Source organism: Notolepis coatsorum (assembly GCF_963971535.1).
Source record: "Notolepis coatsorum genome assembly, chromosome: 8".
In the NCBI taxonomy this organism is placed as follows: Eukaryota; Metazoa; Chordata; class Actinopteri; order Aulopiformes; family Paralepididae; genus Notolepis; species Notolepis coatsorum.
Genome location: NC_140172.1, coordinates 90,164,813 through 90,236,901, shown reverse-complemented (window position 1 = coordinate 90,236,901; position 72,089 = coordinate 90,164,813). Strand labels below are relative to the sequence as shown.

At 45.3% G+C, this 72,089-nt stretch overlaps 1 protein-coding gene across 1 annotated transcript; it reads left to right on the top strand.

Annotated features, from left to right (window-relative positions):
• The first annotated feature begins 26,756 nt into the window (after positions 1-26,756).
• LOC311233146 (diamine acetyltransferase 1-like) lies at positions 26,757-52,565 on the top strand. The gene is made up of 6 exons (XM_084320037.1): positions 26,757-27,207; positions 27,341-27,392; positions 36,417-36,500; positions 45,890-45,991; positions 47,399-47,439; positions 51,448-52,565. Exons 1-6 carry the CDS (start codon positions 27,142-27,144, stop codon positions 51,613-51,615), a joined length of 513 nt encoding a protein of 170 aa, XP_084176163.1. The 5' UTR covers positions 26,757-27,141; the 3' UTR covers positions 51,616-52,565.
• Positions 52,566-72,089: the final 19,524 nt, after the last annotated feature.

Genomic DNA, 72,089 nt, shown 5'->3' with positions numbered 1-72,089 from the left:
ATAAACACCTTTATTATTTAACGAGGATGTTTGGTCATAAACACCTTTATTATTTAACCAGGATGTTTGATCATAAACACCTTTATTATTTAACGAGGATGTTTGATCATAAACACCTTTATTATTTAACCAAGATTTAATCTTTGTCTGTAAATTCAGAATAAGAGGTGACTTTGACATAGTTTATGATTATTGATATGTATCATTCCACACACAGTCTTGTGCTGCTCAGACTCCACCTAATACACATGGACAACAATCATCACAAGCCTTGTGCTTCAAAAGTGACATATTAAGTATCTTATCAACAATTTGATATGGCTTCCCTCAATCTTAAAGTGTTTCGCAAAGAACACTATATCTATATCTAATTGCAATCATTGATTTTCTAAACCTTTCTTCCCCTGTGAAACACACACCAGAATTAAAATAGATTAGTTCATTCCCTGCCTGGCTAGCCTACATAATCTTGGTAAAAATCTTTACAAACTGGGCTGTACCAGGTAAGCAGTGTTCCCGGCTGAAAACACCTTTACAAACTGGGCTGTACCAGGTAAGCAGTGTTCCTGGCTGTAAAAACCTTTACAAACTGGGCTGTACCAGGTAAGCAGTGTTCTGGGCTGTAAACACCTTTACAAACTGGGCTGTACCAGGTAAGCAGTGTTCTGGGCTGTAAACACCTTTACAAACTGGGCTGTACCTGAGTTAAGCAGTGTTCCCGACTCCAGAAAGCACAGCTAATCGATTGAGCTAATTCATCCCATTGTGACATCATCGAGGGGAAGCAATTCTGAACAGCTTGTTATAACGCATGTCAATCTGAAGACTTCAAACCCTTGACCAAACGGCAATTAGTATACGGTATGTAATTTTTCCCACAGCACCTAAATAACATTTCAGACTGCCAAAATCCATACAAAGATGATGCAAAACCCATTTTCCATTACTGTCCCCTTTAAAATGTATTCACAAAAAGAAGCCAATCACTAGCCTCGCCCAGTTTTGGGTAAATATATTACCTCTGTATAGACGCCTTACTAGTGGTGGTGTATTCAAATCAACCTGGGAACACATACTTAATATACACATTCACACACCTGCCATTAACAGTCTTCTCCTGTTGGTCCACTGAGCAGCTCCTCTGAAGCAGCTGTGGTGTTGGGTGCCTTGCTCAAGTCATGTGAGTGAGGGGAGCGTGTGTCTCGTTCCACCTCTAAAGTCATGTGAGTGATGAGGGGAGCGTGTGTCTCATTTCACATCCCGGACCCATGATTATTTTCCTAACCAGTCGGTGGATTCAAACCGGCAACTTTCTGGTCACAGGTTGGCTTCTTGATCCAAATCACCAAAGGAGGAAGATTTTCTACTGGCCTCTTCCTGGATTCATGGAAGTGGGTATGCTCGTGAAAAACCACAAAAGCACACATAAGAAATATAGGAATATAGACATCTGAAGACGTGAAGTTATTTTCTGTAAAACAAGCTCAACTTGTATTCTGTGTTTTCTGTTTTGTTTTGTTTTCTACTAAAAGACAATTCCATCCTGAGATTAATTCTTGAAAGTGTGTGAATTGTATTGATATTTCTCTGATATTTCACTGTATATCTTGTTGCCATTCTTGCTAAACGTGTTGCATTTTTTAAGGTTTGGGAAGTTGTGGATTACATGTAACAGATGCATATTATTGATTGCATATTATTGATTGCATATTATTGGTTGGACTGTAATCATTTGCAATTACAGCTCCTTTCACTTTCAGAGAGATGCTACAGATCAGATTATTTAAAAGGGATAGTTTATTTTATTTATTTATTATTATTATTATTACATTTAATTTTTTACAATAAGTAGTATGAAATACTGTGGGCGGCTAGGTGGTGTAGTGGGCAAGGCACTCGCCACCAGTGTGGAGACGCTAGGATTCGCGTGTTCGAATCCAGCTCTCCACATTGTTTTCAGTTTAGCTGGTCGTCCGCAGTAATACACATTGGCCGTATTACGGGGAGGGAAAACTGAAGGGTGGGGATCGAACGTTGTGAACAAGCGACTCCTACAAGTCGGTTGGTGCGCCTGCGCAGTAGAATCAGGAAGTGTCGGGGGCAGCGTGAGCCTCCCACGCGTTACTCCTCGACACTGAGAGATCGAGCTGTGCAGGTGAAAAGATGCGACTGCTGTTACCTCAAGTACCGGAGGGGACTTGTGCTATGTATGACTTAGTCCACATTGCAGCCGGCTTGTGGGAGGCAAGAAACAGCGTTCGTGACAGGGGAGGGTTGAATTGGATGATACGAAATTGGGATGGGAGAAAATATAGAAAAATGGGAGAAAAAGTGGATAAAAAAAAAAAAAAAAGAGTAGTATGAAATACTGGCCAGTACTGTAATCGATGCATAATCATTAGTTGACTTACAGAGTCTTGGAGTTCTGACCCGGGTTCTGAGGCAAATCAGGAAGCTTCAGACTGGCAACAAACCGGGTCTCGGTTAAGTAAGACAACGCTTATGCATCAATCACACTACTGGCAATTATTTCATACCACTTAACCCTTTCACTACCACACTACAGAAGGTTAACCCTTTCACTACCGCACTAGATACGGTTAATGATAGGTTATGTATATAACCTAGTTATATGAGTACTGGCTGAGCGTCTCGCTCTTCGCCATATTGAGATATACCTCATCTCCAGTACCTATTGTACTACATGAACGAAAACAAAGCACCCTTGCACTTGACCAGGCCCCGCCCCAGTGACCTCCTATAAGTCACCAGGCGTGGTCATACTCGCCCTTCCTCGGGAAAAGTTTTCCATCAGGAAAAAAAACCCTCAAGGGACCTCAGGGCGCGCTAAGAGCGAGACGCTCAGCCAGTACTCATATATCGTTATATACTCGTACTGGCAATCGCGTCTCGCTCTTCGCCATATTGAGATATGGGGCAGAGCAGACGCGAGGCCCGACAAATGTACCCCCTGAGGACCCGCAAGCCCTACCACCAGGGGGGAGGGGAGTCCCGTCACCCCCCCTTCCTAGCGAAGAGTGGGCGGCAGTCAACTCCACCCAAGTGCGAAAAAGAGGGAACTAGAAACCCCTAAAACGCACAGCACAGGCGGGACCACGTGTGACACAACACCTCGTGGCACACACCCACACAACCCTGCTAACCCACCGAAGGGTGGGACGCAGGGGAGGTCCCAGACCTCAGAACCGCCTGGGAGACAGAACCCCCAGTCATGTCCATGAGGTAAAACCTAACGAAGGGACCCGGGGAGGACCAGGAGGCCGCAGCACAGACGTCCTCCACCGAGGCCCCCCCTAACAAGGCGGCAGAAGCCACCACTCCACGAGTGGAGTGCCAGGGGGGGCCAGCCCAGCCAACGTGTAGCAAAGGGCAATGCCCTCGCACAACCAATGTGACAGGCGCTGTTTCGACAGTGCCTTACCAGCGCGAGAGCCACCGTAACATACAAAGAGCTGATCGGTAGCCCTGAGGTCCTGAGTCCAGCTGAGGTAAACCCCCAAAGCCCGGACTGGACACGACAGGTGAAGGCTCGCCTCTAACTCACCAGCATGAGGAGGCGGATGAAACGCCTGAACCACAATATCCCAGGAGCGAAAAGAGCTCCGGATATTTTTTGGCACAAAGACTGGATTAGGCCTCAGAGTCGCACCGCTATTGACACGAATAGACAAGCACTCAGGCCGCACCGAGAGAGCACAGGGCTCACCCACGCGCTTAGCGTAGGTGATGGCCAGCAGGAATGTAGTCTTGAAAGACAGCTGTTCCAAAGACGCCTGCTCAAGAGGCTCAAACGGGGCCTCGGACAACCGGCCGAGGACTAATTGAAGGTCCCAACTCGGAGACAGAGAACGTTTCACCGGCTTAAGGCGCCGAGCGCCAAGCAGGAAACGCTTCACAAGAGGGTGGCTGAACAACGTAACGCCCTCAAACCCCTCATGACAAGAGGATATAGCCGCAGCATATACCCTCACCGTCGAAGCCGACAGTCTATCAAAAATAGACTGAAGGAAGGTAAGGACAGCGTACAGGGGGCAGGACACCGGGTCCCAGCCCCCCACCTTACACCACTCTTGGAAAATACGCCACCTACCCGCGTAAACCGCGATAGTGGAGGGAGCATGCGCGTTCCGGATGGTGTCGACCACAGAAGGGTCCATCCTATCCAGACTCACCCTCTCACCAGCCAAACCATCAGCGGCTGGCCCAGCACAGGGAACTGCCACAGAGACCTGTGCGCTTGAGAGAGGGCCCGCGATGACCAAGGAACAGGCCAGAACGCCCATAGCCAGCCGCCCGCCGCCCGGTGCAGACGGGGGGAGCGTACTCCTCCCTGTCTGTCGATATACGACGCTGATGTCGTATTGTCCGTCCTGATCAAAACACCGTTTGAGGACCAGAAGGACCGCCTTCAATACCAACACATTGAACGTAGCGCAGACCGGGCAGCATGGTCTTGCCAGCTGCCCCCTACTGCGTTGGCCCGACGCGTCCCCAGTGAGGGAGGCGTCGGTGAAAACCATGACGTGTGTCAGCCTACTGCCCATGGGGACCCAGAGGGCGAGGTCCCCCAGTACTGACACAGGAACCTTAGCCGCTTCCACTTGCCTCTCACCGGTTCTATTTCCATACTGGAAAACCACCTCCGTATCCTCCTCATGAGGTGAAGAGGAGGCCAAGAGGGACCACGGAATGAGCAGATGCCATTATACCGAGCAGGCGCATCACGGACAGCGCCGTAACCGTCCTAGGATGAAACCTCCCGAGCGTGTCGATAACATGCTCTGAGAGGGATGCCCATAGTACTCCACCCGTTGACTGGGAAGAGGAGTACTCTACTTCCAGTCTACAGCAAACCCCAGGCTGGTGAGGAATTCCACCACCTGCCTGGTATGAGACCTGATGATCCACCTTGACCGCCAGAGGACCAGAACGTCGTCAGGGCAGAATACACTTCGTAACCCCTGACGACGCAGAGGCCCCAGTGCGGCCTCCACGCACTTGGTGAAGATGCGGGGAGCCAGAGAAAAGCCGAACAGCAGCCTCTGGTACTCATACGCTAACCCTGCAAAGGAAGCGTAGGTAAGCCCTAGGATGGAAGATCGGGGATGCGAATATGCATCCTACAGGTCTATGGAGGAGAACCAGGCCCCCACCTGACAGTGTTCAACAGGTAGGAGACGTTCCAAAATGCTGAACCTTCCCATGGGACAGGTCCAGCATGGGTCTGACACCCCCCCCCCCTCCCGATTTCTCGGGCACCAGAGAATACCGGGAGGAAAACGCCACGACGATGGCTTGCTTCGCCCACAGAGATTGGATCTCGTTGACCAGAGCTGTCACTGCTGGTGACCCTGACAATAGGGTCTGTACCAAACCTGAAAACGGGTGGGGTTGTGTAAATACAAGTCCCCGCCTCAGCGTTCTCTCCATCCACCTTGACATATGGTACTGCTGTAGCCATATGTGATGATACTCCCAAACGCACCCGCCGCCATTTGGCGCAGGTCCGCTAGGAACTGTAGATAGGCGGCCCGGTCCCACCCGCTGTGCGTAGCCAACCCTGGACCCGTGCGAGCAGAGCGTTCCATGGAGTCGGGACATCGGACCCTGACAGACCCTGACTATATAGTATTGTATATTAGTACACTACACAGTATTGTATATTATATGGTAACTCAGTTACGTCTACTCTGCATCGAACATTGTACATATGTCTATACTGAACACTGTGACCTCATTTTTTTACTTCTAATTTACATGCTATACTATGTTATTTTATTTCATACTTATCTTGTCTTGCACAGTCTCTGGAGCGTAACAGTAAGAAGCATTTTGTATAAAAGTATTCTGTACTTCTGTATGACAACTATTAAAGAAACTTGACACTACCCACGAGGCAATCGCACCCAAGGGGGGACCCCGACAGAAAGTTGACAGACGTAACACCAGGCTCAACCAAACACAGCTTATGGTGTGGGAGCCGCTTGACAGCACAACATTCTCACGGACAGACCCAGTCTCAGCCATCAACTGGTTGTCAGCCCCTGTCCCCATGAGAAGCGAACGTGGGGCCGCCTGCGTTTCATTGAAGACACGCGGCCCGCAGCCAAAGTAAACAAATCAGAGCCCCTTTTCCGCTGATGTTGGGGGAGGGAGTGATCGGAGAGCGGGCTGCACACAGCAGGACGGCGACGGTTTCTCAGGCCGTGCTCATCCAATGTAGCCGATCCCTCGGCCGCCAAGGCTGTCGGCCTTGTGGACACCTGTTGACGTAACGCCCAGGGTACCTCCGGCGGGGGAAACATGGCCGCTGGTCGAGGGCCTCGCCACAGCCAATGGCGAGGCCGTGCTCTCACCTCTGGCTGTGCGGCGTGAGGTGGTGTGGGGCCTAGGTCAAATACCACCCGCGCTCCAGTGGAAGACCAAAGATCTCACCCCCTCAAAGGGAGACTAATCCAACCAAGATGTCTGTAAACAAGCGTTGACAGCATCCTAGCCCTCCCTGCGGTTATAGCTTGCGGCTAGGTCAAAGCTAATAACGTCAAAAACCTTTGCGCAATGTTTCAACGTCGGCTGGCCCTCATGGCCCCCGCCACCAGACACCATTTTTGACAGAAAAAACAGCAATTCGAGCCCACCAGCCACCCGCCGGGCCGACTCACCTCATGGCGTCGACCGGGCGGGGCACTGTTTCAACATGCCAGAGGCAAAGGACTGATGTCACCTGCTTCATAAACACGGAGCACCAGTGGTGGTTGCAACCAGCAACCTCCACTGTGGTGTGCACCCATGAAGGGGTTAATGAATAAATGAACTAAAACATCACCAACACACTGTAGAATGGACTAGCCCATACACACAACGTTAAGGGGATGCGGACCAGAGAAACCAGTCCCGCATACCATTCATAATATTCACAAAAAACACACCAGCCCCAGGCCTCAGCCCATTCACCCACAAAAAGGTAAACAAGCCCCCGTTAATACTCCCAACAGTAGACACCGATTGACCGTCAGCATGAATGGTTAAGAGGAGGGAAGACCTTTTAGAAAGACAGCCCTCAGCGGAGAATCAAAAACAGAAACAGTAACCCAGCATATAGCATAGCGTTAGCCGCGCGCTCCAGGATAACCGGGAAAACAACAACATTTACCCAGATATCCTGCCCCTTGCGCCAATACACAACTTGGTTGTCTCCCGGGACAACTCGAGCAAAATCACCAACGCCAGCATTGTTATGCCTAGTGGCGCAGATCCTACCTGGACGCGAGTTAGCCCGATAGCTAAACATCGCGTGACATCCCTCGATCTGCTGTCAAAAGACAAGGAAACCCAGGACAGGCCCGACGCGGAGATGCATTGAGATGCATCCAGCTGCAGGACCGCAGAACCCATACGAGGCGCCGTTGGAACATGCCGAAAAGATTCCGGGGGCTGGAAAATCTCCGGCGAAAACCAACATTGTTCAATTTCCCTCTACATTTCATCACAGCTAGTTACATGGGATGCAAAGCACGTCCATGATGGAAAACGAAAAAGAGGAAGGGCGAGTATGACCATGCCTGGTGACTTATAGGAGGTTACTGGGACGGGGCCTGGTCAAGTGCAAGGGTGCTTTGTTTTCGTTCATGTAGTACAATAGGTACTGGAGATGAGGTATATCTCAATATGACGAAGAGCGAGACGCGATTGCCAGTACGAGTATATAACCGTCTGTAGTGTGGTAGTGAAAGGGTTAACCTTCTGTATTGTCACAGTGAAAGGGTTAACCCTTTTGGTAGTGTGGTAGTGAAACTAAGGGTTAATGTGTAGGCTATAACCTGGCCCTCCTGTCATGAATATTTAGCAGAAAACTAAGACAGAGAGACTCATATGCCCTTTTCACACAGCAGCCATGTGTTGACTTGTCATAGATAGGTAAACAAAAGGTGTAAGATATAGATCTAGAAGATATAGATATTGAATATTCACGATTCTATCTCTTACATTTGTTTACCCGTCTACAACGAGTCATAATGTGCTGCTGTGAAAAGAGTATATTGCGGTCGTCACCTGTTGGCTAAGCTGGAATAGCATAACTAATTTTCATCTAAAAAGTTGTTTAAAACCTAACGCTTACCTTCACCTCACTGGACACCTCATGTCCCATCGTAACCTGACATTTATTTTTTTGGTGATGATCATAGATTTTCAAAGATATAGCAGTTTTCTACTTTGCAGCTTGGCCGTTTAGTGGGCACCATCTATTATAAAATTGGGTTAGTGGCATACTCCTACGCAGAGAGTTGGACGACATTCCACTGTCAAACATCTCTGTCCAAAGAGGACGTAAAGTAACCGGTGCTACTTATTCTCATATTATTTTCCCTTAATATATTGAATAAATAATAATATATGAATTGTTCTCCCTATTCTTTTAGTCTACTTCATATAAGAACCGAAAATGGATTTTTGAAAAGTTTAACCCTTGTGGACCCCTGGTCATGAAAACTACTTTTTTGAAATATTTTCTGTGTGTGTGTGAGCACAGCGGTGTCTGTGTTTATTATTATTTCATGAAATTGGGAAAATATCTTAATTTTACATTATGTTCATTGTGTCAAAAGCTTATAATATGAAACACTCTAGAAAAATAGTTATAAAAATAGTTATAGTATATTTAGTGCCTTGTTGGTCATGTTTTCTACTCCCATCTGCTCCAATGTTAAAATGGCATTTTTAACCATTTTTAAATCTGCTCTCATTCGTTAAATTCTCGATATATTTACCAAACCTTTGCATATTCCACAACCTAATGACACAGACTAACGTTAGGGTGTGCTGTTACCGATGTAAAACACATGGTGGCGTAATCGCTCTACAGATAACTTTGCCACAATTCAGGGGAGGGTGAGAGAGGCTGTGGCGGGCTCCGGTGATTGAAACTGCGGATACATGGTTTGGGGTGGTGGGGGGGGGGGGAGCGAGTGGATTTTCAAAACAGAACCAGAGGCGAACCGGACCCCGTAGTCCACAGCGTGCCATACGCCGAAACAGGAGCCCCCCATAGCCGGCGCGCTCCAACGAGGAAGTGTACTGCACGGAGCACCTCTGGTCCTCCTCCCACCACCGACCAGAGTTCAAGATTCCAGCCGGCGAACCTGCGTCGAACCACCGCAGGACATTTAGGTCAGTATGAGCGCTTAGTAACGTTTCGCCTCAAAGCCGTTTCTGGCCGAACTAGTCATCGAATCTTTCATCTTTTTTTTTATTCGTATTCAGAGGTATTGGGAGATATATTTCGAGATATTTCGTTGAGTAATGTTGCGGCGGAAATGTGTAGAAATATGGTAAAAAAAACGTTGTATCAAACAAACACAGATTTGAGTGGTTATAATTCCGAAATATGAGTAATCTGTTGAGAGATATATTGAGATTATGCTATTACTGTTAATCATGGGGAAAAAAAAGTTTTAAAAATAGTAAACAGTTAAAATTATATGGCTTTAAACATGAGCCATCATTTCATCTCCTAAGCCCAGTGTGGCCTGTGTGCAGCCATGGAAACAATGATGAACGCAGCCATAAAGATATGGTTTCCTTACGTAGAAAAGACAGTCTGTTTACCTTTTCGATAACCAACTTTAACACTGCATAACTCATAAATGTTCAGACAAGCTTAATATTTTGTTATTTGCATACATGCAAATTTAAGTTATTAAAGCATTTATTTTCAAAGTAATTTAGTGGCGAAGGTCAGTTTTCGTTACATGAGGCACTTGGGACAGGCTGTGTGACATAGAAGCAGCTCTGTGTAGTTAAGATGGAAACATAGGTCCACGCGCATAGGGTGGATTTTTTTTTCATCTCCAGTTTTTTTCTTACCTTGAAGTGTCTATTTTAAGATTCTGCCAAGTAACAGGTTGAAATAATGTCCCATGGGTTTTTTTTATTTTTATTTATTTTTTTAACCTTCTCTTTCTCCTATTTTTCTCTGATTTTCTCCCCGTCCCAATTAGTCGATGTGCCAATTCCCCCCCTCCCCTACCTGGTTGCGTTTGTTGTACGCGCGTTCTCCCACGAGTCGGTACAAGGGTGTCCTGATGTCGAACGCACGCTTCCTCCAAGATGTGCACCGTCAAGCCAGTGACGCTCTTTCCACTTGGCAGCGAGGGCTCTCATTGGTGAAGTGTAACGCGTGGGAGGGCACGCTATCTCCACCAAGTCCTGCCCCGCTTGCGTGAATACTGTACTTTGAATGAATGAATGAATGAATGAAAACTTATTTAACAGATTGCAGAATGGGTACAATACAGTACGGCTCAATACACACAATTGTTAAGGGGATGCAGACCTGAGAAAGACGTTTGTCTTGTTTCCATCAGGGTCCCCCATTTTCAATTCATATAGACATTTATGACATACACAACATACATGACATTTATGGCATAGGGACATATAGGTATTTAGTAAGGGGGTTGTCGGTTTGCGCAATCTGATTGGCCACTGACGTTTCTGGTCATGTGACATGTGCGCCAAACGTGTGACGGCAAGTTCTTTCGCCGGTTAAGCTTAGGCACTCTTTCGAAGTTGGTTAAGGTTAGAGTTTGTCTTAGAGCAGGGCGATAGAACACCAGCCCTGATTCCAAACTCTAACCTTAACCAACTTCGAAAGATGCGCCTAAGCTTAACCAGTGATAAACTAGGCGTTAGGTAGTTTGCAGGCTTTTAGACCCGGAAATAGGCGCAGAACTTGCCATCACACGATTGGCACACATGTCACATGACCAGAAACGTCAGTGGCCAATCAGATCACGCAAACCGAACGCGGAAGTACAACCACCTTAGGGAAAGTATTCACGCGCCCCTAAGTATTCACGCGTAGCAAGCACCGAGACCTGACCTCTAGGCATCGCTGTCCACAACGCCAGATTCCTGCCCGCCAGCTTTCCCACCCCCTAATAATACTGCCAATTTTATTAGTATGAACGGCCAGCCAAGCTGGTAGCAACGCCGAGAGCTGGGCTCGAACCCAGCGTCTCCTGCGTTGGTTACGAGCGCAATCTCCGCCATGGGGTTTATTTTTAACCATTTATAACACAACAGGTGCGAAATTGAGATGCTTCCAGCTGCAGGAGATGCTTCCAGCTGCAGCCGAACAGACCGCAGCGCTTACAAGCCCCGCACATACAAGCCCCGCACATAGCAACCCCTTGCTTCCATTGGCTGATTTTGGTCACGTGATTTGGGTCCCACCCAATGGCTGAGGTCTTCCGCGCTTAGATACCCCTCGCTTCCATTGGCTGATTTGGGTGGGTCACGTGATTTGTGCAACCAAAACATTACGTGAAACTAAGTGAAGAAGAACACTAACAGATATAAAGTTTATAAACAAAATGGGCGCATCTTTCAACACCCCTGCGGCGGCGTGTCCTTTGTGTAAGTCTTCATATCGCGACCCGATCACATTGAAGTGCGACCATCGGTTCTGCAAGCACTGTATTGGAGACTTGTGGAGTGACTCCACGACCGGACCGTATTATTGTCCCGAGTGGCAGTGCCACACAGAGTACAAGACGCTTCCCTTTGAGACAATAGTAACACGGCCGTCCGCATCTGGATCCCTCGCCCTCGCCCCTTGCTGCACCGCATTGATTGATTGATTGATTGATTGAAAACTTTATTAACAGATTGCAGAATGGGTACAATACAGTACAGCTCAATACACACAATTGTTAAGGGGATGCAGACCAGAGAAAGACTTTCGTCTTGTTTACATCAGGGTCCCTGCAGGTATGTCAGAGCTTCAATTGGTCATTCAAAACTAAATTAAAAGATAAACATGTTTACCACATGCCCCCCCACTCTGTCAGGATCTAGGGGTAACAGTACTGTATATTTGAATACCGTTATGTCACAAATGTATCAGTACTAAATACCTATATGTCCCTATGCCATAAATGTCATGTATGTTGTGTATGTCATAAATGTCTATATGAATTGAAAATGGGGGACCCTGATGGAAACAAGACAAACGTCTTTCTCAGGTCTGCATCTGAAAATGGGGGACCCTGATGGAAACAAGACAAACGTCTTTCTCAGGTCTGCATCCCCTTAACAATTGTATGTATTGAGCCGTACTGTATTGTACCCATTCTGCAATCTGTTAAATAAAGTTTTCATTCATTCATTCATTCATCCTCCAATGTACAGTTTCCCCATCCCACCTACCCAACCTCCTCCAATGTACAGTTTCTTCCCCCTCAAATGTATACTCTCTTTTTTAGACCCTTTTTGTATCACAAACAGTACTGTATTTGTAGATCTGGTATGTCATAAATGTATAGATGTAGCAGTACTGTCTATCTGTATGTCATGTATGTAATATGATGAATTGAAAATGGGGGACCCTGATGTGAATGAATGAATGAATGAAAACTTTATTTAACAGATTGCAGAATGGGTACAATACAGTACGGCTCAATACATACAATTGTTAAGGGGATGCAGACCTGGGAAAGACGTTTGTCTTGTTTCCATCAGGGTCCCCCCCATTTTCAATTCATATAGACATTTATGACATACACAACATACATGACATTTATGGCATAGGGACATATAGGTATTTAGTACTGATACATTTGTGACATAAGCGGTATTCAAATATACAGTACTGTTACCCCTAGATCCTGACAGAGTATATACATATGATGGGGAGGGGACTGTACATTAGGAGGGGGTGGGAGGGAAATATACATACGGCGGGGAGGGAATATATACATGCGGTGGGGAGGAGACTGTCTATTAGGAGGTGGTGGGGGTTTTGGGCATTTACGGTGGCCAGTTTCAAATTGCAGCCTCCCGTAGGTGCTCTTTAAGAGCGGTTTTGAATGTGGGCAGGGATTCACTTTCCTTTACAGCTTTGGGTAGGGCGTTCCACATTGTTGTGGCATAATTGCGAAACGTGTTTAGTCCCTTGTTTGAGCCGAATCTGGGTTTAACATGATTTGTTGAGCTTCCTCTGGTGTAGTGGTTGTGGTATTCACTGACCTTTGGGAAGTATTTTGACATGTACATGGGCACCCCGGTCGTATAGTGTATCTTGTAGACCAGGCCCATTGCAAGTTGCTGTACTCTGTCGTCTACTCTAAGCCATCCTAGGTTGTCAAAGTGGGCAGGGGTGAGGTGGGTTCTGGGGTTCAGGTCAAGTAGTAGTCTGACCAGTTTGTTTTGTGATGTTTGTAATTTTGTTTTAAGCGCCTTTGAGGTGCTTTGGTACCATGAGGTGCACGCATAGTCGTAGTACCCTTGAATGAGTGCTCCTGCCAGAGTCTTCAGGGTATTCTTGTTTACCAGAGAGGAGATCCGGTACAAGAATCTAGTTCGTTGGTTGACTTTTTTTTATTACATTGGATGCCATTTTGTCACAGGAAAGATTTTCCTCTAGGATGGAACCCAGGTAGGTAATTTCGTCTTTCCTTGTGACAATATTGTCACCCACTGTAACTGAGAAGCCGTCGGTCTTGCTGAGTTTGTTATTTGAACCGAAGAGAATGGACTCTGTTTTGCCCATGTGTAATGATAGTTTGTTATCAGCGAGCCATATGCAGATTTGTAAACAAGACGAAAGTCTTTCTCTGGTCTGCATCCCCTTAACAATTGTGTATTGAACTGTACTGTACCCATTCTGCAATCTGTTAAATAAAGTTGTCATTAATTCATTCAGGCTTTCCCACGCCAGAAGAATGGTGGAGTGCTCCTTTGGCATCATGGCGGCTCAGTGGAGGCTGTATAGGAGGGTGCTGGGTGTGTCTCCAGAGGTTGCGGAGAAAGTTGTGAAAGCAACATGTATGCTCCACAACTTCATGAGGTAGGCTATATATAAATATCTGTATGTCATAAATGTCCTGATAAATTGAAAATGGGGGACCCTGATGTAAACAAGATGAAAGTCTTTCATCCCCTTAACAGTTGTTTGTATTGAGCTGTACTGTATTGTACCCATTCTGCAATTAATAATGTTTTCAATCAATCAATCAATCAATCAGGTGGGACGATGGATCTGTGCCAGTGCCTGTGCCAGCAGAGCCACTCCTTGGTGCCCAGGCCCTCAGAAGGATGGGAAGCAACAACGCCACCAGAGAGGCCATTACTGTCAGGGAAACCTTCACTGGGTACTTCTCAGCTGCTCAGCTGCAGGATAGGTGCCATGGCAGAATGGGATCATCTGAGGACCTCCTACTCCTACCTCCCGTATTCACCCAAAGGCTCTTTTCAGAGCCACCCAAAGGCTCTTTTCAGAGCCACCTACTTTGTGTTGAGAGAGTTGTTCCCATGCTCAACCAAGATTGTCCTTGTACAATAACTATTTATTACCAACAATTTTGTATAAATGTTATTCATAACTAGCATAATGTTTTGGCTATTACGATGCAAATCAAGATTAAACTTTGACCAATGCATATATACATATTACAATTATGGGCACAGATACATTTAGACATTGAATTGATTATTAGAACAGTGCATATTTATTTTATTTACAGATCATCAAAGGCACAGGTAAATTAAACTGATTACAATTAAATTAAATCATTAAAAACAAGTAAACCTAAAAACAATTGAACTGATTACAATAAAACAAAGAACCTACAACTCAACTGGAAACTGAGCCTCATGCAAAACCTGCTGGATTTTCATTCTGACAAGTGAATTCTTTTCAAAAAAGGAGGTAGGGACCGCACTCAGAATATCGTTGTTTTTATTTTCAAGTTGTTATAGCGCACTGCTGTGCACACTGATGAAGGCCGGATGGCTGAAAACGTTTTGTGCGCTATAACAACTTGAAAATAAAAACAACGATATTCTGAGTGCGGTCCCTACCTCCTTTTTTGCAACTTAATTAATGTTGGACTACGCACCTGTCTGAGCGCAGTGGTTACCCCCTTTTTCTACTAAAAGTTAATTATTTTCACCATCAAGTGTGTCTAAAGCTGGCAGCAGGCTCAATAAAAAATTTTCATTGCTGTTTCCTGCTGGTAGGTAGTCAGGCGGGTGGTGGTGGTGGAGGAGGAGCCCTGCCCTGCGGTTATGTCCCTGTGTGCAGCAGGTGGTGGAGCAGCTATCTCCGCTGGTGGTGCAGAGCTGTTATGTCCCCGACGGACGATGGAGGTGCCAGGGACCTCCCTCTGTGGAGCAGGTGGTGGAGCAGCTATTTCCGCTGGTGGTGCAGAGCTGTTATGTCCCCGACGGACGATGGAGGTGCCAGGGACCTCCCTCTGTGGAGCAGGTGGTGGAGCAGCTATCTCCGCTGGTGGTGCAGAGCTGTTATGTCCCCGACGGACGATGGAGGTGCCAGGGACCTCCCTCTGTGGAGCAGGTGGTGGAGCAGCTATCTCCGCCGTTGGTGCAGAGCTGTTATGTCCCCGACGGACGATGGAGGTGCCAGGGACCTCCCTCTGTGGAGCAGGTGGTGGAGCAGCTATCTCCGCTGGTGGTGCAGAGCTGTTATGTCCCCGACGGACGATGGAGGTGCCAGGGACCTCCCTCTGTGCAGCAGGTGGTGGAGCAGCTATCTCCGCTGGTGGTGCAGAGCGGGGCAGTGTTGTGGATGGACCAGGGCCCTCCTCCTCACTGCTCAAACCTTGGGTCGTCTGGGTGACAGACGACAGAATATTTCAGTTTTGGAGATAAAACTAGAATAATTAAATTAAGTTTCCACTTTTTCCAGTTTTCCACAAAATGCCAAAGCTATATATATATAGTTTGCCATTTATGTAAACAAACCTGATTACATCAGTGGTATCTCACACACATTCTGTGAATGTTTAACAATAAAAACCTTGTGACTGGAAATGTTATCTATGTCCGTCTGTGTTAAATCTCTGTACAGCTTTTGACTAGTTAATATATGATCAACTAGTATACTAGGCAAAGACACTAGGTTACAGTCTGACGGCCTTCTTATAAACAACAGCCAAGGTTGAGGAAGGAGATATGACATTCTGGTCTCTGATGATGAACTGAGCACTTTTCTGTGGGCATGGAAACAGAAATAAACGTTCTATATTTTTATACAAATTGACTCGATCTGAATTCCTACAGCTTCACTGTTTGGCTCATTGGAATATTCCACAACAACCTTCATCTCCTACTCCCTGCTTGCACTGAAGTGATCAGGCCCTAAAGTCAATTATTACCTCTGACATATATGATGGAGGCAAGCAAGGAGTCCACAGTCTGCTGGCTCTCCATCTCCCTGAAATAGCTGCTGGTCTCCCTGTCTTGCAAGTGTGGCTCTAAAAAACTGAGAATGCTCAAATATTTCCATCTTTTTCTTTCTCCAGCTTCTGCTCCACTCTTCTTCTCTTTGTCAGCCTTTCTATCTTTTCTATATTAGGTCTGGAGTTGCCCTCATTAAAAACTGATTTGGAGTCTTTGGGTAAAGGAGTAACCTTAGCCTCCTTCCATCTCTTTGGACATAGTCCCACTTGTATACATCTATTAATAATATGACACTGGACTTGCTATGATCGTAGCAGTAATTCTCAATAATTTACTATCCAAGTTGTCTGTGCCAGCTAACTTGCTGTCAGGTAGAGCCTGGAGTAACCTTTCAATATCACTAACCTCAACCTGTTGAAAATCAAATGTACACCCTTTATCTTTCATTATGATATTCTTAATTATGTCATTTGATTTTGTATTGTTTGAGATGTGCATTCCCTGCCTGAGCTGAGATATCTTACTTGCATAAAAATCATTAAAATGGTTGGCAATATCACATGGTTTGGTTAGGACAATTCCATATGACTCAACAAAAGGTGTACAGACATTGGATTTTCTACCCATAATTTGATTTAAAACATTCCATAGATTTTTACCATCATTTCTCACATCATATAACCATGGTTTAAAATATTCCCTTTTTCTCACCTTATTTAACTTTGTGACTTGATTACATAAGGAACGGTACTTTTGTCTGTCATCTGCAGAACTGGAACACACTGATGCTTTTTTGGCTACAGTATGTCTCTCTCATTCATTAAAATTCATTAAAAGCTACTATCTATCCATGGGGCTGATTTGTTTCTGACATAAATAAATCCAGTGCAACCTCTGGGTCATCCTCACAACATACCTCCTCCCAGTTTATACCCAACATTTCATTAATAAAACCTTCTACATTAAAACTCTTATATGACCGTGAGTGAAATTTCAGGGGAGCTCCCACAGACCGTAGTACAATATATACATACATGAAACACATATAACACTGTACATAACAGAATATTTTAAATAAAGTGCATGATGAGTGGTAACAGTGATTATCAAGTCCAGGTAAGTGCATGGTGCACGTGAGGGGACAGTCAATGAGCGTTTAACAGTCTGACTGCTTGGGGGAAAAAGCTGTTCTTAAATCTTTAACTCTTGGCATGTATGGACCGGTATCTCCTCCCTGAGGGAAGGAGCTGAAAGAGGTGATGTGCTGGGTGAGACTGGTCCTTGATGATACACTTGGAGCGGTGGAGGCAGCGGGAGGTGAAGACGGAGGTGATGTTTGATAGAGGAGTCCCGACAATCCTGCCTGCCGCCTTCACCACCCTCTGTAGAGCCTCTTGCTCTGCCTTTGTGCAGCTGGATAACCACACAGACTTCACACAGACTGTCTGTACAATACTGCTGTAGGCCTATAATACTTATGTAAATAAGTAAGGCAATTGAAATATATCTGCAGTACAGCTCAATACACACAATTGTTAAGGGGATGCAGACCAGAGAAAGACTTCCATTTTCAATTCATCATAAATGTACAGTTCCCTCCCCCTTGTATATATTTACTGTATGTCACAAATGTAACAGTACTGCATGGTCTGCATCCCCTTAACAATTGTGTGTATTGAGCTGTACTGCATTCTGCAATCTGTTAATAAAGTTTTCAATCAATCAATCAATAAATCAATAAATCAATCAATCAATCAATCGGTCACTGTACCCATTATACAATCTGTTAATAAAGTTTTCAATAAATCAATCAATCAATCAATCAATCAATCGGTCACTGTACCCATTCTGCAATCTGTTAATAAAGTTTTCAATCAATCAATCAATCAATCAATCAATCAATCAATCAATCAATCGGTCAGGTCACGTGTACCCATTCTACAATCTGTTAATAAAGTTTTCAATCAATCAATCAATCAATCAATCAATCAATCAATCAATCGGTCAGGTCACGTGTACCCATTCTACAATCTGTTAATAAAGTTTTCAATCAATCAATCAGGGCCTGTGGTGGTCACGTGTACCCATTCGGCAATCTGTTAATAAAGTTTTCAATCAATCAATCAATAAATCAATCAATCAATCAATCAATCAATCGGTCACTGTACCCATTATACAATCTGTTAATAAAGTTTTCAATAAATCAATAAATCAATAAATCAATCAATCAATCAATCAATCAATCGGTCACTGTACCCATTCTGCAATCTGTTAATAAAGTTTTCAATCAATCAATCAATCAATCAATCAATCAATCAATCAATCAATCGGTCAGGTCACGTGTACCCATTCTACAATCTGTTAATAAAGTTTTCAATCAATCAATCAGGGCCTGTGGTCACGTGTACCCATTCGGCAATCTGTTAATAAAGTTTTCAATCAATGAATCAATCAATCAATGAATCAATCAATCAATCAATCCCGCAGTGCAACGTGACCCAAATCATACGGCAATCTGTTAATAAAGTTTTCAATCAATCAATCAATCAATCCCGCAGTGCAACGTGCAACGTGACCCAAAATCACGTGACCAAAATCAGCCAATGGAAGCGAGGGGTTGCTATGTGCGGGGCTTGTATGTGCGGGGCTTGTAAGCGCTGCGGTCTGTTCGGCTGCAGCTGGATACTATTGACCGAAGGAGCCGTCAGCACCTCCCCACCACACACCGCCGCGGCGCGAGAGTTAATTGTTGACGCTAGATCACATGGTGGGGACATCGGGGATGTCCGTTTTTTTGCGCCAAGCTGCGAAGCAAGTCGTCGTGATTTTACCCGTAAAAGTTGTTTATAAAAATAAATATTACATTAAAAAAAGTATAATATAAAATAAACATGTTCTCTGGAGTGTCGGATCTAGCATCTATCCGAGCTAATAACCGGGATGGAGGGCGCGGTCAGTGGCAGACAGTTGACCAATCATGAGCTCATACTTGCTGACTACAATAATGAGCATTGCCAGGGTGGATTAAAATATAATTTAATTTGATTTATTAAAGTTTTCTTTTGTTTAATTTGTGTGTGTTGGGATTTGTAGGTTACCACAGCAAAGCTTTGGTTGGTTACCTCCCCCCCCCCTAATTTGGCATTACAGAGAGAGTCCAGGCCACACCAGTACAATGTTTTCTTTTTTTAAATTCAGTCAGAAAAAGCTTATTGTGGATGGTTAATGTCAGGACAGGAGTGTATTTATTTTTAAAGGTAAAATAAGTTAGCACAGCCAGCCAACCCCATTGTAGCCACCCATTGATGATCAAAACTAATTATTACAGTCACACCGTATTGTGTAGGTTCATAATCTTTGACGGAAGTATGATTTCATTGTTATACTGTTACAACCAATAAAGGTAAATGTTTTAAAGGAAAACTCCAACATTTTGGGAAATTTGCTTATTTGCCATACCCTGGAGTTAGACAAGAAGATACATACCTTTTTCTTCTCTGTGCATGCAGTAGGAGTATAGGAAGACGTTGGGAACTAGGCTAATGGAGGAACCTACTTCCAGTGACTGACGCTAAGCTAGGCTAACAGTGCGAGTCTTCCTACTCCTACTGCATGCACAGAGAAGAAAAAAGGTATGTATCTTCTTGTCTAACTCCAGGGTAGATGGCAAATAAGCTAATTTCGCAAAATGTTGGAGTTTTCCTTTAATGTGAGGTTCCCCGTCACCAGGCTGTAGCCTACTCCGTTCAGACCACCAGTGAGCAGCCCGTAAATTAGGAGACTTCCTACCCCTAATCCATATAGTGTTTTTCCAATTGTGTTAAAGATTTTCCAAATAAAGATTGACCTCTGTTACACCTTCATCTGTTGTGCTGTGTCATTGTGTTGGGAATCTGAAAGAACTGAGTCCAACATCCCCATCATGGGCAGTGTCACTTCTCATGTGACAGTCTTCACCGATGCTTCTGGTCCTCGGGGAGTTTACTACTCTGGTGAAGGACAGGCACGTCCTGGTCAGCATCAGCACAGACAGCAGTGTAAGTAAACAGACAGAGGGAGGTGCACTCTCCTTGTCTCCACCAGGGGGCAGTCGAGCTCTGGCTGTGGCCATCTCAAAGCCTGACGGCCCTAGCATAGATATATATAGAACTAATCTATGGGCCCTAGCACACTGAACGCGCACGATTTTCACACACGGGTTCCGCGCGGGATCGCGCGCCTGGCCAGGCACACCTCCAACGACTTGAGCGCGGAAGCGCACCGAGGAAGGCACATTTACATTGGGACAGCTGTAAATGCCTAGTCTATTTCCAGTGTTCTATTGTCCATTTTGCATGTATAACCCGTTATTATATAATTAATTAGTATGTTAGAATTCATTTTAGAATGATGATCAGTGTGACTGTACTCCTGAAAGAGCAGCGTGGAGCCCCAGCAGCAGCAAGAGCTCTATCTCTCTCTCTCTCTCTCTCTCTCTCTCTCTCTCTCTCTCTCTCTCTCTCTCTCTCTCTCTCTCTCTCTCTCTCTCTCTCTCTCTCTCTCTCTCTCTCTCTCTCTCTCTCTCTCTCTCTCTCTCTCTCTCTCTCTCTCTCTCTCTCTCGCTCTCTCTCTCTCTCTATCCCCCCCCCCTCTCTCTCTCTGTCTCTGTCGGGACAGACAGGCAACCAGATATATAGACAGATAGACAAACAAACAAACAAACAGACAGACAGACAGACAGACAGACAGACAGACAGACAGACAGACAGACAGACAGACAGACAGACAGACAGACAGACAGACAGACAGACAGACAGACAGGCAACCAGATATGACAGATAGACAAACAAACAAACAAACAAACAAACAAACAAACAGACAGACAGGCAGCCAGACAGACAGGCAACCAGATATGACAGATAGACAAACAAACAGACAGACAGACAGACAGACAGACAGACAGTAATATGGTTTATTTGCATTGGGAAAGATACAGACACATTAGCTGGTTGAACAACATCTATTGAAAGATAGAGAGAAAACGAGAGAGAAAGAAAGGCAGGGAGAATAAAGAGAGAGAGAGAAAAAGAGAGAGCTGTGCTGTATTGTATACCCATTCTGCAATCTGTTAATAAAATATACACTGATATCAAGTCTACTGATTGCTGTTCAATCATAATAATAATAATAATAATAATAATCATAATTACCATAATTAGCTGTCAGGAAACAAATAAAACGTTTGTCATTATAGGTGACAAGGTGGATTGACTGCTATATCCTGCTATTATTATTATTATTATTATTATTATTATTATTATTATTATTATTATTATTATTATTATTATTATTATTATTATTATTATTATTATGCAACATTGTAGGTTATAGTTATAGGTATAAACAAACATACAGACAGGGGGGGTTGGGCGTTTATTTGCATTGGGAAAGATACAGACACAGTTGGTTGAACAACATCTATATCTGAGGTAATAATGCAGATATTCAATTGTATTTCTGTGACAATACATGGGGATGGTTGTCATTGTCACACACGATGGGGTTGGTTGTCACCATGTGTTTTAATGGGAAAATCTTAAAAAGAAGACAAGAAGGCAGAACTAAATTTCAAAGTTTAATTGCATTGACAAGTTGACAAATACATAACTTAATGCATCTTAACATGAACATAAACAGGAAACACATCTTTAGGCCATCCTATATAACAAAATAAGAACACAATAAATCGGCCTAACAATAATAGCCTACACAACATGAATGAATGAATGAATGAATGAATGAATGAATGAATGAATGAATGAATGAATGAATGAATGAATGAATGAATGAATGAATGAATGAATGAATGAATGAATGAATGAATGAATGAAAATGTCATTTAACAGATTGCAGAATAGGTACAATACAGTACGGCTCGATACACACAATTGTTAAGGGGATGCAGACCAGAGAAAGACGTTTGTCTTGTTTACATCAGGGTCCCCCATTTTCAATTCATAGTTGTAACATGTGACAACCAACCCCAAATAAAATGTGACGACCAACCCCAACTGGAATGTCTTGATAGTATCAAGGCTAACAGCCATCTAACAACTAGTTAGCTACCTAACAACAATCTAAACTATAGCTATCCCTTCACACTTTTTAAGGGTAATAATTGTTTCATTATAAACCAATTGTGTAAAAGCCTAGAAGAAAAATACTGAGGAGCAGAATATTTACAAATGGACATGAAAAACACAAAAAGTCCTCTCACCTCAAATTCAGCTGTTTCACTCCAAATATGACAATGTAGGTGAACTCTGACCCCAATTCTGGACGTTTAAATACCAAAGTATGGGAGACAGGATCCTGAAATATAATGAATGTGACAACCTACCCATGTGACAACGTCCCCCGTTCTCCCCTAGGGTTAACCCTACCAGCAGGAAAGTCTGGGTTGGAAAGGGAATGAATAACACTATCCCATCCCACCTAAGCCTGAAACAGTCCGCCTGGGTATATATGTAGTTGTTATTGCTGTGTAATTGTCAGAGAATGTGCTGTGAGTAAGTGCTTTTCACCATTTTTTTAGAACTACTTCAGCTTTCAATATCTGTTATTGTTTTAACTTTACTGTATGTTTTGAGTGTGTATCAAACTGTTATTAGACAAGAAAAACTAAAATCGAAATGGGATTTGTACAGGTTTTTAGTGAAGTAGACACTGCAATTGAACATCAATTTAACTTTGCACATGTACATTTTGAACTTGGAACTATTATGCAACTGCAATAAAATTTATGAACCCTGGCCTTTTAGATTTATTCTTCTTAGGGTCCTTTTTACTCACTTTTGTCTAGGCGGAATTTGACCTTGGTGGTTGACCTTGAAGCAGGTAGAATTCTACCTGTGTTTACTTCCTTAATAACTCCCACCGTTTTTGGATTACCGTAATAAGCCATATATGTGATATGGCTTTCAGACGGTGCTGAGCTTTTATCGACGGTACAGAGAAGCAGCAGTGGTAAATGGGCCCCAGGAGGGGCCAGTAGGCTTAAATACCAACCTCTGGAATTTAATCCAGTGGAGCTGCTCAACTGCCAATAGAATAGAATAGAATAGAAATACTACAGTGTCAGACGACATTATGCAGACGAACAGACTGCAGTCATTATGCAGACGGACAGACAGACTACAGTCATTATGCAGATGGCCAGACAGACTACAGTCATTATGCAGACAGACAGACTACAGTCATTATCCAGACAGACAGACATACTAAAGTCATTATGCAGACAGACAGACTACAGTCATTATGCAGACAGACAGACTGTAGTCATTATGCAGACGGACAGGCAGACTGTAGTCATTATGCAGACAGACAGACTACAGTCATTATGAAGACAGACGGACAGACAGACTACAGTCATTATGCAGACAGACAGACTACAGTCATTATGCAGACAGACAGACTACAGTCATTATGCAGACAGTCATACTACAGTCATTATGCAGACAGACAGACTGCAGTCATTATTAGGTAAAATCTGCATATGGCTCACTGATAACAAACTATCATTACACATGGGCAAAACAGAGTCCATTCTCTTCGGTTCAAATAACAAACTCAGCAAGACCGACGGCTTCTCAGTTACAGTGGGTGACAATATTGTCACAAGGAAAGATGAAATTACCTACCTGGGTTCCATCCTAGAGGCAAATCTTTCCTGTGACAAAATGGCATCCAATGTAATAAAAAAAGTCAACCAACGAACTAGATTCTTGTACCGGATCTCCTCTCTGGTAAACAAGAACACCCTGAAGACTCTGGCAGGAGCACTCATTCAAGGGTACTACGACTATGCTTGCACCTCATGGTACCAAAGCACCTCAAAGGCGCTAAAAACAAGATTACAAACATCACAAAACAAACTGGTCAGACTACTACTTGACCTTACCCCTAGAACCCACCTCACCCCTGCCCACTTTGACAACCTAGGATGGCTTAGAGTAGACGACAGAGTACAGCAACTTGCAATGGGCCTGGTCTACAAGATACACTATACGACTAAGGTACCCATGTACATGTCAAAATACTTCCCAAAGGTCAGTGAATACCACGACCACAACACCAGAGGAAGCTCAACAAATCATGTTAAACCCAGATTCGGCTCAAACAAGGGACTAAACACGTTTCGCAATTATGCCACATCAATGTGGAACGCCCTACCCAAAGCTGTAAAGGAATGTGAATCCCTACCCACATTCAAAACCGCTCTTAAAGAGCACCTACGGGAGGCTGCAATTCGAAACTGGCCACCGTAAATGTCCAAACCCCCCACCCCTTCCTAATAGACAGTCTCCTCCCCACGCATGTATATATTCTCTCCCCGCCGTATGTATATTTCTCTCCCACCCACCCACCCCCTCCAAATGTACAGTCTCCTCCCTACCGTATGTATATTTATCTCCCACCCACCCACCCCCTCCTAATGTACAGTCCCCTCCCCATCATATACTCTGTCAGGATCTATGGGTAACAGTACTGTATATTTGAATACCGTTTATGTCACAAATGTATCAGTACTAAATACCTGTATGTCCCTATGCCATAAATGTCATGTATGTTGTGTATGTCATAAATGTCAATATGAATTGAAAATGGGGGACCCTGATGTAAACAAGACAAATGTCTTTCTCTGGTCTGCATCCCCTTAACAATTGTGTGTATTGAGCCGTACTGTATTGTACCCATTCTGCAATCTGTTAAATAAAGTTTTTATTCATTCATTCATGAAAAGTCATGTTTAGAGTGACTCCTAATTTAGCCTCTTAAGCTGCAACATATGGGACGTTTTTCGGATGTTTTGCAACCGGCAATTTGGCGACCCCTAGTGGCTCGGTGTGCATATTTTGTAATACAAGGCTTATTTGTTGCCTGTCGATAGCGACAAAATCCAACGAAATCCGTTCAGCGGTTCTCGAGTTACATGCCGGTATTTGAGGCTTGTGCAAAGTACACGGTATTGCGCAAAATACCACTCCCGACTCAGGCTGCAGTAGTTCCGTCAATCTAGATCCGATCTCGAGAATTATTGTGGATCGTTGTAACCAATGAGTGTGGCTTTCCAATGATACCCCACATGGGAATCTAAATTTAAAAATTTAAAAAACACGAAGAAACACGAAAACAGGAAGAGCAAAACAGCCGAATGAATTGAAGTCTATGAGAAAACTGAGTTTTTCTTTGTACACAGTTGACCAAAATCACTCCTAATCACTCATTTCTGAATGGGTCTTTATGAATTTGGATATGTACTACATAAGGATTCAGGCTATGGCTCCGTCTGGATTTGTAAGCCATACCACCTTCTGGGGAAATACTACCTCTGGACTACTAACTACTACAGAAAAACTTGAGTAACACTTTTTTTTTCTTTTTTTTTTACAACTCAAGTTCAGACCTATGTTACTCTATTACGTTAGCACTAAAAGTGAATCTTTTTTCTGGAATCAGAAACTTCAGAATGTCATCTTTCAAAAGAGACAAGGCTCATGCATGTGCTATAAGTATAAAGTATGTTGTTTTCGTTTGCAAAAGAAGTATGCAGCCCTCAAGTTCAAGTTAAATAATTGCCACTTTTCTGCCCGCTTGTTCAAAGGAATTTCCACTCTTGTGAAAATGTACACAGTAACAGTATTCCTTGTGGTAATTCACAGGAGCCTCGTTTTTGTTTATTTTGGCAACATCTATAGGTGATATAGGTGCTCATTATATTGACTTGTTTTCCATCTTGAAAATGCTAACTACTGAGTTAGTCTTCTTCATTCGAAACAAAATGCTGCTTCTTCACTTCACTTCCTATGTATCAGATGATTTCCCCAGAAAGGTCCTACCAGACCCAGAACAGCAAATGTAAAAACATTCATGAATTATGTATAGGTAGAATCACTATTGTGTTGTATCAATTGCCGTATTAATGTGAAAATGTTCTAGATTATTACTTTTGTAATACTCGTGGTTGAGTTAGTGGTTATGTGTTATGCTTATAATATATCCTTCTGGTTTTCAAGGAGTGAGATGTCATAAAGACCCAAGTCATGTGATAAGTGTTATGCAAGCCTAAATCATATACAAATTATACCTATCCATAAAACACATAACATTGTTGCGCATGTGTGCGTGTGCTTGTCGACAGAAAGAAAGAAAGAGAAAATAGAGAGAAAGAAAATAGAGAAAGAAAGAGAGAGAAAGAAAGAGGGAGAGAGATAAATAAAGAGAGAGAGAGAGAGAGAGAGAGAGAGAGAGAGAGAGAGAGAGAGAGAGAGAGAGAGAGAGAGAGAGAGAGAGAATTAGCAGAAGTACAAAGGAGACAGGGGAGCAACTTGACATTGCATGTTCTCCTTTTTGTCTGATCTTCAGGTCAAAAGTCCTGACTCGCCTAAAGATAAGGTATCATAAAACAGCAACCATGGATTGAGGAAAGGAGTGACTGAGTGAGTGTTATTTGTTATCTCTGGGGATCTCTGGATACGGGTGGATCACAAATCCTGACTACCCCTCCTTTCTTTCACTACACTTCCTCCTTTCCTTTGTGCCCTGGGAACCGTGCTTGGACTGACGTAACCTGGCTTGATGCGTCAGACTGTCCTCCTCGCTTCCTCCTCTCCTCGGTGACTTCCTAGTATTGAGGCGACAACAGGAAAGGACGCAGTAGTGACTACTTTTAGGCGCATCGAGGAGACGTGCTCAGTACGAGGCGACTTCTTGGAGCAAGGCGACTTCTTGGAGCGAGACTGACGGCGAATGTAATTCCCTATGCGCTATTTCTTCTAAGGGGAGGCAAACTCCTGGGAAGCGAATGAAGAAACAGATTTTGCTTGTCTTTACATTCAGAGGACTAGTAAGAAGAGGGAAAAAGAGTAAGAAAAGAAAATGTCCAACTTTATATTACGGAAAGCTGAACCCAAGGATGTGCCGGACATATTGCGACTCATAAAGGTACATTCCACAATTCATCATATAAATTCTACTAATTCAATTCATATTTTTATTTAACCCCTACATGTTGGCATTCCTTTTTGCTAATTGAACTCGTTCTTTGTTTATTTGTTTCTTTGTTTGTTTGTTCTAGGAACTGGCTAAATTTGAGGAAATGGAGGAGCAGGTCGTTTTGACTGTGGAAGGTATTTATACATAGATATAATAATAATAATAATAATAATAATAATAATAATAATAATAATAATAATAATAATAATAATAATAATAATAATAATAATAATAATAATAATAATAATAATAATAATATGTATAACCTATATCTAATCTATATCTAACCTTTATCTAATCTATATCTAACCTATATCTAACTATATTTAACCATATCTAATTACAGTATCTAACCTATAACCTATGTCATATCTAACTAATAACTATAGATAACTATATCTAACCTATATATAACTATCTAACCTTTATCTAAACTATATCTAACCTATATCTAATTACAGTATATCTAACATATGTGTAACTAACTACAGTTTAAGTTTATTTGGATCCCCATTAGCTGTTACAAATGGCAACAGCTACTCTTCCTGGTGTCCAAAAAAAAAAAAAAAAAAAACCAACAATAAACATACGGAACAATATACATAACATAATCAAACATAATCCCCCCCACACACCCATCCAACCCAACCCACCTCATTACATTAGCATAAATACCTAAATATTACAAAATGACTAGTAAAATAATAAAATTTTATATTTCAAGAATATAAGTATATATCTAACCTATGTGTAACATATATCTAACTATGTCTAACCTATATCTAACTATATATAACTATATCTAACTATATATTACATATATCTAACTACATCTAACCTATATCTAACCTATATATAACTATATCTAACCTATATCTAATTACAGTATATCTATATATATCTAACTACTGTATATCTAACCTATATCTAACTATATATAACTACAGTATATATAACGAAAGGTTATCCTATAACCTAGTTATATGAATACTGGCTGAGCGTCTCGCTCTTCGCCATAATGAGATATCTCTTATCTCCAGCACCTACTGTGCTCATGAACAAAACAATTGCACTCTCATGCACGTGACCAGGCCACGCCCCGCGTCCTACTATATGACGCCGGACATGGTCACACTCCCCCTTCCTCAGAAAAGTTTCCAACACTGAAAATCCAACCAAGGGACCTCAGGGCGCTAAGAGCGAGACGCTCAGCCAGTATTCATATAACTAGGTTATAGGATAACCTTTCGTTATATTATCATACTGGCCAATCGCGTCTCGCTCTTCGCCATAATGAGATATGGGGCAGAGCAGACGCGTGGCCCGACAAGTGTACCCCCTGAGGACCCGCAAGCCCTACTACCAGGGGGGAGGGGAGTCCCGTCCACCCGCCCGTCCTAACGAAGGGGGGGAGGCAGTCAACTCCACCAAAGTGCGAAAAAGAGGGAACCAGAGACCCCTAAAAACGCACAGTACAGGCGGGACCACGTGTGACACATCACCCCGTGGCACACACCCACACACCCCTGCTAACCCACCGAGAGGCAGGACGCATGGGAGGTCCCAGACCTCAGAACCGCCTGGGAGACAGAACCCCCAGTCACGTCCATGAGGTAAAACTTAACGAAGGGACCCAGGGAGGACAAGGATGTCTTCCACCGAGGCCCCCCCTAACAAGGCGGCAGAGGCCGCCACTCCACGAGTGGAGTGCGCCCTGACACCCCCAGGGGGGGCCTGTCCAGCCAACGTGTAGCAAAGGGCAATGCCCTCGCACAACCAATGTGACAGGCGCTGCTTGGACAGTGCCTTACCAGCGCGGGGGCCATCGTAACAAACAAAAAGTTGATTGGCAGCCCTGAGATCCCGAGTCCGACTGAGGTAAACCCCCAAAGCACGGACAGGACACGACAGACGAAGGCTCGCCTCTAACCCACTAGCGTGAGGAGGCAGATGAAACGCCTGAATCACAATATCCCTGGAGCGAAAAGAGCTCCGGATATTCTTTGGCACGAAGACTGGATTAGGCCTCAGAGTCGCACCGCTATTTGCAAGACAGCTGCTCCAACGACGCCTGCTCAAGAGGCTCAAACGGGGCCTCAGACAACCGGCCGAGGACCAGTTGGAGGTCCCAACTCAGAGACAGAGAGCGTTCCACCGGCTTGAGACGCCGAGCGCCAAGCAGGAAACGTTTCACAAGAGGGTGGCTGAACAACGTAACACCCTCAAAAACACACATGACAAGAGGATATAGCTGCGGCATATACCCTCACCGTCGAGGCCGACAGTCTACCCAAAATAGACTGAAGGAAGGAAAGGACAGCGTCCAGGGGGCAGGACACCGGGTCCCAGCCCCCCACCTTACACCACTCTTGAAAAGTACGCCACTTATCCGCGTAAACCGCGATAGTGGAGGGAGCACGCGCGTTTCGGATGGTGTCGCCCACAGAAGGGTCAAGACCCATCCCCTCCAGACTCACCCCCTCAACAGCCAAACCATCAGCAACTGTCCCAGAACAGGGAACAGCCACAGAGACCCGTGCGCCTGAGAGAGGGCCCGCGATGACCAAGGAACAGGCCACGGCGGGGCTACCAAGAGCTGGATCAGGACCGGAAACCACACAGCCGTGCCCCGGTCTGGCACGATCAGGATCAAGGTCCTGTGCTCCCGACGTATCCGCTCCAACAGCTGAGCTATCAGATGTATGGGGGGGAACGCGTACAGAATCCCGGGCGGCCATGGATACATCGAGAAGGCATCCACCCCCCTGACCCCCCTGACCGAGAACCATAAGGGGCACTGGTGAGACTGTCTGCTCGCAAACAGATCCACCGTGGCTTCCCCGAACCGGTCCCAGACTTGTCTGACTATGTCTGGATGTAGTCCCCATTCGTCGGAACGTGGACCGCCCGCGACATCGCATCCGCGCCCACATTCTGCTTGCCAGGGATGTGGAGCGCCCTCAGGCTGCGCAGATTGAGAGACGGCCATAGCCAGAGCTCGACCGCCGCCCTGTGCAGACGGATGGAGCGTACTCCACCTTGTCTGTTGATATATACGACGCTGTCGTCGTGTTGTCCGTCCTGACCAACACGTGCTCGCACACCACCAAGTGGCCGAGCCGCTTGAGGACCAGAAGGACTGCCTTCAATTCCAACACATTGATATGCAGTGCAGACCGGGTAGCATGGCATGTCCAGCTGCCCCCTACTGCGTTGGTCCGACATGTCCCCCCCCATCCCGTGAGGGAGGCATCGGTGAAGACTGTGACATGTGATAGCCTGCTGCCCATGGAGATCCCGCTGGTGAGGGTACCAGTCCTCCCCCAGTGGTCGAGATCCCCCAGTATTGACATGGGAACATTCAGTCGTTTCCACTTGCCTCTCACCAGGTCTATTCCCATACTGGAAAACCACCTCTGTATCCTCCTCATGAAGAGGAGGCCAAGAGGGACCACAGAGTGAGCAGATGCCATCATACAGAGTAGGCGCATCACGGACAGCGCCGTAACCGTCCTGCCAGGACGGAGCCCCCTGAGCGCGTCGAGAATATCCACTCGCCGCCGCTCCGAGAGGGTTGCCCTCATGGGCCTTGAGCTTAGAACCAAGCCCAAGTACTCCACCTGTTGACTGGGAAGAGGAGTACTCTTCTCCCAGTTCACAGCAAAACGCAGACTGGTGAGGAATTCCACCACCAGCCTGGTATGAGACCTGGCGACCTCCTCCGGCCGGCTGAGGAGCAGAATGTCGTCGAGATAGAAAATAACTCATATCCCCTGACGACGTAGAGGCTCCAGCGCGGTCTCTACGCACTTGGTGAATGTGCGGGGGGCCAGAGAGTAGCCGAACGGCAGCCTCTGGTATTCATACGCCACACCCTGAAAGAGGAAGCAAAGGAATTTCCTGTGAGGAGGGAAGATCGGGATGTGAAAATACGCATCCTTCAGGTCTATGGAGGTGAACCAGTCTCCCACTCTGACGGAGCTTATCAGGTGTTTGACGGCCTCGTCACAATCAGCCGATTGAACGCAGACAGATCCAGAATAGGTCTGACACCTCCCGATTTCTTGGGCACAAGAAAATACCGGGAGTAAACGCCACACATCGCGTCCTCCCTTGGGACCACGACTATGGCTTGCTTCGCTAACAGAGATTGGATCTCGTCGGCCAGAGCTGTCACTGCTGCTGACCCTGACAACAAGGTCTGCACCAAACCTGAAAACGGAGGGTGGGGTAGCGCAAACTGCAACACAAGCCCCCGCCTCAGTGTTCTCTCCATCCACATCGACATACGGCACTGCTGTAGCCATATGTGATGATAATCCCAAAGCACAACCGGCCCCACTTGGCGCTGGTCCGCTAGGAACCGTAGATAGGCGGCCCGGTCCCACCCACTGTGCGTTGCCAACCCTGGACCCGCCAACCGCGCGAGCAGGGTGTCTTGTGGAGTCGGGATATCGGAGCCTGACACTACCAACGAGGCAATCGCACCCAAGGGGGGACCCCGACAGAAAGGGCCGGTTTGATACGGGGGAAGCTGACATCACACTGGGTGACAAAAGCTCCCCCACTGAACACCTCACCAGCATGGATTGCTGAGGAACTGTTCTACAGCTGGACATGCAAGGTGTGAGGTCCCCACACTGCCCGATAGGGTGGGTTCCTACACACCGTAGCCCTGCAGTGATATTACTACCACCCAAATCACGCGCGCCTGCCTTACCACTGCCGGTCATCTGGCCGTGGGAGGCACTAACGTGATACCCGGCCTGGCGAAGGCTAGGTTGGGGGAACCCGCGCTGTGCCCCAAGAGGCCTCGAGCCCCCCCGCTGACAACTTTGTTGTTGACAGACGTAACACCAGGCTCACCAACCACAGACGCAGAACGCGTGGCGTGGGAGCCGCTTGACAGCACAACATTCTCACGGACAGACCCAGGCCTAGCCATCAACTGGGTGTCAGCCCCTGTCCCCATGAGAAGCGAAACGTGGGGCCGCTTGCGCTTCATTGAAAGCACGCGGCCCGCAACCAAAGGAAACAAATCAGAGCCCTTATCCCGCTGGTGTTGGGGGGGGGAGTGACCGGAGAGCGAGCTAGACACAGCTAGACGGCGACGGTTTTTTAGGGCGTGCTCATCTAATGTAGCCGATCCCTTGGCCGCCAAGACTGTCGGCCTTGCGATCACCTGTTTTCGTTGTGTCCAGGGTACCTCAGGCGGGGGAAACATGGCCGCTGGTTGAGGGCCTCGCCACAGTCGTTGACGAGGCCACGCTCTCACCTCTGGCTGCGTAGTGCGAGGCGGTGTGGGGCCCAGGTCAAATACCGCCCGTGTTTCTGTGGAAAGACCAAAGAGTCCCTCCGCGGAAAGGGGAGCCCTAAGAAGACTGCTCCAACCAGAGATGCTTGTGAATAAGAGTTGATAGCATCCTGATCCTCCCTGCGGTTATAGCCTGCGACTGAGTTAAAAGTTCTATAACCCCAAAAACACGCGCGATGTTTTCGGTGTCGGCTGGCCCTACAGCCCCACTACCCGACACCAATGTGGACAGAAAAACAGTCAACTGAGCAATGACACTGGTGGCTGCTAAATTCCATCCTGTGGCGGTATAAACTTCATCAGCCCATACCGCCACCTGCCGGGCCGACTCGCCCTCAGGCGTCGGCTTCCGGGTGGGACACCGTTCAACCATGCCAGGGCAAAGGATCAATGCTACCTGGCTCTCAAGCCAGGGCACACCTGCCTTGCGCCCTGTTGTCAGCCCATTCACCCATAAAAAGGGTAAATAAGCCTCAGCAAAACCCCCCACATTAGCTACCGACTGACCTTCATCAATGAACCGGTTAAGAGGAGGGAAAAGTGGTGACAGCCCACGGCGGGGAACAAAGGAACAGTGACCCAGCATCGTAGCATTAGCATTAGCCGCGCGCTCCAGGATAGCTGGGAAAACATCCAACTCAGAGTCATGACGACAACGTTTACCCAGATATCCTGCCCCTTGCGCCAATACACAACTTGGTTGTCTCACGGGACAACGAGCAGTATCACAAACGCTAGCATTGATGCCTGGTAGCGCAGGCCCTACCTGTGCGCGACCTAGCCCGACAGCTAGCCGCCGTGCGACGTCCCTCGATCCACTGTCACGAGACGAGGAAACCCCAGGCCAGGCCCGATGCGCTGTTATGCACTGCAGCATCCATGTTGGAAACAAAAAAAGAGGAAGGGGGAGTGTGACCATGTCCGGCGTCATATAGTAGGACGCAGGGGCGTGGCCTGGTCACGTGCATGAGAGTGCAATTGTTTTGTTCATGAGCACAGTAGGTAAGAGATATCTCATTATGGCGAAGAGCAAGACGCGATTGGCCAGTATGATAATATAACCTATATCTAACTAGGCTGACCCCTATTAATCGATTAGTCGACTAATCGGTTGAAAGGAGCCGTAGTCGACTGGCCAACCTCTTGGTCGAATATAAAAAAAAAAAAATTCCAAAAGAAAAGAGGCCTAGAAGCGTGGCTAACGCTAATGGCACGCATACCAGAGGCTAACTGCCTACGAAAACAGGCACAGAGGCACTGAAAGAGGATTTCACCCATCTAATGAACACACTAGACTAGACAAATATCCAGATGTATCCATCAGTGGACCAATTGCATGCTTTTGCAGAGGACAAGAAGCCTTCAGTCGACTCCTTCAGACATTAAGCACCCCCCACAGCCCAAATGGAATGATAAAAAAAGATTTTTTTTTCTTTTTTCTTTTTTTAAATATTATATATATTTTTTTAAGTCGACCAATAGTCGACTAACGGCAAATTTTGGCCAATCCTAGTCGACCATCCAAATCCTTAGTCGGGGACAGCCCTACTACAGGTATATAATTATATCTAACCTAATTACCACATTTTCTTTTAGGCAAACAAGTGCTTCCTTTAAAAATTTTAAATGTTTAAATATATGATATTTATTTATGTATTATTTTAAGCAATATAAAACACACACTCCACAACAGCCTCTTTAACTGTAATCAAAGTATAATTTAAAACCAAAACAATGGTTTTGCTTGATGATGGTCCAGGAATGTTTTTTCTTCTTTAGTTAACTAGTTTTTTGGGTGTTTTGGGTGAGACTGTTTTTATACATATTCCTAATAGTGGAGGGCCGTGTATGGGTAATTTGTTGTTTTCATTTAAAATTGATGCAAAAGTTTCGCTTTCACTACTAATTTGAATGTAAGGGTCTATAGAAAAATGTTGGTTCGATTGTCAAGTGCTCAGATAAAAAATTGGCCTCTAGGGGGTGTTGGCGGTTCCTAACCACCAACCGGCCTTTTCCACATCAAATGAACTATGTTGCCACTGGCTGCAAAACTTTTACCTGAGGTTGGGTGACAATATTTCGGCCCACAGGTGGTACAAACATATGAACGAAGCAGGATGGGTCCACTGCTGCCTGGTCCTGTTTTCTGTGAGTTGATTCGTAGACATTCTTTTGTATGTACAAAATAAAACATGTGAGTGGGGTATCTTATTCTCATATCTAACTCTCCCATCATGTTTCTTTTAATTTGTATTGAATTACTCATTCATGAAAACCTAGGTATAGGCTAGGGATGCACGATATTGATTTTTTGACACCGATACCGATACCGATAACTTTATGCTCCTCAAGCCGATACCGATACCGATAACCGATATTTATTGTATTATAATATTTTTTTTAACTATATATATATATTAGGGATGCACGATATTGATTTTTTGATACCGATACCGATACCGATAACTTTATGCTCCTCAAGCCGATACCGATACCGATAACCGATATTTATTGTATTATAATATTTTTTTTAACTGTATATATATATATATATATTTTTTTTATCAAATTTTTTTTTTTTTTTTTTTAGTATTTATAAGCTCCGACGTCATCGGTACTGCTATCGGTACTCGAGAAATTATGGAGTTTTTTTTTTAGGAATTTAAACATCGCAAACTAATCTTGTTGGCCGTTGTCTATTATCTCTCCTGCCTCTGTCTCTGCCTGCGAGCGGGCTCCCTCCCACACACACACACACTCACTCACACACACACACACACACTCACTCACACGGGTGCTGCGCTGCCGACTCAGTACAGACAGCTCTGCTCTCATAATGGCGGAGAGAACGAAATGTTCAAAAGTCTGGGTCTATTTTACTAAAGTCGATGCTGACAACACTCGTTGCCACAAGTGCAACAAGACATTTGCCAGTAATGTATAAGCGCTCGTACTTGTCAATGTGGCTGGCGGGGAGATAACGTTAGCTCCGAGTAGAGTAATGGCTGACAATCCGGAGGTAAATAAACGAACGAGAGCTTCTGATTGGTGGTAAGAAGAAGAGGTGGGTGCAAGCCGTGGGACGTAATTGGCAGATCGACTGTCTGTCTCCGAATGTAACGTGACTACGTCACAGCCAAGAAAGGGAGCGCTCGATTTGTGAAAAACTCCCTGTTCCTAAACCACACGCTATCAGTTTTACCACAGTACTGGCAAAACGGGAGGAGGCTATAATAAAAACAAGCGCCCTTCATCCAAATCCACCCACACCGGATTTCTTTTAACCAAAAAATGTATTATATGTTATCGGAGCTATCAATAACGTTATCGAGTTTATCGGGATGACGTCATAATTGCTGATATCGGCCCGATAATTATCGGCCCGATAATTATCGTGCATCCCTAGTATAGGCACCAACATCACTATTCTAGGTTCAATAGAATAATGGTTATGAAGCGTAATTAAAAAATACTGAAATTGGCAGCCATCTTTGATTTTTGCCATACCAGAATATTCTAAACATCAATATTTGAACTCCAGTTGATTCTTCACACAGTATTGACTTAAAATAGCAATACAAAATTATATTACAGAGCAATTGTATGAAAATTAAGACCTTTTTCAAAAATTCATGATTTCGATTGTGGCCATTTTGGAAAATGGGCAAACATTTCTTTTAAATTCAAACTGTTTTTTTGACACTCCAGAATATTTTTTTTTCTATAGACCCTTATCTTCAAATTAGAAGTGAAAACGAAACTTTTGCATCAATTTGAAATGACTGAGTCTCCAGGCACCCCACTATAAAAAGAAAAGACAATTATGGTGATCTTCCTTTGCCAGAGTTACTTGAGGATGGCTTTGGTGATCACCCGTTCTACCACTGTGTTGTGGTTGAAGTTCCTAAGGATCAGCAGAGTTCAAAGGGTAAATAATTTTTAATTTTTTCTCTCTCTCTCTCTCTCTCTCTCTCTCTCTCTCTCTCTCTCTCTCTCTCTCTCTCTCTCTCTCTCTCTCTCTCTCTCTCTCTCTCTCTCTCTCTCTCTCTCTCTCTCTCTCTCTCTCTCACACACACACACACACACACACACACACACACACACACACACACACACACACACACACACACACACACACACACACACGAAAGTATTGGTTGTGGGGTTAAATCCAGGTGAAATCCTTGGTTGTTGGGTTAAATCCAGGTGTAATCCTTGGTTGTTGGGTTAAATCCAGGTGAAATGCTTGGTTGTTGGGTTAAATCCAGGTGAAATGCTTGGTTGTGGGGTTAAATTCAGGTGAAATGCTTGGTTGTTGGGTTAAATCCAGGTGAAATCCTTGGTTGTTGGGTTAAATCCAGGTGAAATGCTTGGTTGTGGGGTTAAATTCAGGTGAAATGCTTGGTTGTTTTTATGGTAATTCTAGTTTTACCACGGTACTGGCCATTGAATAAATAATTGACCACGGTACTGCCATGATAAAGACTAAAGAGTATGTATATGGCACCACTTTTGTACTCAAATAATACCATGGTATAATCCAACTGAAACCATGATATCATGCTATTTCCATCATATTTTGGTCACCACTATCATCATATAGTCACCAAAAGATTATGGAAATATTATGATAAATCCTTTTGTAAATCGCAGTAGAGTAGCTGTGTGCAGATCCAACCTGTTTAGGCCAGATACAGGGGGAATGTAAAGGAAATGGATATCAGCACACTGGATTACAGCTCCCAATACTTTAATGAATACCATTCAAGACCATCCATTAAAGGAACTTACCGTCTTCTCCAGAGTCAGACAAGAAGATACCAATTTCCTCTCTGTGCGTTCAGTAGAAAGCTATCTAGCTCCAAGCTAGCCTAGCTTAGTACAAATAAATGGAATGGCGTATGGACCACTAGCTTGGCTTAAAACTCCAGGGCCCTCATTCATCAACGTGGACGTAGAATATGTTCTATTTCCACACGTAAGCACGGAATGTAGAACTAGTGTACGCACAGGGAAGTCGGGATTCATCACACGGTGCGTACGCAGGCTCTACGCTCCTCCGTAGAACTTTGTTCTACCGTCAATGCTCGTGCATGATTATCCATATATGGTCATGAAAGTGAGGAAACACCCCCCATGGGATGTGAAATAATGGACTGACCCGAGCGGGACTCTGAGAAACTCCACGAAGAATTCACTGCTGTCGAACCAAGAAGACACTATCGCGTATTATGGGATAAATAAAAGGCGGATTTGTAAACGGTGATGTCAGATATCAACGGCTCCCTAAGACCATTGCTGCAATTCTGCCTGGACAGCTCAAAATACTAATAAAGACCGTTCGTTGACCACTGTTTGGCGTTGGTTGTGTGTCATTATAACCGTGCTGTAATATGAATGCCTTTATTAGTTGTGTTCGATTGGCTATATGATTTTTAGAGGCATCTATTTTGTTGTCGGCTAATAAAGACCGCGCTGGAATATGACTGCCTTTTCCCGTGTTGTTTGATTAATACCCAGGGCCAGGGATTAAAGTTCTCCTCAATTTTATTCCAAATCGCGATGGATCTCCCGTCGATTTTCTACCTGCTGCATATGATTTCTAGAGGCATACTACAATCTATTTTGATGTCAGTATTGGGTAGCCTATATAAACAATAATAGAGATCATATACAAGAACAATGAATCTCACTGCATGTATGATGTAGCCTGCCTTTCAATACATGAACTTGAATTCCATCATGTTTGTGTGCGGGACTCACAAGGCTGTTGTCACAATGGGTGGTACCGGTACAGTAATAATTGTCCACACAATATCACGATCCATGCCATAGCCTATGTTCTATTAGGACATGATCTGTGACGACAAATGTTCTAGAATGTTTGAAGATATCATACTCTGACAGCATGCCTATGATCAACAAAAACGCGAACTTGAATCCCATCATATACATAGTCTGTCCACTATGGTGTCATTGCAATGCGTTTTCTATTCTTTCTTATACAGTAAAAAGGGGGAAGAACACTATATTCATATGACTTGTATTCTGCTTACAGCTTCGAAATTCCACTTGTTTTGTTTAACGTAAAGCCTTTTAAATATAATCAAGACGTTCCCGTGTTTCTGCGGTCTGCGCAAAATAATAACGAGTTGAGCTTTATGATTTATGATGAATTGAAAATGGGGGACCCTGATGTAAACAAGACGAAAGTTGGTCTGCATCCCCAATTAACAATTGTATGTACTGAGCTGTACTGTACTGTACCCATTCTGCAATCTGTTAATAAACTTTCCAATCAATCAATCAATCAAGCTACGCGGAGCGCAGTCAGTCAGTAGCCTACACCCCGTATATTCCGATAACGCTATATAAACCATGCTGCATTCATTCTGAGAGAAAGATCTATTATTCCAAATGCTATTTATAGGGTTTTGACCATAATTACACTACTGTTGCTATTTTACAATGAACTATAATGAACTACGGTTCGTACAGAACATGCCAGTGTTATTATGCACAGAAGCTCATTTCCTTGTTGTAATAATATATTCTACCACTGGGCGTCAGGTAAGTGTGGTCTGACCTGTGCGTAGATGTAAGCACGGAGTCAAGTTCAAATCGAAATTGATGAATCCCACTCTTTGCTTAGAAATGATCGTACGCACAGGGTAAGCACAGATCTGTGCGTAGAACACGTTGATGAATGAGGGCCCAGGAGAGGTGTTTTTGGCCAACAGCTATAGGCTAGCTGGTCTGCCCACAAAAATGTGGTTAAGTCTCTTTTACAATATTTGAGTACATTGGAATGTAATGGGTCGCAATATCTTAAAGAGGTCAACAATTATATATTGATTCTTTCGAACAAATACTTAAAAAGAGTCTTTGAAAGGGCTAATACTGTAAAGTTTCAGTCTGTCAGAGTCTACTCCACCATGTTTGTTCCCAGCCTGTGAAAGAAAGAAACGAAAGAAAACATAACAAGTTAAGTAGGTCAACGCTAACAGTCAAACAAGAGGACAAGTTAAAGGCAAACTCCAGCGCGGGTTAATGTTTACAGTTGAATGTAAAGTGAATGTCATCTAGAAGGGAAATAGGCCACATGGTAAGTGAATCATTCACTGTCTACAACTGCCTTGCAACGTCATCAAATATAAAGTCTGAAGCTGCTTCATAGACAACTAGAAAGCTATGCTCAGTAGAGAGCAAATCATAGAAAACTAGAAAGCTGAGCTCAGTAGAGAGCCAATCATAGACAACTAGAAAGCTGTACTCAGTAGAATACAAATCATAGACAACTAGAAAGCTGCACTCGGTAGAGAACAAATCTCTGACAGGCCTGGATGTGTAATTCACCACCACGTGGATGCAGTCCCTGGTTGTACTGAGTGTGGCTGTACTGTTATATAGATATATAGAGACAAGCAACACAATATCACACGTTTGTTTGTTTGTTTGTTTGTTTGATTGATTGAATGAAAAACAGCAAAACAGAATTGCTCCACCTGCCGGCCAAATCCTCCCCCCTGACCGACCTTTCCATCACAGTCGAGAATGCACCTGTGACCGTGTCCCCGACCGCCAAGAACATTGGTGTTGTCCTCGACGACCAGTTGAACTTCTCCGCTCACATCGCAGCGACAAGCAGAACCTGCAGATTCCTCCTGAGCAAAGTCAGAAGGATCCGCCCCTTCCTGACAAAAGAAGCCACCCAACTCCTCATCCAATCAACAGTCATCTCCCGCCTCGACTACTGCAACGCACTGCTTGCTGGCCTCCCGGCAACTGCCACCAAGCCTCTTCAACTCATTCAGAACGCAGCGGCCCACCTGATCTCAAACCTACCGTAGTCAGCGCATGTCACCCCACTTCTTAGGGACCTGCACTGGCTCCCCATTGCTGCACGAATCCGCTTCAAGGCCCTCGACCTGGCATATCGTGCGGCAAAGGGAACCGTTCCTGCCTACCTCCGGTCAATGGTCTCTAGCAGGGACGTGCACAGGACTTTAGAAAGGCAGGTGCCGAAAAAGGAGAAAAGGGCATCAATTATTAAATGCAATGTGAGCGCGCACAGCGCGCGAGCCCGATTTTTTTGGTTAATACAAGTCTATGGTACATTCAGTTTCACCGATGTCACCAAAACTACATAGTGTCCCTTTAATAACACAATATGCGCTCTAGACCAACAGCTGCGGGCACGCTGTGTTGAGAGAGCAAGAGAGAGAGAGAGAGAGAGAGAGAGAGAGAGAGAGAGAGAGAGAGAGAGAGAGAGAGAGACCGTGTAGTATATTTCTACAGAATCCTACAATAATCTAAGGTTATTGTACAGTACAACGAGATTGCTATCTGGGAGGAGGAGAAAGGGTCATACGTGATAGAATTGTTGGTCTCCTCATCTGACTTAAGCAGCTGAAGAATAAACGTGTACGCCAGACAACCAGAACTGTAGTTCAACTCAACTGATTTATTTGAGCCAGGGCCAAGAGTGAATAAAAGGTTGCCTTTCACATACAAGGATTATCAGAAAACATTAACATGGCTGCTGTGTACAGGAATCAACAAGGTTTGCATCTCAAACCCCAACAGGTACATAAAACAGTCACTCGTTAACATAATTTGAACATACATTGACAATACTGTAAGCCCTTTTTGTATATAAGTAAGCCTGGTTTCTAAGCTAAGTTACATTCTATTCTAACCAAACATCGTGGTTCCATCCGGCTTACTTACATAAAAACAGCTCAGTCGTATCTCTGGTGGGGAGGGGTGGAGCCGCAGACCCCTGGGGTTGGTTTGGTCTGGGCTCCCGAACTACCAATATGTTCGCCCTTATATACTATAATTTCTGGCCAATAATAGCACATTTTACTAATACAGTTGGTCCAATCGGCGTCTTCTGTGGGGGGTTGGTTCTTGTCCCCGGGTGGGTTGGTGTCGTCTTCCCTCAGTGATCAGAAAGGGGGGGGGTCTTGATGTCCCCCCCCCCCTCCTTGGTGTGGTCTTTTGCTGAGTACCGAGGGGTTTTGCTAGTGGCCCCCGTCGGTGTTCCTGTTGGGGTCAGAAGGGGGGTCTTGATGACCCCCCCCTCCTAGGTGTGGCCAAATCTCCTCTAAATGAATCTATATGGCTACAGATGTCTAATATCATCCAAGTACAGTCAGTGCTTTCTCAGACTGATACAAGACATCCTATAAAACCACACAACCTTTATTCACCAGACTGACACTCTGTCTATCTGTGATAGATATATCAGGCTTCCATAACAAGAGTGTAATACCCCTTGTTCCTCTGCTATTTAAAGTGAGCCTGTTTACTATGGGGTGTGACTTCCCCTGTGGCCTTTTATGACCGGCAACTGTCGTTCTCTCCACTCCAGTCTAGAAGGGGGGGTTTGTTTGGACTGCACTTTTGGCTAAGCCCTGTTTTTACATTATGGATTCATTTATTTTATTCACACATATTAGTTATGGAATTCAAGGTCAATATTTACTACAACCGCATTAACTCACTTGTTAGTTGAAACGTAGTCCAGGTCAGGAGGGCTTGATGAAGTATTATGTCCACTGTCCCACAGTTACAGACTGTTGTCTTGATGTATATCGACTGTCCAGACTGCATCCAGCCAAATAGCTTATTGTTAGCAGTTAGCACAACACAAGTACTGATGAGCTGTGTCTACTGTCTGTCTTTGCCCATTTCCGCGTCGAACAGCCTGCAAACTACCTGGCGTTCTATCGCCATGCTCTAAGACAAACTCTAACCTTAACCAACTTTGAAAGAGTTCCTAAGCTTAACCGTCGAAAGAACTTGCCGTCATGCTCTAAGACAAACTCTAACCTGAACCTACTTCGAAGAGTGGCTAGGCTTAATAACCAGTGTAGAAACTGGAGTCGGCCAATCAGAGAGCGTCTGCCAGAAATGCGGCTACGGAAAGTATACAGGCGTCTGGCAGCGCGCGTAAATAATGGGTCCTTCCAGTTCCAGGAGAGGGGTAGGTGCATTTATCTCTCATTCTTTACCTAATATTTAGATTCTATCATGACATCTTTCATTTGGAAGGGCAGGGCAGTCTATCTATATGTGCAACAGTAAAAAAAATTAATAAAAAAGGGGCATAAAAAGGGCACTTTCTAATGAAAAATGAAAAAGGCAGGTTCCCGGGCACCCCTTCACGTCTATGTGTGCACGTGCCTGGTCTCTAGCTACACACCCTCAAGACCCCTACGCTCTGCATCTTCTGGCCATCTCAGACCCACTCCTGTAACGGTTGGGGTTTTGCTCTCCTCTGGGAGCAAAAGCCCTAGCGTTACCTGGTGGTAATTAACCTGTCTATCTGCCCTGATTGCATTAATTGGTACCTGGTGTGTATAGTTAGGTTGGCTTTATATGTTCTTCCTGGTTACTATTCAGATTGTCAGTCGATCACTGAACCTTGCCGTGAGTAACTACTATGCATTCATGTTAGAGTCTTATCGTCCCACGTTGCCACAGGAGATATACGTAGGATATGTGTTTGGACCACTACTGTTCCTAATGTATGCAAATGACATGTCGTCAGCTTGTGACTGCAACTTGTTCCTGTTTGCGGACGACTCAGCCCTGCTGGTCTCTGACAAGAACAAGTTACAGGTGGAAAAAACCCTCAGCTCGGAACTAGGCAAAATCTGCATATGGCTCGCCGACAACAAACTATCATTACACATGGGCAAAACAGAGTCCATTCTCTTCGGTTCAAATAACAAACTCAGCAAGACCGACGGCTTCTCAGTTACAGTGGGTGACAATATTGTCACAAGGAAAGATGAAATTACCTACCTGGGTTCCATCCTAGAGGCTAATCTTTCCTGTGACAAAATGGCATCCAATGTAATAAAAAAAAGTCAACCAACGAACTCGATTCTTGTACCGGATCTCCTCTCTGGTAAACAAGAATACCCTGAAGACTCTGGCAGGAGCACTCATTCAAGGGTACTACGACTATGCTTGCACCTCATGGTACCAAAGCACCTCAAAGGCAATAAAAACTAAATTACAAACATCTCAAAACAAACTAGTCAGACTACTGCTTGACCTGACTCCTAGAACCCACCTCACCCCTGCACACTTTGCCAACCTAGGATGGCTTAGAGTAGACGACAGAGTACAGCAACTTGCAATGGGCCTGGTCTACAAGATACACTACACGACCAAGGTACCCATGTACATGTCAAAATACTTCCCAAAGGTCAGTGAATACCACGATCACAACACCAGAGGGAGCTCCACAAATCATGTAAAACCCAGATTCGGCTCAAACAAGGGACTAAACACGTTTCGCAATTATGCCACATCAATGTGGAACGCCCTACCCAAAGCTGTAAAGGAATGTGAATCACTACCCACCTTCAAAAACACTCTCAAAGAACACCTACGGGAGACTGCAATTCGAAACTGGCCCCTACAAATGTCCTAACCCAGTTGTACAATAAAGACCAAGCATGGCTTTGTCAGTATTCCAATGTACAGTGCCCCCCCCCCCTACCCAACCCCCCCCCCCCCCCCCCACCTCAAATGTACAGCCCCACCCCACCTACCCAACCTCCTCCAATGCACAGTTTCTATGTCAAATGTATATACACTCTTTTTCTGGATTTTTTTAGTATCACAAACAGTACTGTATTTGCAAATCTGGTATGTCATAAATGTATAGATGTAGCAGTACTGTCTATCTGTATGTCGTGTGTGTCATATGATGAATTGAAAATGGGGGACCCTGATGGAAACAAGACAAGTCTTTCTCAGGTCTGCATCCTCGTAACAATTGTACGTATTGAGCTGTACTGTACTGTACCCATTCTGCAATCTGTTAATAAACTTTTCAATCAATCAATCAATCAATTTGCTCAAAGTTATTGTGTCATTGATACCGTGCCGTGTTTAACATGTTTTGGAAAGTGTAGCTTTCCCCGCGACTACGTCTCGCTATTGTTTGTTTTTGCATTCGTTATTTAAAGTGTATCTACTGCGAGTATATGCAGCACCGTCGTGTGACGTGTTTATCATTTAGTACGTTTTTGGAGACTTGCTTTCTCCCCTTTATTTTTCCCGTTTACTGTGTAGCGGTATTATTATTACTGCGAGTATGCAGCACCGTTGTGTGACGTGTTTATCATTTAGTACGTTTTTGGAGACTTGCTTTCTCCCCTTTATTTCTCCGTTCTCTGTGTAGTGTTATTATTATCATTTAGCATGTTTTGGAGACTTGCTCTCTCCCCTTTCTTTTCATCATCAAGTTACTCGAATTAAAGGAGCAGTGCTCAAATTCGAGAACCAACATCTGTCTCTTGTTGTGTCTCTTCTGCACTGCACCTGGGTCCAACACACGTACCCAGACCGTAACACACTCCTATTTGAGCTCCAGGAGGGTCATCAAGGAGAAGCCGCCTTTTCTCAGTTATTGCCCCACAACGGTGGAACGAACTGCCCACCACAGTTAGGACAGCCGAAACCCGTCCAATATTTCGCCATCGACTAAAGATGCACTTCTTCAACCATTATCTGAAATGAAAAGAAATAATAATAATCTAACCCTAACTAACCTTACTGTCATGCACTTGTCCTAATATACTAACCTACACTGTAGCACTCAACACTTTGATCAACATTGTTACTCAGCTGATAGAGTTGTGCCCTTCCTGATGACTTGTCGTACAGAACTTGTAAGTCGCTTTGGATAAAAGTGTCAGCTAAATGACTAAATGTAAATGTTTTTTTTTGAACACGTTTTTTTTATTTTCAATTTTTGACATGACATAAAACTAGACACACAAACATTAACAGTAAAAATCCACAATAAATCACAGGACTATGACAGTCCAGTATTTGAATCAATATAAATGTAGATTACAAGATATATACATAATAATTACAATACAATACATACATATGCTCTTGCTCACAAAAAGAAATAAACATTCTGTAGGTCCACAAAATCTGCCTCATATTCATTGTCTATAGAGCAGCTCCAGACTTTATACTTGATAACACCAGAAGTTACAGTCTTACTTCTCTGGTTTCTGGCTTTGAGGGAAAGAGTAGCTCATGTTCAGAAATATTGATTGAACTTTCATGGACCATGGAAATAACATATTACAATTTTTCATTTGTGTGCTTGTTCCTCTTTTAACATGCATTAACCTCGCTGGAGTTCTCCTCTAGTAGATGAATGCAGCGTAACGCTCTAGAAATGACTCATTGTTTGTTTTTCAGGATACACTGTGATTGGCTTTGTGATATACTACTTCACCTATGACCTATGACTCATTGTTTGTTTTTCAGGATACACTGTGATTGGCTTTGCGATGTACTACTTCACCTATGACCCCTGGATCGGGAAGCTGCTCTACCTCGAGGACTTCTACGTCATGGAGGACTTCAGAGGTAAAGTTGTTAAATCTGCACTGTGTCATTTTGAGGGGGGGACATATTACAAATAATTATTCTCATGTCTCATGAGCAGGGTTGGGCAATAACACGTTACTTAGTCATTTTATTAATAATAATAATTCATTGCATTTATAAAGCACTTCTCAGGAACCCGAAGTCGCTGACATTAGGTGGGGAAAACAGAGAAAACAAAGAAACAAAAAGAACATATGACCACGGGAAAACAGGGGAAACAGCATGATACACAGAAAACATCAGACCACAGTAACAAAGATCACAAACAGGTTGGAGGGGGAGGGGTTAAGGTTGGGGAAGGTTGAAGGCTAGGGCGAACAGGTGGGTTTTGAGGTGGGATTTGGAGGTGGAGATTGTGGGGGAGTCTTTGATGGTCTGAGGGAGGGAGTTCCAAAGTCGAGGTGCAGTGCGTGAGAAGGCTCGATCACCAACGTTTTGGAGCTTGGATGACGGGACAGTGAGGGAGGCAGTGGAGGAGGACCGGAGGGAAACGGGTGGGGCGGTAAGGAAGAAGGAGATCAGTCAGGTAGGTGATGAGTAGTGTTTTGAAGTTGATGCATTCCTTGATCGGGAGCCAGTGGAGAGTGGAGGACAGGAGTGATATGTTCACGGGACCGGGTGTTAGTGAGGAGGCAGGCTTTCCTGGGTTACTTTCCCAGTAACGAGTAAAGTAAGGCTTTCCAATTTCCGAAATAGTAATTATACTACAGTTACTAATCCAAGTGACGCTGCGTTACTGTGTTACATTGTTGCCTGAATGGAACGTTAGATTACACTTATATGCGGACCTCAGTAGATGACGTGTGCTTGTGAGACAATGTAACGCAGTAACGCAGTGTCACTTGGATTAGTAACTAGTATAATTACTATTTCGGAAATTGTAAAGCCTTACTTTACTCGTTACTGGGAAAGTAATAAAATTACTACGTTTTCGGCCCTATCTCTGCACGCCACTGTTCAGCTGGTCATACCACACTGAATCTGTGCTGAGTGTTTCATTCATCAAAAGCCCAAGTCTTCCTGGCTTCATGGTTAACTCTTCACACCTTTTGTAGTGTGGTAGTGAAAGGTTAACCTTATGTACATTTACATTTAGTAATTTAGCTGACGCTTTTATCCAAAGCGACTTACTGTAAGTTCTGTATGACAAGTCATCAGGAGTGCTACAGCTACAGTGCTTCTGTAGTATGGTAGTGAAAGGTTAACCATTCTGTAGTGTGGTAGTGAAAGGTTAACCTTCTGTAGTGTGGTAGTGAAAGGGTTAACCCGTTGTTTGGCAGTGAAAGGGTTAACCTTCTATATTGTCACTGTGAAAGGGTTAACCATTTGGTAGTGTGGCAGTGAAAGGGTTAAACAGAGTCGTTATCTGCTGTGTTTTTCCTACAGGTCACGGAATCGGCTCCCAGATCCTGAAGACTCTGAGTGAGGTGTGTGAGTTGGTTATTCAAGGTTACCGATTCCCATCACTCTTTCCACTAGATGGCAGTAATGCAGAAAACCCAGTGTAATTATTTAACTCACACTGTAAAAACATACAACAAAGAGCTCAGCTGACAATGACAAAAGAGGTAATTATTCTGTTAGAAGAAAAAGTTATCACAGCGGAACGTTAAATCAAAAACACTAGAACTGAACTACACTGAACTTACAAGTTTCAACTATAAAATCTCTCGCTCACACACACACACACACACACACACACGGGGGGGGGGGGTAGAATTCATACATTTTGGTGTCTCCTTCATATTTGGACAAATACCTCCCTGAAATGTACCCCCTCCACAAACACATACACACACACACACACACACACACACAGAGCGGCACGTCTCGCCCTCCGCTAGAGTAGTAGTGTTGGGGGAATGCATGCCGCTCTGTCGTGGCTTAGAGTGGATCAGAGGCTGGCATGCAGCCTTGTAACATTTTTGTTTAATATTTATAAAATTGGTAAGTCTTTGTGGTCAGAACTACAACCCACCAATACTAGACATGGCTATGTCACAGGCAGACACACCATGGGTCTTCATTTTACTCTACCTCTACCAAGAACAAATGCACTTAAAGGGGAACTCCAACATTTTGGGAAATTAGCTTATTTAACATCTTCCCTGGAGTTAGACAAGAAGATACATACCTTTTTTGTCTCTGTGCGTGCATTTTAGCTTTGGGAATAGACGCTCCGTTAGCATAGCTTAGCTTCATCACTGGAAGTGAGGCAGGACAGTAGCCTTACAGTGCCTTACAGTGTATTGCAAGGTCTGACATTGACCAAACTTGATATGCATGACCTTGGTGGGCTCTAGGTCAACTCCTGAAAAGGGGGTCAATGTCAGACTTTGCAATCAAAAGTTAGGGGGCTAATAACCCTTGCCATAATTTCAGTGCGCCCCCTAACTTTTGATTGCAAGGTCTGACATTGACCCCTTTTCAGGAGTTGACCTAGAGCCCACCAAGGTCATGCATATCAAATTTGGTCAATGTCAGACCTTGCAATACACTGTAAGGCACTGTAAGGCTACTGTCCTGCCTCACTTCCAGTGATGAAGCTAAGCTATGCTAACGGAGCGTCTATTCCCAAAGCTAAAATGCACGCACAGACAAAAAAGGTATGTATCTTCTTGTCTAACTCCAGGGAAGATGTTAAATAAGCTAATTCCCAAAATGTTGGAGTTCCCCTTTAAGAAAACCGTAATGTATAGAGCTGCTGCATACTGGAATTGTATACCTGAAGATAATGATGATCAGCAACAAATTTACTTTTAAGAAAAAGTTTAAGGATGCTGTTATGAATGGTGAAATACAGTTGAGTTACTGATTTATTTAGTTAGTATTGTTAGTTTAGTTAGTTAGTTTAGTTAGTATTGTATTTGTGGTTGGAGCTTTTGTGTGTTTTCTTTGTGAGACTTTGAAGATGTTGAGAATGTGCTTAGGCTAGGTTAGGTGTTTCTTATGTTTTTATAGTTTTTTGTTACTGAAATGTACTGTAATGTTGTAGGTTGTGTGTTAGGACCCCAGGAAGAATAGTATTTAACCCATGGGTGTAGACTAATGGGGATCCATAAATAAACAAACAAATAAACACACACACACAGGAGGTATTTTAAAGCGCATCCAGGTGCTGGATCTGAGGTTGAGCGAGTTTTGAATTAATTCAAGCTTGGAACTGAAGTTTTCCAAGAACAGCCTATTAAAAACATACCAGTGCTGCAACCTGTGTGTGTGTAGCCAGTGAAGTCCAACCAATTAGTGAATAGAGTGTACAGTGATGCGTCCTATAATGTGAATTAGAGATAAATCTAAAGCGGATTGAGTTTGGCTAAGGCAGTAGGACAAGCAAATCTATAAACTATGTCGCCATAGTCTAGTTGTGACACAGTGTGACACAGCGTGGGAAATAATTGAAGTGGGCGCATAGTCTTGATCAATGCTCCCAGAAGCATTTGAGAAGAGAGTTCAGGGGTGGAGCTGTATATAATTATGTTTAACTAGCACACAGTGAGAGATATGGAGCAGCCCAACAGGCGAAACAAGACGTGGAGCCGTATTAAATATGAAAATATTTTGTATCTGGTGAAAAAAATTGTATTTGTTTATTTATGTTATTCTAGTGAATCTCTTAATTACATCACTATTTTGCCTTCAGAACATTATTATGTTTGTAGGTTAAGTATCTAATGTTCTCAATTGGCTCATTTTCACATTTAACAACCAGGAAATGCCCAAGAGAAAGTAGCATGTATTGTAGTTGAAATCTAGTAATCCATGCACGAAAACAAGAGTTTTTTTTCCAGCAAATCTCTCAGTTAAACAACAAGATTGTGCCAGGAAGGCAGTGTTATGTTTGTACATGATGCATTTACAATGATCACTTTGTCAGAATACGAGACATTCGTATTGGGTAGGGAGGGAGTGCTGTGTTTACTGTGTCTCCTTGCTGCCCTCTAGTGGTCATAAAATAATGATTGCAGCTTTGCTAACTAATTTGCTAATTTTGGTCAATCTGTATCATAGATATATATATATATATATATATATAAAGACAAGATGGCTCAAGGCGGAGTCTCCCGCGTAGTTCACTGGCGGCCATCTTGCTTGAGTGGACTACTGCTTTAACACTTTGAGTGCCAGCGACGCTATATGTCGTTAGTTCATGCCGACCGTTGAATGCCAGCAACGCTATATAGTGTTTGTTTGTTGTTTTTTTTATTTTTTTTATTCATATTTCATCAATCTAGCCTCACGTCAGAAAATACCACCCCCTATCGTCTCTCCCTGTGTAACTGCACCCCATTGGATTAGACTGATGGGGGGGGGGGGAATCCAGTTTCCCCATTTTACTTATCCGGCAAGCCATCCGAAGAGATCGAAGTGATTGCTGAGCCGGAAAACAGCGTGGAATACATATTTACAGTACCCAGCGCTGAATCAATAAACGCGATTGATATTTGGAATGGCGATCAGGAATTGGAATAATATTTTTGGAGAACATCTGATCTGAGGTAAGGAATCTATTTTACCAGTCTTAGGATAATCGGATCTGTTTTCACAGAGATATCAGCGTTTGCCCTATATGTGTGTGTGTGTGTGTGTGTGTGTGTGTGTGTGTGTGTGTGTGTGTGTGTGTGTGTGTGTGCTGATCAGGAAATGAGAGAATAGATTTTTCAGCTCGCTTCTCTAGCGTGCATAAGTACACATATACTAGATAATCTAGCGTTTATTTAAAACTATTCATAAATAGGCCGAAAAATGACATTTGTTTTTTGTGTATTCCAGAATATTCCAGTAAATGCCGCTTATAACGGAATCTTTATATTTTCCTGAAACTTTCAAGAAAACGAGGGCTTTTCAAAATGCTATAAAACGGAAATGAACCGATTAAAAAAACAATCCGTTTTGACAATGTTGACTGCAAACAAGTCATTGATAAGCCACATAGCCATAATTTAAGACATAGATTATGCGTTCACAACGATATCATTGAAGTGGGTGCTGGCATTCAACCATGTTTTACCATGTTCACCAGTGGCATCCAAAGTGTTAAGGTGATCTGCACAAACAAAAATACTCTTAACTCGCTGAAATCTTGACGGATTTACAAACGGTTTGGTTTATTACAAAAGAATTTATGCGTGGCTATGATTCTTGCTTGGAAGAATTTTTTAATTTTTTAATTAACATTTTCATATGAAAGTCCATTATAAGTATGCAGTATGATAACCACATCTCTGATGTTTTTAACAAACCAAACGGTTGAAGATTTAGCAAGCTATGGTTATTTCAAAAGTACATGCACGTTATGAGTGGGTGTGCTCCACCTACGTAAGATCGCCGCCATGTGGCAACGTCGGTCTCCGTTGGCCAGCAGCGTGGGTGAGTCATCTAGTGATATATATCTATGATCTGTATCACCTGTCTCTCTCTCTCTCCCCCCTCAGACGGCTGTGAAGACCCGCTGCAGCAGCATGCACTTCATTGTGGCGGAAAACAACACGCCGTCCATTGAGTTTTACAAGCGACGAGGAGCGTCTGACCTGTCCCTGCAGGAGGGCTGGAGGCTGTTCGCCATCGAGAAGCAAGACCTGCTGAAACTGAGTGCCAAATAGAGAGGGTTTCACGAGGTGTGTGCGCAGTCAGGGTGGTATTGTGATCAGGAGGAACAGTATTTTTGTTCTATTTAACACATAAGAAAAGCTGGCGCCTTACTTTAACAGGAACGCATTGTGGAAGTTGTACACTTATCTTAATTGGGTCATACGGCACAGATTGACATAATAATTAGTTAACTTATCAGGCAATGATGAGCTATTACCAAACCAAACCCCTCCTTTATTCCACACCACAAGCGGACGTGTGAAATGTTCTACATAACAAAACGTTTTAACTGTTTGAGGCCAATGTGCAGCTTAGTTTCCTGCCCCCTGGTTGTGCTCACATCTCTGTTATGACGTTTCAGAGACACCTGTCTGTAGTGCCCAGAGATAGTGTTGTAGACCTCCTCCCTCTGGAAACACTTATATACCCTGGCTGGTCTGGGATAAGATCCAACCAGAATCCTCTCTGCTCTTATAGACCCTGGCTGGTCTGGGATAAGATCCCACCAGAACTGTCTCTTCTCTTCCTACTGACTTAACTCACACAAATCAATATAATAGACCCTTTTCACAGCATTTTGACTTGTCGTAGATGGGTAAACACAAGGTGTAACCATAGATACAGAATATTCATTATTCTACAGGGTTTACCTTGGATTGTGATCATCATAAATTCTGAATCCATTAATAAAATGTCAAAAGTGAAGTTTACTGCACTGCTTATTACTGTAATCCTGTTTATGATTGTAACCTGTTGTTCTATTTTGTTCCTGGGTTGTAAAGTTATACTGCAATGACTGACTTATGATACCTCACATGGTTTTGCTTTGCAGCATGACAACACGATGACATCATAACCCTATGATACATTCACAATGATTTTTAGTGGTGGGAATATTATTTTCTAGTCATTCACACAATCATTTACATTGGGGTGGGGTTGAAGTGCCAATAAAGTTGATTGAAACACAAACATCTAGCTCTTTTTAAACTATGAATCTATATGACCTCTACTGTCTAACTATGAAGCCACACACCAGACACGTGCAGAAGGGGGGGGGGGGCTTTGGGTGCCCAAGCACTTGCCCATGTGCCCCTTGATGACCAAAGTGCCCTTTAAAAAGAAATTCAGTTTTTGAATTTTTTTTTTTTTTAAGTACCACCAAACACCAACTACTCATGTCCTCTAGCAGCCTGAGAGTAGTCTGCAATTGAGGAATCTTCAAATAATAATAATTATAATACATTTAGATAAATCATACAGTATGATGCAGTTTGTTGTAAAATTCCGTGTTATATTCTCTGAATATTGGTTGCTAATGCTATAGTTTGGCTGGTTACGTTAAGCTGTAGTTGGTGTTCTAACATTTTGATACATGTGCCCTTTTTAAAAATGTTGCACCTGCCCCTCTAAAGGTCTCTGCACGGCCCTGCCACAGACACATACATACACAATCAAACTCCTAACTAAGGCTATTGGGTGAACACACAATCACACACATGAAAAGGGGGGGAATAAATTGCCCTCATTTCCACTGCCTTCATCACACACTGTTCTCAGTATACTCTCGTTGCCCTCATCGTGGTAAACCTACTGCCTTCATCACACACTGTTCTCAGTATACTCTCGTTGCCCTTATCGTGGTAAACCTACTGCCTTCATCACACATTGTTCTCAGTATACTCTCGTTGCCCTCATCATACTGTGGTAAACCTATACTGCCTTCATCACACCAGGGGCGGATTTAGGATTGTAGGAGATCTGGGGCTTAGCCTCACGTCAGGCAAGGGGTGGTTTGGAGGGGGTCATGCACAACCCCCTCCACGACATTTCTTTTTTTAATTTAATGAACCTGTACGTGCAATTTCCTGCAATATAGAGCCTTCAATCTTGACCAATAAAGCTGCTCTTTTCACTATAAAACTCAGTTAACCATAACGTAGTTATGGTTAGATTTATATATTGGGGGGGGATATATCATATTTTTCATATAATCAAAAAGTGGTGGAGCAAGATCATACCTTTGCTCCCCCAAGTTCAATAGTGGGAGAGCAGAGATGCTCCGAATGCTCTTATGGCCAGGCGTCTATGATTCACTGATACAAAGTAAAATAGTGCAGTGCAATAAAATAGTTAGTAAAATAGAATAAAATAATGCAATAGTGCATTGCAATAAAATAGTTATCATCGTATTTTTTCGGGAGGCCGGTAAGGAGTGCATTACAGTAGTCGAGTTGGCTTGAGATAAAGGCATGGATCTGGTTTTCAGCGTCCTTTTGATTTATAAATGGCCGTACTTTAGCTATGTTTCTAAGGTGGAAGAATTAAGTTTTTGTCAACTTTTTGATTGTGATTTAAAGCTTGGGTCTGAGTCTACCATGACACCAAGACTTAACTCACTCAAATACAGTTAGCAGCTGGATAGACCACAGATGGAAATTAGCTTCTGCTAAATCTGGTGCAAACATATTTTCATGTAACAATGATGAATTGTAAAAAAAAAAAAAAATCTTTTTAAATAGATTCAGGGCTTTTCAGAATACATCCGGGGCTTGAGCCCAGGTAGCCACCCCCTAGCTCCGCCCCTGCATCACACACTGTTCTCAGTATACTCTCGTTTCCCTCATCATACTGTGGTAAACCTACTGTCTTCATCACACACTGTTCTCAGTATACTCTCGTTGCCCTCATAATACTGTGGTAAACCTACTGCCATCATCACACACTGTTAGTGGAGGTTTCTCTATGACAACACGTGAAACACAAATTCACTCATAATTCATAATAATTATTAATTTACATATATATATATTTTTTTTTTATTATTATTATTATTTTTTTTTATTAGAAACGTTTTCCTATGCCAGTGCATTTTTTTTCTTCAAAAATGGCCAAAATTGACAGCTCTGAGCAGGCCTGCACTGCAGTAATGACTGCAGTAATATTCGTGCAGAATATCTGCACAGGTTGACCCATTTTAAATAAATAATAAATAATAGCCAATCAAAATAGGCTATTAACTTCATCTAAGCACGGACTGTGCAGTTAAACTCTTGCCATTGAATGGAGGATTGAATGATTGACAGCCTTGACAATCCAATAATACACGGAGGATGAATGATTGGCAGCCTTTGAAATCCAATCAGAGTCTGCCTGGTAAAATACATGCAGAACTGCAGCTGGACTGGCGTCAGTGTTCTAGTCAAAGTTGTGTTCCATCATCTCATGTGTGCATTTTGCCTGAAGAAGAACATTAATTTGCCTAATATAATCATTCATATTTTAAGATCTTTATTCACTTGTTCACTTATTGTTGTGCACTGGATGATATATATATATTTTTTTTTATCTCAGTTGAAGACTATAGTGTAGTTGACGTGAACGTGCCATCTTGGACTGTGAAGGCAAGCTAACTTGTAGCTAGTAGTTTACAGTACAGCTGTAACAACACACAGTAGGCTAAATTAAACTTTGCGCCAACATTAGGACCGAAGTATAAACCAGCAACTGAGCAACATGAAGAAGTGGACTTATGCACCTGGATCAGAAAAAAGTAAGTTGTAGTGTTTGTAAAACGAAAGCCTGATTAGCCTGGATGCTAACGTTAGCTAACTGTTTAGAGAACAATACTTGTAGTAGACTTGATTAAGGGATTGAAACGTTGTTAACTTGGCTATGTCACACATAAACACAATGTAATGTATCACGTTGGCTGCTGGCTGCTAATGCAGCCTGCAGATAATATTTGCATGTGCACTGTGTTAGTGTAAATGAATGAATGTTGCCGCTAGCTTGTGGCTAGGCTAGCGTTCTTTGCTAATGGCTAACGTTAGCTAGCCGAATAGTTTAGAGACTTGATTAAGGGATTGAAACATTGTTAACTTGGCTATGTCACATATAAACACAATGTAATGTATCACGTTGGCTGCTGGCTGCTAATGCAGCCTGCAGATAATATTTGCATGTGCACTGTGTTAGTGTAAATTAATTAATGTTGCCGCTAGCTTGTGGCTAGGCTAGCGTTCTTTGCTAATGGCTAACGTTAGCTAGCCGAATTGTTTCGAGACTTGATTAAGGGATTGAAACATTGTTAACTTGGCTATGTCACATATAAACACAATGTAATGTATCACGTTGGCTGCTGGCTGCTAATGCAGCCTGCAGATAATATTTGCATGTGCACTGTGTTAGTGTAAATTAATTAATGTTGCCGCTAGCTTGTGGCTAGGCTAGCGTTCTTTGCTAATGGCTAACGTTAGCTAGCCGAATTGTTTCGAGACTTGATTAAGGGATTGAAACGTTGTTAACTTGTCTATGTCACATATAAACACAATGTAATGTATCACGTTGGCTGCTGGCTGCTAATGCAGCCTGCAGATAATATTTGCATGTGCACTGTGTTAGTTGTGCTGCCTAAATTAATGAATGTTTGCCGCTAGCTTGTGGCTAGGCTAGCGTACGTTGCCGATACACGGCTGATCTAGTGCCTCTGTGGAGGAAGAAGTAAACATTGCCAGGCATTCTGGTTATATATCGTATTTGCATCGCGTCCCGCTCTGAGCCTTACGAGATACTTCTATCTCCTGTGATACTTAATGTATCTCCCACGAATAAAAAACACATGCACCCCACCTGTATGGGGCCCCGCCCCTTACGGTGGCACCACCCATATAACCATGACTCTGGTCATGAAACACCCTTCCTCTGTTTTCGTCCCAGCGTATTGGATGCGTGCACCATACGAGACTAGCAGAATGAAAAGATTAAGGAAGATTAATAATGTTGGAAGCTTACCGGAGGTTGCTGGCCCCTGGCATCTTCGACGCATGTTTTCGGCGACACGACGGGCCTGTGTTGATGTTCCTCGTTTGATGACTGCACATCGAGGTTCAGCTGTACAAGGCTGGCTGTTGGGCCAGCTTGTACTCAGGTAGGCCCTGTGTCTTCAGGCATGGGTATTAGTGTTAGTAATGCTGGTTTGTTTTGTTAACACAACCATGTTGTGTGTTGGCGCCGGGGGCAGGATGGTTTGGTGAACGTTCTCTGCAGGGAACGGTTTCCAAGCTGTCTTGGGCGTGCTGCTAAAACATCTGAAGCTATGCTACATGCTATCGCTACTGCCGCATGCTATTACTACTGCTAATTGCTATGCTGTTTTAATGTCTCCGCCGTGAGATGTTGTCACTCTCCCGCCTCTTGCCCGGTTCATCAATGAAGGTCAGTCGGTAGCTGTTGTGGGGCTTTTTGAGTTCTATTTACCTTTTCGGGTAAATGGGTTGACAACGGGGTAGGTCGTGGCTAGGTTCCTAGCCAGGTATTTTACCTTGTGTTCCGGCGGGGTTTGTTGAACGGTGTTCCCATCTGGGTTGGCGTCGGGTAGTGGGGCTATGGGTCCAGCCGACATGATAAACATGTTGCGTGTCTGTGCACAGGCAATTGTTGTCTTGGGTCCCACATTGCCTGGCGTTAGGCTGCAGTAGTATAAGGGCAGGGCCGCCTGGGAGAAATGTGAGGCCCTGTGCGTTTTTAGACGCGAGGCCCCCCACCTCCTGGGGCGGCCCTGTGTAGGGGGCTATTGTTTCGTTTTGTCACTCTGCTATGAGAAGGTCTGTCTTGCTACAGCTTTCTCTCCTCTCAAACCATTCATACTGACGGTCAATCGGTATACTGGGGGAGTAGTGCGGGGGGGGGGCTTTGTTTACCTTTTTTGGTAAATGGGCTAAACTAGGGCTGGTGTTCTGTTGTGAATATTTTGAATGAAGACGGGTCTGGTCCGTCTCCCCTTAAACTTTGTGTGTATGGGTTTGCTCATTCTACAGTTTTTTGTGGTTTAGCTCTTTTATTCATTTAACCCTTTCATGGTGCACACCACAGTGGAGGGTGCTGTTTGCAATCACCACTGGTGCTCCATGTTAACGTCAGTCCTTTGTTTTTGATATATTGAAACAATGCCCCGCCCGGCCGACACCATGGGTGGGTCGGCCTGGCGAGTGGCTGGTGGGCTGTTAAGGCTTGTACCGCCACGGTATGGAATTGGCAACGATTGGAACTGTGTTCGAATTGCTGGTTTTTTCTATTAAAAAAATGGTGTCTGGTGGAGGGGCCTTGAGGGCCAGCCGACGTCGACACATCGCGCGAGGTTGTTGACGTTATTAGCTTTGACCCAGCCGCAAGCTATAACCGCTCAGGGTTCCCCTCTCCGCAGGGGATTTTGGTCTTCTGCTGGAGCGCGGGCGGTATTGTCCTAGGCCCTACACCGCCTCACACCGCGCAGCCAGAAGAAGAGAGAGCACGGCCTCGTCAGCGGCGATGACGGGGTCCTCGACAGGCGGCCATGTTTTTCCCCCGCCAGAGGTATCCTGGGCGTTGATTCGACAGGTGTCCACAAAGCCGACAGCCTTGGCGGCCGAGGGATCGGCCATGTAGGATGGGTTCGGCTTGAACAAACAAGCCGTCACCGTCCTGCCGCGAGCAGCCCGCTCTCCGATCACTCCCTTCCCCAACACCAGCGGAAGAAGTGGGCTCTGATTGTTTCCTTTGGCTGCGGGCCGCGTGCCTTCGTTGATGCGCGGGCGGCCCCCCTTTTTTTCGCTTCTCATGGGGACAGGGGCTGACACCCAGTTGATGGCTGAGCCTGATTGGCAGCCTTTGAAATCCAATCAGAGTCTGCCTGGTAAAATACATGCAGAACTGCAGCTGGACTGGCGTCAGTGTTCTAGTCAAAGTTGTGTTCCATCATCTCATGTGTGCATTTTGCCTGAAGAAGAACATTAATTTGCCTAATATAATCATTCATATTTTAAGATCTTTATTCACTTGTTCACTTATTGTTGTGCACTGGATGATATATATATATTTTTTTTTATCTCAGTTGAAGACTATAGTGTAGTTGACGTGAACGTGCCATCTTGGACTGTGAAGGCAAGCTAACTTGTAGCTAGTAGTTTACAGTACAGCTGTAACAACACACAGTAGGCTAAATTAAACTTTGCGCCAACATTAGGACCGAAGTATAAACCAGCAACTGAGCAACATGAAGAAGTGGACTTATGCACCTGGATCAGAAAAAAGTAAGTTGTAGTGTTTGTAAAACGAAAGCCTGATTAGCCTGGATGCTAACGTTAGCTAACTGTTTAGAGAACAATACTTGTAGTAGACTTGATTAAGGGATTGAAACGTTGTTAACTTGGCTATGTCACACATAAACACAATGTAATGTATCACGTTGGCTGCTGGCTGCTAATGCAGCCTGCAGATAATATTTGCATGTGCACTGTGTTAGTGTAAATGAATGAATGTTGCCGCTAGCTTGTGGCTAGGCTAGCGTTCTTTGCTAATGGCTAACGTTAGCTAGCCGAATAGTTTAGAGACTTGATTAAGGGATTGAAACATTGTTAACTTGGCTATGTCACATATAAACACAATGTAATGTATCACGTTGGCTGCTGGCTGCTAATGCAGCCTGCAGATAATATTTGCATGTGCACTGTGTTAGTGTAAATTAATTAATGTTGCCGCTAGCTTGTGGCTAGGCTAGCGTTCTTTGCTAATGGCTAACGTTAGCTAGCCGAATTGTTTCGAGACTTGATTAAGGGATTGAAACATTGTTAACTTGGCTATGTCACATATAAACACAATGTAATGTATCACGTTGGCTGCTGGCTGCTAATGCAGCCTGCAGATAATATTTGCATGTGCACTGTGTTAGTGTAAATTAATTAATGTTGCCGCTAGCTTGTGGCTAGGCTAGCGTTCTTTGCTAATGGCTAACGTTAGCTAGCCGAATTGTTTCGAGACTTGATTAAGGGATTGAAACGTTGTTAACTTGTCTATGTCACATATAAACACAATGTAATGTATCACGTTGGCTGCTGGCTGCTAATGCAGCCTGCAGATAATATTTGCATGTGCACTGTGTTAGTTGTGCTGCCTAAATTAATGAATGTTTGCCGCTAGCTTGTGGCTAGGCTAGCGTACGTTGCCGATACACGGCTGATCTAGTGCCTCTGTGGAGGAAGAAGTAAACATTGCCAGGCATTCTGGTTATATATCGTATTTGCATCGCGTCCCGCTCTGAGCCTTACGAGATACTTCTATCTCCTGTGATACTTAATGTATCTCCCACGAATAAAAAACACATGCACCCCACCTGTATGGGGCCCCGCCCCTTACGGTGGCACCACCCATATAACCATGACTCTGGTCATGAAACACCCTTCCTCTGTTTTCGTCCCAGCGTATTGGATGCGTGCACCATACGAGACTAGCAGAATGAAAAGATTAAGGAAGATTAATAATGTTGGAAGCTTACCGGAGGTTGCTGGCCCCTGGCATCTTCGACGCATGTTTTCGGCGACACGACGGGCCTGTGTTGATGTTCCTCGTTTGATGACTGCACATCGAGGTTCAGCTGTACAAGGCTGGCTGTTGGGCCAGCTTGTACTCAGGTAGGCCCTGTGTCTTCAGGCATGGGTATTAGTGTTAGTAATGCTGGTTTGTTTTGTTAACACAACCATGTTGTGTGTTGGCGCCGGGGGCAGGATGGTTTGGTGAACGTTCTCTGCAGGGAACGGTTTCCAAGCTGTCTTGGGCGTGCTGCTAAAACATCTGAAGCTATGCTACATGCTATCGCTACTGCCGCATGCTATTACTACTGCTAATTGCTATGCTGTTTTAATGTCTCCGCCGTGAGATGTTGTCACTCTCCCGCCTCTTGCCCGGTTCATCAATGAAGGTCAGTCGGTAGCTGTTGTGGGGCTTTTTGAGTTCTATTTACCTTTTCGGGTAAATGGGTTGACAACGGGGTAGGTCGTGGCTAGGTTCCTAGCCAGGTATTTTACCTTGTGTTCCGGCGGGGTTTGTTGAACGGTGTTCCCATCTGGGTTGGCGTCGGGTAGTGGGGCTATGGGTCCAGCCGACATGATAAACATGTTGCGTGTCTGTGCACAGGCAATTGTTGTCTTGGGTCCCACATTGCCTGGCGTTAGGCTGCAGTAGTATAAGGGCAGGGCCGCCTGGGAGAAATGTGAGGCCCTGTGCGTTTTTAGACGCGAGGCCCCCCACCTCCTGGGGCGGCCCTGTGTAGGGGGCTATTGTTTCGTTTTGTCACTCTGCTATGAGAAGGTCTGTCTTGCTACAGCTTTCTCTCCTCTCAAACCATTCATACTGACGGTCAATCGGTATACTGGGGGAGTAGTGCGGGGGGGGGGGCTTTGTTTACCTTTTTTGGTAAATGGGCTAAACTAGGGCTGGTGTTCTGTTGTGAATATTTTGAATGAAGACGGGTCTGGTCCGTCTCCCCTTAAACTTTGTGTGTATGGGTTTGCTCATTCTACAGTTTTTTGTGGTTTAGCTCTTTTATTCATTTAACCCTTTCATGGTGCACACCACAGTGGAGGGTGCTGTTTGCAATCACCACTGGTGCTCCATGTTAACGTCAGTCCTTTGTTTTTGATATATTGAAACAATGCCCCGCCCGGCCGACACCATGGGTGGGTCGGCCTGGCGAGTGGCTGGTGGGCTGTTAAGGCTTGTACCGCCACGGTATGGAATTGGCAACGATTGGAACTGTGTTCGAATTGCTGGTTTTTTCTATTAAAAAAATGGTGTCTGGTGGAGGGGCCTTGAGGGCCAGCCGACGTCGACACATCGCGCGAGGTTGTTGACGTTATTAGCTTTGACCCAGCCGCAAGCTATAACCGCTCAGGGTTCCCCTCTCCGCAGGGGATTTTGGTCTTCTGCTGGAGCGCGGGCGGTATTGTCCTAGGCCCTACACCGCCTCACACCGCGCAGCCAGAAGAAGAGAGAGCACGGCCTCGTCAGCGGCGATGACGGGGTCCTCGACAGGCGGCCATGTTTTTCCCCCGCCAGAGGTATCCTGGGCGTTGATTCGACAGGTGTCCACAAAGCCGACAGCCTTGGCGGCCGAGGGATCGGCCATGTAGGATGGGTTCGGCTTGAACAAACAAGCCGTCACCGTCCTGCCGCGAGCAGCCCGCTCTCCGATCACTCCCTTCCCCAACACCAGCGGAAGAAGTGGGCTCTGATTGTTTCCTTTGGCTGCGGGCCGCGTGCCTTCGTTGATGCGCGGGCGGCCCCCCTTTTTTTCGCTTCTCATGGGGACAGGGGCTGACACCCAGTTGATGGCTGAGCCTGGGTCTGTCCGTGAGAATGTTGTGCTGTCAAGCGGCTCCCACACCTTGAACTGTGTTGGTTGAGCCTGGTGTTACGTCTGTCAACTTAAGTGTTGTCAGCAGGGGGGCTCGAAACCTTTTGAGGCACACAGTGCGGGCTTCCCCGGCCTCGCCTTCGCCAGGCCAGGTATCATGTTGGTGCCTCCCACTCCTGAAATATTGGCAAGTGGTCGCAGCTCACATGGTTTGGGGTGGTAGTAATATCACTGCAGGGCTACGGTGTGTAGGAACCCATGGGGGCCTTACACCTTGCATGTCCGGCTGCAGAACAACTCCTTCAGCATGTTCTGGAGGGGTGTTCAGTGGGGGGGCTTTTTTTCATCGGAAGCCCCCCGTATCAGATCGGCCCTTTCTGTCGGGGTTCCCCCTTGGGTGCGATTGCCTCGTGGGTGTGTCAGGGTCAGGTGTTCCGACACGGAACGCGCTCCTCGCACGGTTCCGGGGTTGTCTACGCACAGAGGGGGGACCGGGCCAACTATCTACAGTTCCTGGCGGACCTGCGCCACGTGACGGCGGGTGCGTTGGGAGTGTCGTCACATATGACTACGGCAGTACCATATGTCGAGGTAGATGGAGAGAACAGTGAGGCGGGGACTTGTGTTTACACAACCCCACCCGTTTTCAGGTTTGGTACAGACCCTGTTGTCGGGGTCTCCAGCAGGGACAGCTCTGGTCAACGAGATCCAATCTCTGTGGACGAAGCAAGCCATCGTCGTGGCGTTCTCCTCCCGGTGTTCTCAGCCCGAGAAGTCGGGAGGGAGGGGTGTAAGACCCAGGCTGGACCTGTCCCATGGGAAGGTTCAGCATTTTTTGGATCGTCTCCTACCTGTTGAACACTGTCAGGTGGGGGTCTGGTTCTCCTCCATAGACCTGTAGGATGCGTATGCGCATCCCCGATCTTCCATCCTAGGGCTTACCTACGCTTCCTTTGTAGGGTTAGCGTATGAGTACCAGAGGCTGCCGTTCGGTTTTCTCTGGCTCCCCGCATCTTCACCAAGTGTGTGGAGGCCGCACTGGGGCCTCTGCGTCGTCCGGGGTTACGGAGTGTTCTGCCCTGATGACGTTCTGGTCCTTCGCGGTCAAGGTGGATCGTCAGGTCTCATACCAGGCAGGTCTCTACCAGCCTGGGGTTGCTGTAGACTGGATGTAGAGTATTCCTCTTCCCAGTCAACGGTTGGAGGGCTATGGGCATCCATCTCAGAGCGTGTTGTCAACACGCTCGGGAGGTTCCGTCCTAGGACGGTTACGGCGCTGTCTCACGTCGCGTTTTCACCGACGCCTCCCTCGCTGGTGATGCGTCGGGCCAACGCAGTAGGGGGCAGCTGGCAAACCATGCTGCCCGGTCTGCGCTACGTTCAATGTGTTGGTGTTGAAAGCGGTCCTTCTGGTCCACAAATGGTGTTGATCAGGACGGACGATACGACGTCAGTGTCGTGTATCGACAGACAGGGAGGAGTACGCTCCCCCTGTCTGCACCAGGCGGCGGGCGGCTGGCTATGGGCGTCCTCCATCTGCGCGGCCTGAGGGCTCCCCACATCCCTTAGGATCCCATCTGTTAGGTCAGTTGTTGGGACGGGTACGTTGAGGGGCGCAGGTTCTTGATCCTGATGGTGTTACCATCTGGAATGCGCATGCTCCCTCCACTGTCGCGCTTACGCGGGCAGATGACGTATGTTCCAAGTGTGGTGTAAGGCGGGGGGCCGGGACTCAGTCTCCTGCCCCCTGGATGCTGTCCTTGGTTACCTCCAGTCTCTCCTTGATAGACTGTCGGCTTCGACCGTGAGGGTATATGCAGCAGCTATATCCTCCTATCATGAGGGGTTTGAGGGGATGTCTTGTTCAGCCACCCTCTTGTGAAGTGTTTCCTGCTTGGCGCTCGACGCGTTGAGCCGGTGCAACGCTCCTTGGCTCCGACTTGGGATCTTCAATTGGTCCTCGGTCGGTTGTCCTTGGCCCCGTTTGAGCCGCTCGAGCAGGCGCCGTGGGGACAGCTGTCCTTCAGGACCGCGTTCCTTCTGGCTGTCACTTCCGCTAAACGCGTAGGTGAGCTCTGTGCTCTCTCGGTACGTCCAGAGTGCCTGTCTTTTCGGACCGATTGCGGTGTCACTCTGCGACCTGATCTTGCTTTCGTGCCTAAGAATATCCGGAGTTCCTTCCGCTCCCGGGATATTGTGGTTCAGGCGTTTCGTCCTCCTCCTCACACTAGTGAGTTAGATGCGGGCCTTCACTTGTCATGTCCAGTCCGTGCTTGGGGATTTACCTCAGCCGTACTCAGGATTTCAGGGTTACCGTCCAGCTTTTTGTCTGTTACGGTGGGGCTCGTGCTGGTAAGGCACTGTCGGAGCAGCGCCTGTCCCATTGGTTGTGCGAGGGTGTTACCCGCTGCTACACGTTGGCTGGGCAGGATCCCCCTGGGGGCGTCAGGGCGCACTCCACTCGTGGGGTGGCTGCCTCTGCCGCTCTCCTGGGTGGGGCCTCGGTGGAGGCCATCTATGCTGCAGCTTCATGGTCCTCCCCGGGCTCCTTTGTAAGGTTTTTCCTCATGGACATGACCGGGGGTTCTGTCTCCCAGGCGGTTCTGGGGTCTGTGGCCTTTCCTGCTTCCCGTCCTTTGGTCGGGTAGCAGGAGTGTATGGGTATGGGCCACAGTGTGTTGAGTCACACGTGGTTCCGCCTGTACGGTGTGTTCAAGGGGTTCTAGTTTCCCTCTTGTTCGCATTCAGGTGGAGTTGACTGCGCCCCCCCTTCATTAGGGAGGATGGGGTGACAGGGCTCCCCGCACCCCTTGATGTGGGCTTACGGGTCCTCAGGGGGTACATCTGTCGGGTCTCGCGCCCGCTCTTCCCCATTATCTCGTAAGGCTCAGAGCGGGACGCGATGCAAATACGATATATAACGATAGGTTATGTAGATAACCTAGTTATATTAGTATTGGCTGAGCATCCCGCTCTGCGCGGCCCTGAGTTCCCTCTTGAGGGATCTTTTCCTGGGACGGGTTTTGGCGAGGAAGGGTGTTTCATGACCAGAGTCATGGTTATATGGGTGGTGCCACCGTAAGGGGCGGGGCCCCATACAGGTGGGGTGCATGTGTTTTTTATTCGTGGGAGATACATTAAGTATCACAGGAGATAGAAGTATCTCGTAAGGCTCAGAGCGGGACGCTCAGCCAATACTAATATAACTAGGTTATCTACATAACCTATCGTTAATGTAGTCATTGTAGTTCTCCCTCTTTTCACCCACAGTTAACACTTTCAGTGCCACGAGGTGGCGCCAGAGTTAGCGCTTGAATGCCACCATCAGCGCCAATGTTATCGTTAATATCGCCTAATCTATGTTTTAAATTATGGCTATGTGTCTAATCTGCCCGTCGCTTATCAAAGAATCCTTTTCCAGTCAGTGCTGTCAAGGCAGATTGTTTTTTTATCGCTTCATTTCCGTTTGAGAGCATTTTGAAAAGCACCCGTTTTGAGGTAAAAAACAGTCCATTCTGGGCCATTCTATGATAATCGTCTTTTACTGGAATATTCCAGAACGTTGATATTTGTCGGCCTATTTATTAATCGTTTTCAAATAAACGCTAGATGATCAATATTATACGTACACGCACGCCCATTCGAGCCGCGCACGGATAATCGCCGCGTTCATTTCCTCTTGGATTTTTACAGTGAAACCAATAGAGGACATTTCACAAAACAGCTTATATCTTCATCAAAATGAGTCTGATTATCCTAACACTGATAACATAGATTCCTTACCTGACATCAGATGGTATCCAACTGGTATATTCCAATTCCTGATCACCATTCGAAAAAATCGATAAGTGTATAGATCCAACGTGATACAGTAGAACACATGATTCCGCGGGGCTCAGAGGCTCCAGAATGAACTCTGATAACCCCGGCTGCATCAGTGGACTGGAAAATGTGGAGTACAGGATTTTTTCCCCCATCCATTTTCATTGAGTCCATTCCAAAATCCCTTATGTCATCTGGGAGACGATAGGGGGCGCTTTTTTCTACATCTGATCGCCGGCGGCGATCAGACTAGGGTAGGGTAGCCTCGCGTGATGCAATATGATTTCAGATCGCTAAAAAAAAATATTATATTCCGAGAAATCTCGTGAGTGGCTTTCAATGAGATATTAATAAATCCGAGAAAACTCTTGAGTGGCACTGAAAGTGTTAAAGGAGACATGACATGCTGGTTTGATGAAATGTATAGTGTAAATGAAATGAATAGTGTATGTATATTCAATAGTAGTATTGATATTATATTAGCCACTGTATACTGTACATGGTCTGCTTGGTTTGATCGGGCCACCGAGCCATGGTCTGCTTGGTTTAATCGGGCCGCCGAGCTATGGTCTGCTTGGTTTGATCGGGCCGCCGAGCCATGGTCTGCTTGGTTTGATTTAGGGGAGTGGTCTGCCCTGCGGGGGGGCCCCCGACATATTGTGCAACACCACTGCGTACCATTGACTCAGAAAGGTCTGTTTTATTGAAATCGTCACAGCAGTATAGTTTGTTTATACTTCAGAAGGATGATATTTAAACATGGTCCCCAAAATGAATGGAAGCGAATGAGGAGCCTGACACCTGGGAGAAATGGGGGTGTTGCAGCGTTGGGGATGTTTAAAAAATATAATTTAATATATATTATACAACGGCATGCAAATTTCTCGATTCTGATTGGCCATTCACACGTCTTTATTGGCAACAATCCACGGTCCTGGGCTCAGGACCCGCCCACAACCGAATCACATAACCCTCCCCGGCTCACTCCGGGAGAAAACAAGATCGCGGACAACAAATGGTTATGTTGAAAGCACCATAACGACTAAATATGAAGCGATTCTGTCAAGGGGAATGTGTTAGTCCTTTAAACAATGTTGGATGATGTAATTGATGGGTCTTGACTCAATCTAGAACAAAAGAAAAATCGCGGTTTGATTGATAGATTAATTGATTGATTTAAATTTCTTCCTTCCTACTTTCTACTGACTGCAGCGTTCTCTCTCACACTGTCCGACGCTGGCGTACCCACAAACACACACACACACACACACACACACACACACACATACACACACACACACACACACACACACACACACACATACACACACACACGCACGCACACACACACACACTGTGACACACACACACACACACACACGCACACACACACACACACACACACACACTCCTGTCTGCAACAGCGGGGGAGTCAGACTGAGAGAGAAGCAGCGCTGTTTTAAGTGAGCATGGTCTATTGAATTGATTGATTGGTTGATTGCTAATTTTATTACTGTACCCCTGGTTTCCAACTGGTTAAGTTTAGGCTAAAAGAAATAAATAAAAAAATAGGGCGAAGAAAACGTTTTTTTCCTATAGGGCAAAGAAAACGTTTTAATTTGTTTTACCTACTTTATATGAAGTTCTATGGAAAGTAGGTCTGCATTCCCTTAACAATTGTGTGTATTGAGCCGTACTGTATTGTACCCATTCTGCATCTGGTAATAAAATTTTCAATCAATCATTCCAATAATACACAGTTGGATGTGTTAGTTGGTTGGATGCACTTCAAGCTGCTTCCACATGAGGCAACTTCTCAATCATTCCAATAATACACAGTTGGATGTGTTAGTTTGGTTGGATGCACTTCAAGCTGCTTCCACATGGAGGCAACTTGTCTTTTTTGTAGTTGTGGGAACTACTTTTTCTGGCGGATGGTTTTTTCAATAAATCTTCGATTAATGTGTGTTTATTGTATAGAAATAAGGTTGGATGAATCTGGCAGTTGTATAAAAGCTTTACACCACGTGCAGTCGTGATTTGTGACCAATAAACCATGCCTAGGGGGGTCTAACGACCCTCGGCTGCGCCTCGGGCCTAACGACCACCCCTAGGCATGGTTTATTGGTCACAAACCACTCCTGCGTGTGATGTAATGCTTAATTTTATAATAATTTGTGCTTCACCAAAAAATTTGGTCAGCAGCCTTGTATACTCTCATTGTCGTACTGTGGTAAACTGTCAAAGGTCACAGCCAGCGTGACCAGAGAGTGGTGACCTCTCGTACTTCAAGGCCCCACCAGCAATACATGAGTCATGGAGTGGGGGAGACGCGACAGATCTGCACACAGGGAGAGGTATCATCCAGCAGGACCCCCCCACTCCAACAGGCCTTTCACCGACATGACTACGTTCCACTTGGCCTCCCCTCCTCCTCTCCTCTGTCCATCATGCCCCCCCCTACAGCTATTCCTATGGCTCCACCTCTCCTCCTGCGTCGTCCATGCATGCCTTTGAGCAAATGGCGGATTTTATGCTGTTAAATGGTCCCATCCGGGATCATGATCTTAGGCCAACACCGATGTCACCCTATCCGAGCGCGCCTATCTATTACCCTGGATATGTCCCAGGACCGGCCCACGAAGATCACGGTCCGAGACGCCAAGGAAAACGACAGAGAACATTACATTAGATAGGGGAGAACGGGGGACGTTGTCACACTTTTTACTCTAGTGTGAATTGCTCATCATCAAAACATCTTTCAATAGTCATTCCTACATTAAATTGAAGCTTAAGATGTTGGCTTGAAATGTGTATCCCTCTCATTTTCCAACATATTGTAACAAAGAGTTAATCACCTATCAAAGACACTCTGACACATTGTGACAACCAACCCCATCATGGGGATGGTTGTCACAGACTATGGGGTTGGTTGTCACACCATGTGTTTTAATGGGAAAAATCTTAAAAAGAAGACAAGAAGGCAGAACAAAATTTGAAAGTGTAATTGCATTGACAAGTTGACAAATACATACCTTAATGCATCTTAACATGAACATAAACAGGAAACACATCTTTAGGCCATCCTATATAACAAAATAAGAACACAATAAATCGGCCTAACAATAATATAGCCTACTGTGCGGGAGCTTAGAGGACTGTATATAATTTTCACCTTAGGGGGTGTGGTAGGATGCCTTAACTCTTAAACTAATTGTACCAAATACACAACTGAGTGAATAACTTAAAATGGAATCACCTAAACTAGAAAGAGCGAGGAAACTGTTGGAACCATAATGCCATTTATATAAGCAAAAAAGGGGAAAAAAGATACTTACAAAATGTTATTATCACTTTACACAATGCCTAATTAAATACTATTACTAAATTTAGATGGGCGCCCAAATAGTTCTATTAAAGTGTTCTGGCCAAAACGTTGCCGCGGTTACCACTGTGTCAGAGGAACAATTCCCTCTGCAGTATGAGAGAGGTGGAGAGAGTTAATAATCCTGGGGGGTGAGAAAGAACCCGGATGGGTTCTGTAACGAGGAGTAGTAGACCGCTGCGTGGTGATGAGGGCGGGAAGACGCTGCCCGGTCCGATAGGCGCCACCAGTCTGCTCCTGCAGACCAGATGCTCCGCTGTGGTGGATCCGAGTGTCTCGCTCCGCTCCGTGGTACTGCACGGCGCACGCCGACAGCTGCTGCAGACACGCTGGTCCCCTCTGTACCACAGGCTACTGCTAGTGGCTACTACATAGGACTAGTTGTGTCCTTCTACAGCGTCCCTTCGACACAGACCCTATCTAAATGTCCTCTGGTCTGTGCTATATATCGACTGATATGTCCAGTATAGAGCAGCTATCAAAGCATGAGCTGAAGCTACTTTAGGTATTAGCACCGAGCTAGCTAGCTTCGGCTAACTGTTAACGATAAATGGGGAATACTATAGTCCGCTGTAATGTGCTAATCCCAGACGTTTACTAAACATCGAATTAGCTGGTTACTAAAAACTCACTCTCTCTTGGTGGTATAATGTCCGCTTGGTAAGCAACTTTACATCCTTGGTCACCGTCAAACTATAACTTTACGAGAGCAACGCTGGAAGCACGTCTGTTCTCTGGCATGTCCTGGCAAGTTCAAAGTCAATACCGCAGGCTAGAGGAAGTGACGCACTTACTAGGGAACACTACCACCTCTGGCCCACTAGATGGCAGCACCGTCATATAACCTGAGATGCCAGCAGTAGGCAGACAGTGTAACATTATGTGGTAAATAAATAACTTAACTCCCACATATTAAACAGGTTGGTGAACTTAAAGGGGGATTATCTTAGGTCTAATTTTACCTAATTGCAGACCCTTCAGCACAGCCGCCCCCTGATTTGCGGCGCTAATCAGTACTGAGGTCTGCTGAATGTCTAGTAGTCACTCAGGCTGGTCAGAGTCAGAGTCAGAGTACGGGGGTAGTCGGATCAGTCGAGCCACTGGTCTGTGGTATGTTCTTCCTCCGACATCCACGATAGCCGAGCGGACTCTTCCGTCTTGCCCTTTTACCACACTCTTCACCCCTCCGGTGAGCCAGCGGGCTCGGGGGAGCGCCTGATCCACGATCATGACTGGGGTTCCTGGTTCTAGGTTGCCTCTTTCAGTGATCCACTTGCGGCGGCCTTGCAGCAATGGGAGATATTCGGTGGTGAACCTCTTCCAGAATTGGTCGGCTAAAGCCTGACTATACCTCCATTGTCTTCTGCCGATGATCTCGGTGGAGGCGTAGACCGCAAAGGGAAGGGCCGCGTCTCGCCGCCCCATCAAAAGGCTGTTGGGTGTTATGGGGTCGAGATCGGCCGCGTCGCTACTGACGTACCCCAGTGGCTTGGAATTCAGAATGGCTTCAATCTCCACCAGCATGGTGTTGAAGACCTCTGCCTTCGGAACCTGTCCTCTGAGCGCGGCTGCTAGAGCAGCCTTTACTGACTTGACCTCTCTCTCCCACGTTCCACCGAAGTGGGGTGCATTTGGAGGGTTGTAGGAGAAGGTGACCTGTTGGGAGGCCAGCTCGTCCCTCAACTCCTCACTCATCTGGTGGTAACTCTTGATGAGTTCAGCTTCTCCTCCCTTGAAGTTCGTCCCGTGGTCAGACCATAAGGTATGGGGTCGCCCTCTCCTTCCAGTAAATCGACGGAATGACTGGAGGAAGCTGTCTGTTGTCATTTCAGCCAGCACCTCGAGATGGACAGCTCTCGTGGTGAGGCACTTGAAGATGATTCCCCATCTCTTAGCAGTTGCTCTCCCGATCTCCGCCTTGATGGTGAAGGGCCCGAAGCAGTCCATGCCCGTGTTGTGGAAGGGCGCTTCTTGGAGACGGAGGCGGCAGGATGGGAGGTCAGCCATTCGTGGCATGATGGGTTGGGCTCTGAGCTTCTGGCAGTCTGTGCATGACCGTTGGTAACGCCGCACAGCCTCCCGGCCGCGAAGTATCCAGAACCTTCTCCTGAGCTCCGCGAAGAGCCGCTCCGCTCCAGGGTGATACAATTTGGTGTCATAGTGACGAATCACCAAGTTAGTCACCGGATGCTTCGAGGGGAGTAGGATGGGGTGTTTGCTGTCCTCGGTGAGGCCCTGAGCCCGTCGTAGGCGGCCTCCGACACGTATGAGGTCTTTCTCGTCCAGTTCGGGGGCCAGTAGCCTCAGCTTGCTGTCTTTTGGTAGCTCCATCTTCCGTCCCAAACACGCCATCTTGATCTGGAAGACCTCCCGCTGCACCCTCTGCAGCAACATGATCTCAGCTGCGGCGTAGTCGTCGGCGCTGAGGGGGGTCGGGTCTCCGGGACCGGGGTTCCGGTGGTGGAAGGTACGTACTTGGAGCTCTTCTAGGGTCTGGTAATCCTCAACCTTGGGACCGTCGGTGTTTGAAGGGTCTTGGAGTCTGGTGAGGCCGCAGAAGATGGACTTCTTAAGTTCCACCTCCACCTCTGCGTTCTCCAAGTTCGGAGGAGAAGGCCAGTCTTCTTCTGGCTTGCGTAGGTAGTCGGCTCCACGGTGGTAGAGGTTGGGACGTGCCAATTCCTCGAGGGTCGCACCTCTGGTGATCACGTCCGCCGTGTTTGACCTCTGTCGAAACGTATCGCCAGCAGCTGATCCCCACAAGCTCTTGGATCTCTGTCACCCTTGTTCCCACGAATACTTTATATCTGCACGAAGTCGACTGGATCCACTGGATGACTGTTGTGGAGTCAGACCACATCGACACCGCGTGAAGGGGGAGGTGCAGCTCTTCCTTCAGCATCTTTCCCAACTGGGCTCCACTTAGAGTTGCGCAGAGCTCCAGCCGGGGAATGGATTGCTGCTTCTTGGGTGCAACTCTTGAGCGTGCAAGAATGAAGGAGATGTGGACTGTGTCGTCGGGCTCCACCACGCGCAGGTACGCTACTGCACCATATGCCTTCTCAGACGCGTCACAGAATACATGAAGGGAGAGCTGGCTGCCGGTCAGA

Bases quoted from the DNA above. Each gene is read 5' to 3' on its own strand.
- LOC311233146 (XM_084320037.1), top strand. From the start codon at position 27,142: ATGTCCAACTTTATATTACGGAAAGCTGAACCCAAGGATGTGCCGGAC. The intron at 45,992-47,398 runs GTAAAGTTGTTA...TTTTTCCTACAG, and splicing joins CGTCATGGAGGACTTCAGAG to GTCACGGAATCGGCTCCCAG. The intron at 47,440-51,447 runs GTGTGTGAGTTG...CTCCCCCCTCAG, and splicing joins TCCTGAAGACTCTGAGTGAG to ACGGCTGTGAAGACCCGCTG.